Raw genomic sequence first — 72,089 nt, forward strand, 5'->3', positions numbered from 1 at the left:
TTTACATTTGCCATATGTGTGTTTGGGACATTGAAGAGACTAATATGGACTATATCTCAATTCTAACGATATGTTCATAACTAGCTGGCAACAATATATGTTCTCTCTCGAAATTTTATATGTATTTGAAGATTCTTTATGCTCCCCGTTTGTCGCACAATCCATTTTGAGAATGATTGGAAAAACACTATTTGTTATCAATATTTCTAGAAGTACCGTGTAGATCTTTCCCAACATATACGTGCAAATTATTTCTCAATTTTCATATAAAGCTTCCCATTGGTCCCTAGTTAAACCCTTTTGCTTCTAGGACTGACAAAAAATAAATAAATAAAAGAAAGCCGAGTGTCGATCATCTTGGATTTTGACAATGAAATTTGTTTATCGCTATTTCTTGAGCAGTACTGGATGGCCAAAATGCCCCTGGCGATCACGTTATAATTAAAGATCATTATCACTATTTTTAGAGGAATTTTCACATTTCAAATTAAGACCAAGGACGTGGTGGAAAAAGTAAGAAGCATGGAAAACATACACCTTTTAAACGAATGAAGACTAACCAATAGTTCAGTCTTAAAGCTCTTGTGTTAAGCAATGTAATCCTAGCCATTCGGTCCCATGTGATTTCGATCTGTTGAGCGATCAGTACATGTACACTGAATGCATTGTTAGAGAACAGTGTTTTAATTAAAAACATCCAAAACAAGATTATCGGGAAACAGTATTAACTTACGGTTTCATTCATTGCAGTAGGTGCAGAAATCAGCACAGTACGCGATGATATTGATGGTATGGCATTTACATCCTTTTTTGTGGAATAGACGAGCTAGTTTTAAGGAGAAAATGTGTTTCTCGTGATATAAATGGTTCAGTTCAATACAAATGCTGAGGTGAACATATTCATGTAATTCTGATTAAAAAACGCAAATATTCTTGCATACATAATCAATATACATTGTAAGATTATATATAAAGGGCAGGGGGGTTATCTATTCTAAATATGATAACACTATTTTAATTTACTTAAGTGAGATATCAATAAATATTTAATAGTACTTGTTCAAATTATTGTTATCATTAAATTGATTAATATTATCGTGTTTAAAAATTAAAACGACCCCAGTTAATTGGCACTGTTTCGGTATCTATCTTCAAAATATAATATTCCAATTACTGATATCACTTATTCTTGCATTGAAAACTTTAATTCGAATTGATAATATCTTTGAATGAAAAACTGATTTCACTAAATATCCGGGATAATTGACATCAGTAATTATTGATATCAATAACGAACATTTAATATCGATTCAAATAATTGATATCTTCGAATGAATTACAGATATCTCAAAATGTCCAGAATTACCGAGATAAAAAAAAAAGTTAGCATTTATGATATCTGTAAACCGAATTATTGATATCAATTAAAAGGAGCATTTAATACTATTAATAATTTTAATTAATGAGATCACTTAGTGATATGAATGAATATTGAATGATATCAAGAATTCAAAATGATGGAAATAATTACATCATATCACTTAATCGAATCAGTGACATCACAATTTGAAGAAAATACATTTGCTAAAACGGCGCCACGCAATCATATAGTTGTGCTGTACACATATGTATCGCTGTGTTCAGTTCTGATGATAGGTTCAATTCGTGTTCTGTTGACTTTTTGATGGTCGTCTTATGTTTTGTCCTTCAGCGCTGGAGCTGTTTTGCCGTATGCTATGACGCATTTTCGCTTTATTTTTTTTTCAGTGTTTTCAATATTGACAGTTGATACACTCGACGCAGCCAAATGTTAACGCGCAATTCTCGAAATCTCCTCAAGGCAAACAATTCTTATTCTAAATCACGAAAATAGGAAATTAAACGAATAAGAAAAATCGTTTTATCGAATTATTCTACTGTCTATATGCAAGTAATACTGATACATGAAGGAAATGGTATCATACATTACACCAAACCAGACAGTAGCTGTCTAGGAACGTGAACCGTGTCATCGAGTGATTGAAATCAAACCAACAATGTTCGGGGGAGTTTGAAATTTGATAGAGAGTAATTCACTAATATAGTTTGTAGTGATAGCCTCATACATAATTGTCACAAGGAATCTGATATTACAATGCATTTCTAATATATCGTAAAACGTTATTATCATACAAACGATTCTCAATCAATCAGCCAACTTAATCAGCATACAGACGCCATAGTCGATGAATGGTGTAAGGATAGGGTATAATTTAACTAAAAAATATCATCTCTCCAAGGATTCTCCAATTTCCCATCACCCTTGTACAATAGCAGGATAGACAGACATTTAACGAACGTCGAACCTGTAAACAGAAATAAAGCACGTTTCACGTTTAACGCGTCCATTTTACACAGCCATATACATTTTTGAATGCCAATACTTCCAAGACGGTTGGTTCTAAAATGATTCATGCGTCATATATAACAATTAGAACTGAAACTGTAAGAATATTGTCATATTTTGTTTAGTGCTTACTGGGTTAGCGTAATGATGTATTGTAACTTTGTATTTAATCACACTACCTACTACTGTGTGAATATAATAAAAGTGATCACCTTATCATACAACACCAGCTATTGTAAGCCGAATTCCACACGTCGTATTGTATTTCGTTTAGTCTACACTATATACGCTTTTACATAAAATACTTCTAATATTGATTATGTCGAAACCTCGAATACAAGCTTCACAATATAACATCTTAATTAAAAGTGTTAAACATAGGCAACACAACGAATGACGTCACGAAATTGTGAAGTCGTCCACCAGAGTAATTAATAGTTTTTTGAACGTTATAATGAACACCGTTAAGGTTCAGTGGTACATTGTTAAAGCATGTGCCATTCATCAAGGTGACTGTAGTTCGATTCCTTGCTTGAACGTGAAACAGATTGAACCAATGTACGACGTCAGTTTGTCTTGGGTACACCGCGCCCCAGTTTCCTCACAAATTACAATCTCTCATTGTCGCACATTTTTATCAATTCTGGCAAGTTTAATTAGTGTAAACCCATACACTATATTTTCTCAATTGTTGTAAAATAAATGATGTTTTCAGTTATATATGTGTATAGTAAGTCCACAGAGTCAATAACGTAGGGGTAAATAATGACGTATGGACAATAATGACGTATGGGAACATTCGACTACAGACAATAATGACGTATGGGAACATTCGACTACAACACTGGCCTGATACACGATTTCCCTGTTGATTTTACATTTATTTTTTCAGAATAAACAAAAGTGAAATACATAAATTTGCTCTTGTTTTATTATATGTCCGTTTACACGGAGTAATGTATAAGTGACAACATTTATATATGTATAAAATAGAATATGAATGACGCTTTCAAAAGTGTACGTCATGAAATACAACACACATTGATTTTTTGGTATAAAAATACATACCTGAACCATTTCACAAACCATATTCATCGTCAGTTGTATATAGTAAATCTACATGTAATTTTACATCATAGAAATGTGTTACAATGATTAATTGTTAAGACAAGCTGAAGGGACGTATTGACAACACTATACTTGTACCATGTAAATGCCCTACTGAACATCTAAAACCACAGTTCAAAAATAAGTGATAAGCAAAAGCGATTTATTATAAACTCTTATGGTCGCCAACATGAATAACGAAAACACTAAATCAAATTGATATTTTCCATGACTAATCCCATAAAATCTAGAAATATTTTCAGTGTTATTTCTATACCTGTAACAGTTATCAAAAGAATTTGTCACCAGAAAATGTCAGCAAAAGAGTAAAAACTGTTTCAGACATTGTTTTGCCCACGATATCTTAATTCATTTTAGTACAACATAGAATATATGGAATTGTGCGGCTCATAGATAAAAGGAAAAACTTAAATAAGTCTCCACAAGGTAAAACTGTGACCCCGTCAATTTGAATATAGTTCTAGACTGAAGAAACCATGTTGACCAGAACATGTTTTGATGATATGAAAGGTTATGAAAAATGCAATGAAAATCTTTTATGATTACAAATATTAAGAAACCCTGTCATCATATAAGTTACTATGGCAAGGATCGCACATTTTTCACGATTAAAGCAAAACATAACGGCTTCGGACAAGGCACTAACATACAACAATTTGATTACATAAAAGTATAAATCAAATACATTTCGGTTGATAATTTTTGGCATCATAACAATTTCAATTTGGCACGATAGAAGAAAATCATTATACAGTACTTAATACAATTCAATCAAATACAATTATTAACAAATATTCGATAATGAATCATTCATACAAGCACGTGCCGTGACAACAATCAACACAATGATTCTAACATACCAGGTACTACTCTAGTAAAACAATTATCTACATCAGCTGTTCTAGGTTTTTGTACCTTTCACTCATACTCTGGTATATCTGAAATAAAAACAAAATCCGTATTAATAGCTTTCAATTATAAAAACTCGAGTTTATATATATTTGTGTGTGTGTGTGTGTGTGTGTGTGTGTGTGTGTGTGTGTGTGTGTGTGTGTGTGTGTGTGTGTGTGTGTGTGTGTGTGTGTGTGTGTGTGTGTGTCTGTGGATTTCCATGTATGTGACAAGGACCTATTGTTAAAGTGTATAGCTGACAGGTGGACCTTGATACCTTGGTATTTGTAATAGTTTAAATAATATTTCGACGAGGCTCAGTTTGTTGCTTCAGATCAATTGGCCTTTTTTGTGTCTTTTTGGGTCTTAAAGTCTTTCTTGAGGTAGTTCTCATCATTAACATGCTTTGTCTTTTTAAAGATGATTATAATGCTGTAACTTTAAGAATGCCGCCGATTAACAAATAACCAAACTATCTTTTAACCCGAGAGAGATCATGGAAACAGGTCTTTAAAATCTGACGTCAAGGTTCTAAATCTAATCAGACAGCTGCGTGTGTTAACTGATATTTACTTGTTTTAATGGAGGTCACCTGATAATTATATCCATCCCTTAATTATGAGACAAACGCGGTTCTGTTAACAGTGGATATTTACACCATAGTCTTCCTTCTCCTCAATTCATCCATATTTATCTTTTGCAAAAAAAAATAACTTGTTTAGTTACTTTGTGCAAGGCTTAAAAATTGACAAAGTATTTAAATACAAATTTATATACTTGATCGCATGATCCTAATTCGTCTGAAAACCCATTTATATTTGGGATTATGCGGTTGCCTTAATATCGTCAAAGAATGATGCTGTCAAAATTTACAAATTCAAAACCACATCAAAAGCAGTCATTTGTGGAGAGGAAGTCCATAAAACATTTCCTTGGAAGATATTCATCTGCCGATGTATTCCCAAGTGCATATCATGAAACACGCACTCTCCATATAACTGTATGAAGTGCCACGCTAGTTATTGCTAAAATAAGGATTTTCCTATTTAAGACACTGGAGCATAATGACAGAGTGTTGTTAATTACGTCATAAATATCAGCCAACAAATCAACGTCACACTGTGACAGCAATAGGAGGAATCATACCGATATCTAAGCTGTTTTATTACCAGCGCTATCGTTAAGAAACAAAATGACACAGGTGCAATGATGGAGAGAAACTGATCTCTTCATAAACAATGTATAAACAAGTTGAAATCACCCAGGAAACCAAACTGTACGTGTATTATTTTCGGTATTTTCGCAAAATGATTATATGGCGAATATTACAACAGCGAAATTTAATTGCTTATGAAATTATCAGTTGATTAATAACATCCAAAAGATATCACCATGCCAAATTAGATATTCTAGTTTCTACTACAAAATGGCGAAATGTGCACGTGACGAAATAAACCAGTTATTCGCCAATTGATACCAGTTTGCTCAATGTATGCATGTAAATTCTTTATCCAGAATTCATCGTTAAAAACAGGTATGTTTTTTCTATTATTTCAGATGTCATTTATCACCTACTGAATACTTTACATAACAAGTTTTATGTCATTTCTGTGTCATGTTTTCTGATTATACATCTCCGGTTTATTGTTATTACCAGAGTTTCGTAAGAACAAATTAATCCTGTTAGGTTAGATAAAGACCTTCGATGTCTTACTCACCTCTGATGCACCTTCAGTAGGCGTGGCCACACACACAGGTTCAGGGTGCCCCTTGACAACATCAGAAAACTTTATTCCTGTCACACCTTTGAAATAAGTACAAGCCATGTTATGACAGAAAAAATTATACGTACTATACATGCGGATGTAATTTTGAATTGTGTATCAAAATGTAATGAGTGTGTTATGCGTTTCACATGGTATCAGTTTACTCTTCAATATGATCACATCTTAATATATTTCATTTGCTAACATTCGTGCCATCGTGTTTTCCAAGTCTATCTTTAATTTATATTTCTATACTTCATACAATGGGCCATATAAGAATATTCTCGTCTCCATTTCCTAGTACTTCCTCAAGTGTACTTATGTATAACTTATTTCTTGTCATATTTCTTTCTATTCATTTCGATTCTAACTAGCTACTTTTGGCACTCAGATAAACATAGAACTTACACAAACAAGAAAAACGCACAAATAAATATTCTTTTGGTGTTAGGATGTTTTGAAATATTTTTTGAAAATACCAAAGAAATTTAATGTAACAATTTACCATGCTTGGCTCTATAACAACCACCTAGCGCTGCCGAGTTCGGAACATCAGTTACGTAGACAGGTGCATTGAAGACATCTGACAAAACCTGGATGAATGCAGAATTTCACAGACGGTCATTTTGTTACAAAGAAATAAAGTAATTTGTTTCACTTTTGTGAATTTATATTTTGATCTCAATCCATTGCTCAGTTAAACTAGTATGTGTCTTTGGGACTGCATAATAAGTATATTTTTGGAATATATCCATTATAGGTAAAATGTAATAGAAGTCTTACCTGTAAAATTGCCATATTGGAAGATGCCCCACCAGTAGCTATTACTCGTGTCTGAGGACCTACAAACCACAAAAGCACTTTAAATACCATGCGTCCTAAATCTTAATTACTGCGAGAAGATGGGCCGAGATCCCAACGGTGTTCTATTTAATGCGTTTAAGATAAAATACACCATATCTTGCTTAGAATTTTCACTCAACAGAATTCAGAATGTATAGGTTGTCATGAAAATGAGATAGCAACAGCAATTATTCGAGTCCGAGCAACACATGTACATGTTGCTGAAATACAGCATTGGGTTTTATATAAGAATGTCTAGCATATAAGATACAAAATTACACACCGACACGCATTCCTCGGAGCTCTGCGTACATTCTTCTGGCTAAAAACTGACTCTCTAATACAGCTCGTACTTCTATCTCAGGTGGGAAACTTTCAACCTTAAGACAACAAGGGAAATGTGAAGTTAGTGTAACAACTACTGAGAGATATAAAAGACAAAAGTATATGACAAGACATTACCTTAGTGTCAACAGAGTTTTAATTCAGACTAATATTTGTAATTAACAGGTATAAAATATGAAGAACGGTTTGATATAACGGGCTCATGAATAATGTAAAAAGATCGTTATCACCAGGCTTTGTTCCCTCAGTTTCATCGACGACTCGTCATGTAAATCTTTGTCAATCAATACAAGTTATGTCATGTAACTAGTTAATACATATTAGAAATATGTATTGCAGTTAGATGAATCCTTTAGCTACATTGCATACTGTATCTATCCATTAACTTGTATTCTGTAAAGCTATTTGACATGTGTGTTTTATGGGCATAGTGATATTGATTTATTTTTCAATCAATTTTGATTTTCTCTCTCGTATCTTCGATTTCACAACAGAGTTCGGACGAGTCACGGAGGGACGAAAAGACTGTATGAAGGAGATATACTTCATTGTTTGGTTCCATTTTATCTTATTCCAAATGTGTGTCGTTCGCACAATCGTTGTAGAACTGTTTCAAATTGGTAGGTGGTAAACACTGTTGGTAGTCACTTATCCAAAGGTTTGCCATATTCGCTTCAAAACATCTTCATTCCCATGAATGGGGGCACGATTCAAAACGTACACATGTAATATTGAACATTCACAGACCTTCCGTTCTATATATGAACGTTTATGTTCCGTATTCACTACATAGATTTCAACACTTTATGTTCTTTGCATCAATGACCATGAAGGACCGAACACCTTCATGATGCAGTTTTAATCATTTGGCTGTATAAGGAATAATGCTGGTAGGCACTGCCGGTGTACATTATGTCCAATAGGTTTGTTGTCGCCTCCTGCGTCTTTATTCGTTAGAATAGTGGCACTGGTAAAGATATGCACATGGTTTTGACGCTATTTTGAATTATCAGATATATGAAAACTTATTGAAAAACGAGGCTAGCGTACTTCCCATTCGAGAGTCTAACATTTCCTATGATAAACTGTGATATTTCTATACCGCATCGTAAATTTTAAATTGCGGTTCCTTAGCAACACTGACGAGTCCTACAAGGTTTAGAACATCCGTGTACATGTGCATAGATGTTGTTTTGAAATCAAAATATCGAAAATTTCAAAATCAGAATTAGTGAAACTTCTCATCTATATTTCAAAATTTTCTAAGCGGTTGTAACAATTTGTTTCCTTATTAAGAAATGAAGTATCACATTCTAAGTGCGTGTTCAACAATGTGTCTTTTTTAAATCTATAGAAATACTGACACTATTCTGAATATGCAATATGGGCTTGCTATTTCCCTTTCAAGTCTTAAAAGAACGAAACAGCTGTACAATACGTGTATGATGCATGTGTATTCATTATTTGAAAATTAATTTAACAAAATAGTGCGGTCACCTATTTCTGAAAGGAGGTATTCACTTGAATATCTTCAGTACGATAAATCTTATTGCATATAGTAGCAATTGCATTGACTTGAGTCCTCAGGGTTTGCAGTACCATGTATGACATGTTTTAATTCATTCAAACTTTGACACGGTTTAGAAAGTTTACATGTTCTTGACGCTCTTTTGAATTCATCCAGTATTGAATATTTCACTGAAAAGTCCTAGAAGGACGAAGCAACTGTACTACATGAAGTAGTTTAATTTCATTATCGGCTTTACTCGAACGTGCTATTCACTTGTGTTTCTTTTGTTCATCCTTAAAGCTATAAGTGGAATCATCAATGTTGGATCCTCTAAATGTTCCAATGACTATACACACCATTCCGTGTTTTTAATTAACCAGGGCATCCAGCAAACACATTGGCACATGTTTCCGCTCCTTTTGTGACACCAACGTCAAAGAAGCGATGTCGATAAATCTACCTTTGTCGTAGGCTCCACTCCCGATCGCGACTTGTTCTTGAAATTTGATATCATGGAGCGATCAATTCCTTATGGGAACAAGTCTGCGGTTTGGAATCATTTGTGACATATAATTATGGCAGACCTTCACTATATGTGGCTACTGGAACGTCTGTTGACATAACTATACTCACGACTCTAGAGACAGGTCTGTGTAGCGGGGAACTGTTCTTCATCTAGTTACTCAACTACATGACCCTATATATCACTAGGTTTCGTTTCACATACAGCACCACCCCATTTGATGTATGGAAGATGTTAGATTTTTTCAAACACAAACACGTAAGTTCTGATAGCATACCCATGCACTCCCGATATGGTAGCATATTTCTCTACAATTATCACTTTTTTTATATCCAAGCATCAGATAAATAGTCATGGACATTGCATATGAGTTGACATCAATCATCATTTAAAGAATACGGCAATGCAACATCTGCCTAGATAATGACAACCATCTTTAAGTTGCTAAATTTCACTTCAAATTTACCTACTAGGATTCTCGTCCTTGATCTACGTTCTTGATCAGTTTGACATGTCATGGCTAACTCTGTTTAATTTTCTGCTTTAAGGCAATCCTATGACCGTTAGCTTCCCACGTTTGAAGGACCAGTCAGCTCACATTTTTTTTTGTATGTCACGAAGTGTCGTTTTTCGTCTGGCTTCAGTCAGTTAATTTGTCTTTACACATCACTACTAGTCATAAACAACTAAATGGAGTTTGATTGGATTTAGTAGATTGTGTGAGTGGGCCAAAAAGGTGAAATCTTGCATTTTTTAAAATCCTTCTGTGGATATGATTTTTTTGGTCAAAATTTAGGCTGAAGTATTCTTGGGTGAAGGGTAATTTAGTATGAATGGTAGATCTTACCGACTCTCCACCCTAGAGTCAGAGGGGCGGGGCCCATTCGGAGAAATAGAGAAATTGGTTTAAAAAACTTCTGAAGATTATTTACAAAATCTTATCACAAGCATCCAAGGGAAAAGGAAAACCAATTTATTTTGTATCAATGTTGGGTCTCGGCCCCTACACGTTTGAAAGGCAGGGCACAAATTTTCGTTTTCTTCCATGGAAACGATTTTTGTCGAATTTACGTCTAGAGAGTATCTTTGGAAGGTCACTAAGTTCTGCATAGACAATGCATCAGTCAACTTTTGGGCAAAGGGGTGGGGCCTAAAAGTGAAAATTTATAAAATACCTTTCATCTCATTTATGCGAAGCAATTTAAGCAACAAAAACCAGGAGAGTGGCACAGACACTATTAGACTCTTCTTTTTTTTACTCTTGGAAATATGCCTATATTCATATTTCAAAAAGTATTTAAAAAGAACAACTTGTCTACAGAAGTATACTACAAACAAGAATTCCGTGAAACTAAAGCAAAATATGAACAATAGATTAACATTCAGACTCCTGAAAAAGTATATGGAGAATAAGACCAGGTGTTCTGGAAGAGTAAGTGTCTTCTGCTTCAACGACAACACCACTGTGTAAATCTTGGTCAATCCTAGTAAGTAATGTAACATTCTCAAACGGAACCAACAGGCAAACTAATAGGCATTAAACACATTAAGCATTATATTGCACAAAGAAATAATGTGATCACTATAGCAACAACATAACTTCCCCATAACTTTCATACAAGTTTGTCAGTCAGTTGACAACTACTTGCATATGATAATGGAAACAAGCCCCTGAATATTGAACCAACTGCACCAGGTAAACATCATAGATTTGGGATGCACGGATATTGCTATCCAGAAATGAAAAGTTCACAATAAGGAAATTGAAATAATTATGTTTTTTATACAGGTTGGTGAAAATCTGTCCATGTTGGTTTCGTTGTAGAAAAAGATTGAGATATGCAGCTGAAGTAGAAGAGTCTGTTAATCATTTGAAGGATAACCTGCCCATTGATGTAGAAATGTTTTTAGAGTAATGACTTCAATAACCTGTATCAATTCTGCCAATAGCCTGAAGAAATAGACATTAATTGACTCATTTAAATCATCTCCTTCCAATTTCCAATTCCTCATATTATTTCCCAATCGGTTAGCTTTTCTTTTTACAAACATATTCATTTAAAATACTAATTGAATAGGACAAAAATTCTACCCAAGATATATCTATAGTATTTTGAAGCCATGCTAACATGACTTTATATATTACCTGATATGACCATTATCAACAAGTGCATCACAGCTCCCCCATTCCGCCTTAGCAGTTCCAGATTATAATTACTACATATCCATCCCAACTTATACAATAGACTTGATTTTACATCAAATGTGTTACCTTCTCCCCATCCTTGTTGAACCTTGATGTACCCATTGCCAATGGCTGGATTTCTGTTGCATCAAAATATATACCTGTACAGAAACAATGATAAAAAATCTTAAGTTTCTTTTTGTAAAAAATATAATGAAAATTCCAAATATTTGCTGATTATAAATGTATTACAACTTTTTACCTGGGTTTAATGAGAGAGCCAGCACTCTCAAAATGTAGTAAAGTTCTCTCTTTGAAATGTGAATTGCTTATCAATTTACTTGAACTTGAGTATCATCCTCAACAGTTACAATTCTTTTAAGTATACATCTAATTACCCAACAAAATGTGTTAAAGTCATTTAATTGTCACTACAAAATGTTTTAGCTGATAGACTGTGACAAAACTGAAGTTGACGCTAAAATCAAAATTTACTTAAATTCCTTTTAAAGTTGATTTGAGGTTACAGGAGCATGAACTTTAGCACAAAGTTTGAAGCTGTGCTAGACTACACTAACCTATGTTTCCGTTGTTACCCATTGGTGTGGTAGTCAGGTAGCTGGAGAATGTATCCCAAGAGCCACTAGCACTCTCCTGCTGAATTCTCTCCCTTGTTAATGATCCATTCTTAAAGCTTCAAACAAATAACCACAACACAAAATATGAAAATGTTTCCTTTTAAATGACAAAAGAAGCCAGAAATTCTAATATAAGCACTATAGGTGAATCCACCACTCAACAAAATACAGTTGGATGGTAAATATTCGAGGAAAACAATTCAACAACAAAGAAGACTGCACATTGTACATCTATTCATTGCCATTTTGATGTGAAACTATTACAGATGAAAAGTAGTATTGTTAGTAGATAGTAGTATAGATAGCCATGCAATTTCAGTATTCAGATCAAAGTTAACTATAACCCCAAGAAAATGTATACTAACAAAATTAAATAACAACACAATGTTTATATAAAATTGAGTCTCCTTCACTGATCTCTTTTAGTCAAAGTCCTTGCTTGCTTGTTCTCCAGCTGATTTTTTAAAGAAACTGGTCATATGCAAAAAACATCACAGCTGAACAGTTCTACTGACCAACAGAAATCAATTCAGATTTACCTCCCCTTTAACATAATTCCTATAATTTGAAATGAATGTTGAACAAATCGAAACAAAATTATTTTATGATTTTACAAAAAGTATTCCACCAATAATTGCTGATTCACACACATATGTAAATGTAGGAGGACGTTTGGACTTTTAATTAAATTTTAAATCTGTAATTAGTAAGAACAATGTATGTTATACATGTACCTCAATTTAAACTTCAAATTAAGTTGTATCAATTCAATCTAATATGTTATTTAATGTAGTTATCAATTAAAAACAAAAAAAAATGCATGAACAATGAACGATATAACAAAAGCTGGCATCAGTGTTAAAAAATGATTATTGATGTTACTATATTTTGAAATATACTTCTACAAAAAACAAAATATCTCTGAGCACAATCTATGAATAGAAATATTTAACTTGATTGATAATCATAAATTGCTTCATTTTTTTTATTCTATCATCATTTATATAAATATACTTGAATAGTTGCAAACACATAAATATTTTTCATGTGAGAGAGGTCATCACATTGATTTCTTGAAAAAACCCTTGATCTTTCTTTTTGTAAATTGTCTACTTTGTAAGACGCCATGAAGATTACATTGGCAGAAAGAAATAAAACTTGACATGGTATATGGATTAGTTCGAACCCATATATATTACAACCAATATAAGATGAACAACATCATTTCATCATACTATAAGTAACTATAGGCGACTTCTATTGTAACTGATACAGCTCCTGGCCGAAGTTGTGGATGTGGCTCCTGGCCAAAGTTGTATGTGTTTTTTCTTAAGTAACTTCAGAACATTTATCTTACCAGACAAGAGCCATATAGTCATTAGAGTCAATAGGGTTAACAAATATGTGACCCTCGAGACCTGCTTTCTGTTCTTTGAGCCAAAGAAATACTGTGTCACTGGTTCCAAGGCTTACCTGTATAGATAAAATGTGTTAGTTGAAGTGATATCTATTAAATACATGAGTTTACAATAACTCCTTCAATAGTCTAGGTTACCTTATTTTTATATATACTTCTGTATGAAAATGTTTTAATGTTAATTAATGAATATTTTATATATGAGATAGATAAAGATATTTGAAGCAGATCAGGAGCAATTTAATTTTCTAAGGAGACAAGTGACAAAGTTATGTAAAGGAGATAGCAAAGGCCTATAAAGGCAATAAAGTAAAAAAAACTATTTAAGAAACACCTAAAACAATGTTGCTTCGTGGAGACGAAAGTTATTCCACAACGCAAAGGGAAAAAACACATGTAAAAAACACAGGTTTTATTCAGTCCTATGCGAGATCCACTACGTAAACCTTATAGTATGATGAGAGATCTATTGATTTCTGTGACAATGTTAATCAAAACTGGCAAAGAGATGTGGCTATAATTGGCATTAGAGTCTTTTAGGAACCAAGACACAGTTTGCATACCTCACAATAATAATACTAAATTAAACAGTTATGAAAATCAAATGTTTATATATTTTGGAACATTGTCTTCAGGTTGGTGATGTCAATAGAATAGAAGTTCTTATAACACAATGAGTTGAAGACTAAAGTGAGATGTTTCCATGACTACATGGTAATCTTTGTCAAACAAATGATCAGTGTGGAACATACTAGTACTGATGCACAAAGTGCACAAGATGTTAAGATATCACACAACATTTTTGGCTGATTATAATCCAACGTACGCTAAGGTCGAATATAATGTGGCGAGATGGTAAATAATATATTATAGATCAAACAATACATAAAAAGGTAACAATGTATTATACTCAATTTGGCTATGCTCTGTTTAAAATTGATCATAGGTGTGCAAGAGTCAGTGTCCCTCCCCTTTACCCTTTAATACTGGTCGACTGCTACGTATAAGATGTTTATATGTGGTAGTAAAAGTAAACTTCCAGGCTGAGACATCCAAAAAAATGAATAAGCTGTTAATGTCACATTCCACTTATAATCACATTTTCCCCAACAAATGGTCCATGATATCAAGCTGTTTTCACTGCATTATGTATGTTCACTATTACAATTGACAGACACATCTAGTGAAGAAACAGATTAATTACCCCTTATAGACCAATCACTTACAATGGCATCCCCTTCCCTAGGAGCAAGTCCTGCCAGTGAGGCTGTAACACAATCAACAACACATCTCATCACTTTTATTACCAATTTAAAATAAAAATACAACATTTCTAATACCTGTATTCTCTGAAATTAATTCTCATTGCTACTTTAAAAATTCTAAATATCTTTTTTCACAGGTGTCATTTTTGAAAAACAAGCTTTATAGCTAACACACCTGCTGGCAAACAAGCAGACTGTATTTCCAATAAGGATTGATACAGCACTTGACAAAACACAACTGTTTTTTTTTTAATAAATAAAGTTTACTTCTGAGCATGACATGAATTTCAAGAATAATTCAAACATCTTTCAATTTGTTTTGATATCAAATGAATGCAATTAAAGATTTAGCATATAACTATACTGGAACAATAACAGAATGCATGTTATATCTTTAAAGCAACACCATAATCCTTTATGAATGCCAACAACAACTTCATTGTATATAGCTAATATATCTGTAAGATTATGTTCTGTAATATCCCCTGAGATGCCTGCACTAGATCACATGATCACCAAAGTATTCCATCAGGAAAATTGTCTAAAAAGTAAAGCTAACAAGTAAACAGTGTTAGTTTTGACATTCAGAGCCAAAAAAACTAGCACAGTTCGTGATTATCTTATGGTCTGTAAGATTAACCACAGACTGTTACAATAAATAGTCTATGTCTGTGACCCCACTTTAGACCACTGTAGGACCTGCTGGTGATTACATCACATACCAGGGTTGTCACCTGTGAAGGCCACCACTTGACAAGCTGGAGAAAATCCATATCTGTCCACAAAATATTGAGACACTTTACCCTGAAAATAGAAAGCTTCTAACATTGACATGTATGTACTATGCAAACTTGGCCAACATCTCAAATGAGATGCTTCAGTTCATCAAAACTGTTGGAATAACTGAATTACTTTCTAGCAAATCCATAACCTTCATTTCAATGAAAACTTGTTTTCTTACATCATATTTTATTCGTTTTTTATTGATCTATTTTAGTTAATAGTTTTCTGATCAATCATAAATTACTGAACAAAACAAATTGTAAAAATATCTAAAACTTCAACTACAGAAATTTGATTATCAATTGGTATGTCTTTTTTGTAAACAGTAATCTTAAAAGAGATTTGTGTAAGGATGTATTTTCTTTAATACAACATACATAGAGTAGGTATTTTAAAATCTGATTGAATCTTCAGATTTGTGTCAAAATTTACTTTTAGGCTATTATCACCATGCCATGCTTATCCTATGAATAACATAACTTGCCAAACTTCATTCACATTAGTTTAAAGTTTAAACAAACTGATAACTTTTCAGTAAAATAGATATTACTTTTTTGTGTTGATATTATTTCAGGAATTGATGCTTGTAAAACATCTAACTCAAATCTTAAGAAAGTGATTTTAAGTAGTGGAATACACTAAGAATATATACCCCATTATCATAATACCTACCACAACGGTATTGGATGAAACAGGTTCCCCTAACTTTGTAGTCAAGTTCTCTCCACATGCCTATCAAAAACAACACAAACTGTTGAAAATTATAAATTAGGTCACAACCTAATAACTAAATATATCAACAAACATTTTTTGTCTTCCATCCCTTAACTTCTCAAAATGCAATTTTTCTGAATAACATGTTTACGAGTATCTTAAATATGTTTTCAGCTCACATAAGATTTTATTTAACTCATTTCAAAGTTTCAATTTGCACTCGCTAAGACTCATAAATATAAAGATTTCTTTGACTTGTTTCCTATACTCTTTAGTGAAATTAAAACAAATCTAAGACCCTATATATGTTAAAACAAACTAGAACTGTCACCAGGATGGGTGACTGATACCCCCCACAACCGCCAGGAGTTTAAAAACAATGGAAGTTTAATGGAGGAAACTGAGTCCAAGTTTCACATACTATGGGCAAAATGAGCGGGTGACAAGTGTATGTGTTGTTGAAGGGAGTTTTTATTGACATACATAAAGTTTGACTAATCTGGAAGCTGCTAATCCATAACCATGTGAACAAATAGTTTTGGAATGCCTACCATTGAATTCACAGTACTCAAATACCACTATATATTAATTTTCAGCAAAATTGAACAATATTTAAATTTTGACCAATCGGAAGCTGCCAATCCGTTATCATGGCAACTTTTAAAAAAATCTCTTCAGGGGGCACATCTGCATATTGTACTAAACGTTCCCACAAAATTTTTTAAAAATCTGTTGAAAATTGTGCGAATGCATAGCCAGACAAACTTTCGTCAACGGACATCCAATTTTGACCAATTGGAAGCTGCCAATCCATTACCATGGCAACTTTTTGAAAAATCACTTCAGGGGACACATCTGCATATTGTACTGAACATTCCCCACAAAGCTTTAAAAAAATCCGTAGAACAAAACTGTGTGAATGCATAGCTGGACGAACTTCCGTCTACGGACGGATGGACGGACGAGCCCATTCCAGTATACCCCCTCCTCCATATAATGATAATGAATAGCCGATACAAACCTAACATGTACACTATTACCAGTGCAGAAATACATGTACCTTCAAACATTCTGGTGACCATGACTTCTTGACGATATCCAGGAGATTCATACCAGACCCATCACTGTAGTCTATTGGAGCATAATCCCCATAAAACAGTGATGCCGCAAAACTGCTCACTAGAGAAATCCGCTGAAATGACATATATACACAACATCTAATTTCCATTAATAAAGTGAAATTCCATCATTGTGATAAAACACTTTTATTAAAATTTCAAATTTCTATTGTTTGATATTGTTTTCCTGCAAAGAAAAATCAAAACATAACTACCAGTAATAAATGAATTATGCAGAATCTGAAATAAAAAGCGAGGTTGTGACTGAGTCAAAATATCTCTATTGTTTTTAAAGTAGCTAGTGCAAAAGAACATACATGTATGAGAAATAAAATTATCTCCCCTACCATGTCATATCAAAATCACTCTTTTATCATTCTTTTGTAGTACATGTACCTCTGTTTCAGCATATGCAACAGCCTGCATTTGTGATATCTTCATAATCTGGTTTCCAGTATATCTTTCAAATCCTCTTGCTCCTGTGATTTCAGCAAGACGCTGTATTGATAAAGCAAATAAAAAACTCACTTTTCATGTCCCTCAATAAAATCAACAACCTGATAATTGCTAGTAATTCACATCATTTTAACAGCTTATTACATGTACCTATTCTCATTTTTAAAATAAACCAAAACTTGGGAATAATTTAGATACATGTAAGGAACAAGAGTTGTCTCCCTCTGAACTAGTTATTCAGACTACACCACAATTTTACATATATAATATTTAAAGTATTATTCAACATTTTTAATAAAATGAACAACACCATAAAGTGATTAACACTCTAATTGGCTCTATTATAATGACCAGCTGACAGAGGGAAATTATTGAGCTTCACACAAAGATTCAATTTTTTAACATAAATATAGCAAAATAAACTTTAGACTAGATTTACCATCGGTCCTCCAACTGAAGTCTCTAACTGTCTGCACTGTTGGGTGGTACTAGAGTCCATCCATATTGGAGAGTCTGCCACACTGAAGCTATCCTTCAAATCACACATCAAAAGATAATCTAACAAAACATCACAGAAAACATACAGCTCCCTTGTATGAAATTTATCTTACTGATTTTTTATACATTCCCTCTTTCAAGCCTTTTAATTAAATCTTTTTTTGTAAAATATAGAGTACTTTTAACTTTCCCAGTGTAAGCATTTGCAAAAAAATAAATTTTGATTTCCTGTTTTTAGTACAGAAACAAAAACAAAACCGTAAGTAACAAGATATCCCAACATTTTCCTTGGCCTATATGAATCATGTGCATAGTGCTTATGTCTAAATTGAATATTAAAGAAATTTTCGTATATTGCAGTAACCCATTCCTTCAACCAGTTTACAAAGATGTGATTTGATGACTTTTCTCTAACACTCTAACCCCCAATGTATGAAAATTACAAAATGTATCCAATTATGGGGCTGCTGCACCTCCTCGTCTAGATTTTGACTTTTCTTTTAATCACTTGGAATTTTCTTTAGTGGCCTTCTAGGCTTAACATCTTTAACCCTTAGCATACTGATGAGTCCTAGAAGGACAAAACAGTTTAATGATGCAGTTTAATTCATTGTTTGGCTCTACTAATTTCTCTCACTCCAAATTATGAAAAAGTGCCTTTTGTACAATCCTCAAGGTAATTGAACTCTTGCTAGACATGTGTAACTATTATGTGAGGGTGAATGTTTCAATCTGGCTTCAAGTAAATAAAATGGAATTTTGTTAAACATTGTTATGTGTAATGAAAGAAAGGGGCAGTAACTCTGTAAAACCACATAGGATCTGTAGGGCTAGTTAAAATCTGTAGCTGCATAACTTTCTAGGATGATGATAGATATCAAAGAAGTCCATTTTCAACACAATCCTGTCGCATAGAAAGGTAAATTAGTGAAGGAAATTATTGCCTCAGTAATAGTTTTTATTCTTATGCATAGGTATCTGAATAGAGAAAATCTGTCTTCACATACACAAAGTATACAGAAATCATGATATACATATCTATACATATATGTGTATGTAATATTGTATCACAACCCATAAAATGGGTATGCATATATATACCAGGTTCCCCATTCACTATCTCAATCTATGTTTCTATAGGTGTATATCTGTGTGTATGCTTAACAGTAGATAACAATGTACCATTATGTTACCTCAGTCTCTTCATCAAGTATACTCTAGAACACATACATCTACTACAAATATATCTTTTTGTTTATCACTGCAATCTTTAAAGTGTTTACCAAGTCATACATCCTCAACACCATCCCATTATCTGTTCAAATGAGAATCTTTATTTAAAAAAGCAGCTATTAGCTAGAACAAGTACATGTGTACTTATCTATATATTAAGTTACCTGCAGCTGCTTATGTAATGTCTCTGCTGGATTCAGCTTTTGCAGCGTATTTTGTGCTCCTGTCTTCCAGTATACACTGCCATGTTGCTGTCAAAGACAAAGATCTGTAAATGTTTTTTCTAAGATACATTATAAGGTAGAACAATGAACTTTTTAAAAAAAATAACATACCTATACTGAGAAAATCATGTTTAAAAAATTTTAATCATTGAGCTATTATTATAGGTATTTAGATAATAAGAGCTTGCATTTACTAGATAATTAGAGAGATGGATTGGGAGTCAACATTTTGTTTATTTTTTTTCTTTTTAAGTGTATACATTCAGACATGGAAACAATTTTACCTGCCCTGCTCCTGATATTGCCACAACCTTGGAAAAATCAAAACCTGATGCTTTCACTTGGTCCATCAGGAGATCAAGAGCCTACAGAATTTAAAGTCATTCAAAATTGACAATATGTATATAATTATATTATACTTTCATATAAGAACTACTTCTCTTTGTATACATACAAATTGTAAACATATTATGTTTATAATAGTGACCATTGAATTGAGTGAATCATGTGAATATTTATGATAACAGTCAAACAATACATTTTTTTCCTTCCAGGATCAACATCTGATTTATTCATTGATAATCTGGAGGAGTCAATAGGTCTTAAGTCCCTCAAAATTGAAAATGACTCCTCTAGGCTTCTGTTCTTCATTAAGAGTATACATAATATGACCCACCATACTTCTGACATTAACTAGAAAATATTGAAAATTGACCCATTGTTCTCAATTTTGTGCATTTTCTCTGCTTATTTCTTGATGAGCATTTTCTCGTCAGATTAATGGAATCTTGTCATGAAATTTTGTTTTTGACTCTTCATGGCTCATGTAACATATAAACTCATTTAAGGTCACAAAGATACATTGTATTTCATTTTTGTTCCCTTCTGAGTCAAACGTTATGGAAAAAGTACTATATCACAAACTTTGACCTACATACAAAGAATGCTGCATCACTAACCTTGACCCACATTAGAGTTGGTGCAGTAACTGTGGCTTTATCGTCATGGATGTGAGCCCCACCTTGAGTCCTATATAAACATATACATTTCAATCATATACTACACAAAATTAATAACAGTTCATGTTCACATCCCTGTATCTATACACTGTAAACATGTGTACATGTATATCAGTGTGTAGTATACAAAGAGTACAAGTTAAATATTTTTTCATTATCACTATCTATTGTTATCTGTAAATATCAAAAAGTCATGAAGTGTACATTATGTAAATGCTTTGACACAATAATCCTGAATCAGTATCTGTGTTAACTCAAAAAAAGATCAGAATATATTTTTTCAATAAATAACTGTGACATTTCAGTTTTTTGTCCTTTTTCGACATTTTCCCCCCAAAAGAAAGCAATTCAGAAATCGACTTACTTGAATTCTGGCAGATCTGTATCAAATTTAACAGCAGCCTCATGTAAAACTTTGGAATCATCATTCACAGCAATTACTTTTATCTGAAATGTATTAAACAACAAATACCATATACATGTAATGCAGATAAATGTTTTATAACAAGTGAGGTCTTTCAAAGTGGAAGATAGAACGTTTACGTGTTATAATGTTATAGAAATAGTCATATGCATATATGTTGATGACATAAAATGTACATGCATCAACTAGCTCTATTTATTTAATTCATCGGAGTCTAATTTAATTCTTCCATGTTTTCAAAAATCCTGATAAACCGACAAAGAACTTTCATCATTAACATACATTTCAAAATGACGGGTCTGTCCTTCTTATGTGAATAGCGCCCGTAATCAATATGATAATACTGTGATAATGCTGGCTCTTATCAGCAATCCCCGTACCACACTACATGTGCCTGTGGCAGAGTGTGGGTCACAACCAGATCCATGCAGCACAGAACATTCTAATGACAGTCATGCACGTGCAAAAATATATTATGTTATTAATAATAATTTCTGAAGGTGTCTGTGATGTTGTCATCTCTTATGCAAGGATAAATTACCTGCTGTGTACTAAAGTCAAATCCTAGGTAAACACCACTTCCAGAATCTTGCGCCATCTTGTTGGGTCAATAGGTCAACCGACCGGTGTGGAGGTAAATTAAACCCCTCAATTGTAAACTCCGGTGCCGGTGTACCAGTAGAAATGTCCACTCTTACAAGCGCAAAAAGAAATGCATTGTTTGAAGCCAAAAGTTATGACATAAGCATGCAAAGTTAAACACAGACATACATTTACAACATCAGCATTATCTTAATTTATTAACATAAACAGTAGCACTTTTAAAAGCAACACTGATTGTTATTACTGTATGAAACTAAGAACATGTAAATCATAGAGTTAAAGCTATCATGGATAATTAAAACAACCAAATATTTGATAAAACTAACAAAACAAAAAACAAATACAAAGATAAACAAAAACAAAACATTATCACAAGCATCTATTTACATGTTAAACTACTCTTAAATCTATATGAAAGAATAAAAAATAGATGCTGTTTGGTTACACAATAGCATCTAAGTTATGACAATGGTCCTGTCTACCATAAGTACGTGAAATTCAATAGGCTGAAATGGAGTTATTTTTGTGTGTCGTCATTGTTTGTATGTCAAATCGCCACAAAAAGTGCACATGCAATATGGCGCCAGAATAATAACGAAATATAACTGAATAGTCATGAAATGTCTACAAAAAAGTTAAGGTTCAAAAGCATTTTATGACTTGTATAAGAGCAAGAAAATGAAAACCCTAAATAATAGCTAAGGGATAAGAGAAATGTTGGGGGACTACTACTGTATCTGATTCTAATGATGATGGCAGCCATTTAGAGATCACTAAAAACTACAGTCTTCCACCATAGTTTAGCTAGTTTTTTTTTTTTTAAACAAAACTTATATATTGTCATGTCTGCAACCTCTAATTGAAACTCTGAAAGGTAAACTGCACATTTATTTTGGAAATGAGATCAATTAAAAAATCGTATTCAAAGTCTGTACCTTTTACCTTTTTGAAGTGACAAGCGAAGTAACGTGATTGGTTCTAGGGGAAACACTGGCCAATCACAGGCTGTTACGTTCTTCCAATATCAAAGCCATTACAATTACAATATACCATTATGCGAACTCGAGATTCATTTGATTACATCAAAGGATCAAGCTAGTCTTTTCGTCTTGTCTACGGGGTGTCGTCCACCTGACATGTTCCTGCGGTGCAGAATGAGAAAGTGATTGTAACCCCTGGAGTATCGACTGATGTCCTTGCTCATTATAAAATAAAAATCTGAAGTTAAGGGAGATGACTACAGATCAATTTGTTTACGAATGAAGAAATTGGAAAAATTAACACAAATAACAGAATACTAATACCATTTATATAAATAGTGATATATGTTATTTACAGTATGTAATGAACAACATAATTCATACAGCAACATCATTATATTATATTATAGTTGTAATTTTCATTGCATCAGTTTTCAGTCTCTGACATGGTCGTCGTGCATTACTCCACTTTTTTTTCTACTAACACTGCTGCCAGTCACTTTCCCCTGTCCTCTTATTCTTAAATGTCTGTTCCTTCTCTAAATCCCCTTCCAGTTGAGTAGTCCACTGTATTTTACATACTTAGCTTGTATATCTCTTTCTCTCGGCTCTCTGTTTTTTCTTTCCCTGTCTTTATATTGTATGGTTAATGAATATTTTCAAATTTTGTAAGACATCAAACGTTTCAAAAGAAGAAATATCTGCTTCAGCTAAGCCACGAGTCATTCTGTTAAAGTAAACATGTTGTTGATCAACCCGAGCTCGCATTTTGACAGTATCCATTTCATATCAATATTATATTTGTAATGTATATTTGGGTTTGAATTAGATTGGAAACTACATTGATTAATCGGCTACATAGCAACATTCTACGTTCAATTTTGAATTTATGAATTTGTAATAAGAATGTCTTATTCGACTAAATGTTATTTCTGAAATGCATATGTTGTATCCATTTTTATGTAAAGATGTATGAAATTGATATTGCACTATACGTCTTGACCACAAAGAACAATAGGAAATCCTAACCCCTGTTGTTGACGAGTCATTACAGGGTACTGTCTTCCCATACGTCAATGCTTAAATATCGATCATAATTAAAGAAAAAGATAGAGATTAAAATATACATAGGAACATTAAAGTCACCGGCTTGATTCTGTTGAACATATTATTTTTAGTCTAGCTACAGGTAACATTCAGGTGAGGTAAAACTATCTTCTATGAATAGAAGAACACATTTTGCTAGTTTGCAAGTATTTATAAAAGTACAAAACGTCAGGCCAAGTAACGAAAGTAAATTAAATCAGGGGATATAAGGTTTTAGGACAGCGTGTTATATCGATATCCTTTGTAAGGAAACAAGATATTGTGTGAAATACTATGAGTTCTTTGGGGGTCATTTATACAACTATCTGAGATCTGTATATTAAAATTAAGATCCGATAAACACCAATTTCTGCACAATTTTGACATTTAAAAGCTTGAATTTTAATCTTATAAGACGTAACACATTACAATAGTATTCTTATAAACAACCTGACTCAGATTTGTCTGATGTTTTTTATTCTGTTCAAAGAAGACGAACGGTGATTTTACCTTCCAAAGTCATGAATTGAAATCCTTTCGACGAATGTAAACATGTATATTGCAGGTAAGAGTTATGTCCCCTCGTCTACCTACCGTCTTCTTGTGGACATCACCAACGATGTATCCAGAACATAATAGTATTAAAACCTTGATTCTTTTGAAACTGATGAACACTATACATTGTACCACTTTATAATTTTCACTCATTCTTTGACATGCTACGGCCTACTTTTATCTTTAAATCATTAATTTAAGTTTAAACATATTTATTGCCAAAAATATAGACAAGGAATTTGACACAAGTTTTTCAACTTATCAACGCCTTCTCCCAATATACATGTTAAATGACATAACTATCTCTTGCTGGATTTAATATAGTTTTGCACAACTCTAAAATTGTTTGAATTAAGGTCCACAGAAAGTTGAGAACTGCCACACGAAAGAGTTTCTGTATCTGACGCAACGTGCCAATTATTTAAATTTTGAACTAGAATACGTTTTTCGTTTGAGAAATGTTGACATTCAATAAAATAGTGAAAATAACATTCTCACAAGGATGACAACAATTACAAGATGCATTCTCCACAATGTTAATTCTAAAAGGATCATAATTGAGGGAACTACACTAGTATCGGAGCTCAGTATGCAATATATTAAGTTTGCGATTTCACATTTTATAGTAAAGTGGTGGACTGAATATTTTATGTTAAACAAGATTTGAATGAAGTAAAGTGTTGGTTTGAATGAATTAAAGGGTTGGAATCGAACCGAATTTGTTAGTTGTTCCAACAGTAAAGAGTAGAAGATAGAAATGAGGAGTTAGTAGGAGACAATCTGAAAGGAGGAATCCTATAGTTATTATTTACATTTCCGGTGTGTATCCTCTTTATAGACCTACCAACGAAATTGACGTTTACACTTCGGTAAACCTTACGCGTATGAATACATTATTGGTAACCGTGATCTTCCCCTTCAAAGTAGCCGCATCACTGTAACACTCTTACGCAATTAATGTCAATGCGCAGTGATTTTTTTCTTCAAAGTTCTAACATTTAATACACCTTTATTAAATTAAATATGTTGCAGAAATATAAGTATAATGATAAAAGGGAAAACAGGTTGTAAATTTAGATAGGAAATAATTCAAATAAATGATGCTATATTGTGGAACTATATTTGCCTACGTCTTGTGTATGACAATTGTTCCCGCCAAATTGGAGTCAGCTGTTCGGCTATTCCATCAGATGTCGGGTATTCTCGCCTAAGCGTGTAATGTCCAAACAATTTAAACAGGAATTTTTTAATGCGGTATTCTCAAAGAGGAAACCAAACGCTAACGCGCGTCATTGAAAATATCTGTAAAAAATGCAGTTTACATACCAGTAAGCAACAAAAATATAAAATTATTTCTGGATTATTGTTGCATAATTCATAACGACTATTTTCGTTAGATAAAGGCGGCAAAAGATGATTGAGATATTCAAGGGTTAATTTACTATGCATCTTATACATTAGTTGAAGTTTCCAAGATAACATACCAAGACTAGCCTCGTAGTATCACGCCTTTTATTAAAGTTAATATGATAAATGAAGTAAATAAATTCATTCAAATTAAAAACTTTATATAAAACTTCCATTTGTTTAAAATGAGACCTTAATTTAGAAATATACTTTAAAACTGTTCTGTGTTACCAAATACTTAGTTTTGACAAAAAGACGAAAATATCATAATCTTATAATTGGTTATAATTAGCCGCTAACTTGCGCTGCAAGTTTCAGAACAAGACATGGCAGGTAAAACTCAATTTAGATGCTACGTCAAAAATTCCTTTCTATACAGGGTGTACATTTACTTCTTTACTTGGAGTACATTCATTAGCAAAAGACAGAAAAATGTCCGTAAAACGATCACAGATGGAATTAAGTGAATCACAATTATACAAAAAATGTCTATCCAATTATGATTAGATATAAGTTCATTGCATGTTTCAAAATTAGCTGTCTGCTACTGCCAAATTTTATGTTTATAGACCGGTTTAAAAAGACAAGGAAGATTAATGGAAACAGTACAACCATCATGGTCACTAATTGATCTATCGATAGATTACAGGTGAGTCAGTACAGGAAATAGAGTTAGATAATAGTATAGATCTGGTATGTCCAGTTCGAGTAGGATCTTTTATAACATTAGTTAGTGACAAGGGAGTTAATGATATCAAACAGCTTATGATTATTTAAAGCAGTGTAGAGGTCAACATTTAAGTCCTCAGTTAATATAGCATTAGGAGATATACCGACAGCTTTATTTACAGACAATCCAAAACGGTAGGGTAGAGTTTTCTGGTTCTGTAAATCGTTTCAATAAAGTAAATCGAGTGGGATAGGCTCATTTTGGTTCATATTACCTCATCAGGCAAGCGACCAACTTCCAAAAGATTGTTTATATAAACCAACATATCACCCCCGGCAAAAACTTCTACCCGGCCTTTACTAGGATTCGAAGGGGTCTTCCCCGAACACCAACTCTGTATATGACAACATGTTTACATAGGAGGTCAACTGCGATGATAGTGGATTAAAGGCTGTTTTAGAATTGTAGTACAGGTAACTTGCACAGGTAAATTCTGATAACTGTTCAGAAAACAGGTAAATTATATGATTAAGTTCTGATTCTGATAACTGTTCAGAAAACCTTCTTCTGTGACGGAACTTTCTACACCTGTCCGACAATGTTTCATCAAATTTACAGCGTCCATGTACGGAATGAAGGCATCATGACACCAGTCGTATACGCATTACTTCCCGGAAAGAGCCAGGCAATCTACAGCCGTTTCTTCACCCTTCTCCAGAATCACATGGCACACTTCGACATTCCATTGCGACCCACTACAGCCTTCGTCGATTTTGTGGTAGCTGCACACAACGCCATCCGACATGTTTTCCACGCTATCACCATTAAGGGATGTTTTTTCCACTTCACCCAGTGCATTTGGCGAAAGGCCCAGTCTACCGGACTCCAGACACTGAACCGTGACAACAACGACGTCAAGCTACTTGTACGACGAGCTGCTGTTCTACCACTGATCCCCTTAGACCGCATCGAGGACGTCTGGTTCCAAACCCTCCAAGAAGCTGATGATGCTGACATTCCACATCCCGTGTTGCCATTCACCGATATCGTCACGGAGCAATGGATAGAGGGAGATCGTACCACCTGGAACCACTTCTCAACCGAGGGACCCCGGACTACCAACCATCTGGAAGCTTGGCACGGGAAACTGAAGGAAAATGTACTGCATGCCCACCCCAACATCTACACCATCATCCAGACGTTTAAGGACATACAGGACATGAACGACATCAGCCGGATTCAGAGAGACGCAGGAGGCACCATTCAACCCCGGAAGAAGAAATACGCCAATATTGACAGACGCCTGGCCACCTTGAAGGACCGTTACCAGACTGGGACAATCGAACTGATGACCTATGCTGATTCAGCATCCGAGCTTCTGCATCTTGGATAGAGTGTATTGTGTTTTCTGGACTTATGGATTACTTGATTATTACAGGTTGTAAAAGGACATAATATCTAGATTGTCATACATAGTGCTAATTCAGCTTCAATTAGGGGTTTACTATTTATATTAGATAATAATTTATTTAACGCTAAAATGTGGATAATGTTTCAATATTATATATGTAATACAAATACAATTTAATAACAGACATCAGTGTATCATTGTGACATACTAAATTTTATTTATCAATTAAATATAATCTTATATGATAATCATTAAAATTATAAATAACAATTTTAAATACTAATAACTAATAACTATTTTGTAATACTTCATATACTACAAAAATGTGTTACATTTATATATGTAAAACAGAAAAACAACTTTACCTATTTCCTTATTGATATGTAAGTATCCTATTTACAAGGACAAGTTGACATTCTTAGTTGAAACAGACTATAACTTTAACATCAAAGGATTCCTTTCATAAACACCCTCCTTTCAAGTTGGCAGAGTTGGTGTTCGGGGAATGAGCCGATTCGAACATGGCATCTCTGGCTTACAGTCTGATGCTCAACTGATCGAGCTAAAGAGAAATTACTTCTTCTTAGATGAGCACTATATTGCGGAAAATGATAACCAGGGTTACATACTATCACTCCAGGAAACATCTCGTCATCGACCTTCAATAGGTTACAGCGATGCTTGTGGAATATGTCTAGGTTAAATAAATACATAGATAAGCGAAAGTGTAATTTCTCCTAACATTCCATAGTTCATACGATTTGTTGGGCTTTGGCCCCGATTAAAAGAAGTGGCTGAATAAGCTTGTTTTAAGCAATAAGTTCAGAGGTATTCTGTGACGTTGTACATATTTAGTTTGCGTAGTTTGAATTAGTGTTACTTGGGAATAACACGCATCTCATTATATGTATTTAGTGGCCGCTTTAGTGAAATTAATTATAAGTACACAGGGACCCAAGTGCAACTTGGTACGGCAAGTTGCAATTACACTTAAAAAGATTACTTCTACCTGGGACGGAATACATGTAAAGGAAGCGATACAAGCTACGGATGACAGGCGACGGGCCCTTTTCATTACCTGGGGGTTACAATCACGTCGTTGTGAATAAAGAATGTTCAGAGCGGCATTAATGCATCACTAATACCACTCCAATATTTCATTTAAACGGCAATATTGTTGAGGTACAAAAATCATAAAGAATTTCTTATATTATACTACGTAAAGAATATCCTGGGATTAAAAGTTGAGTGTATGTTGATGTGTTGATCAGTTATATGTTTTTTTAGTTCAAGCCACAAAAACAAAGGAAGGAAAACGAAGAAAAAGTAGCCAAACTGCGCGTTGAAAAGGCATGGCGCATTGACTTGTGAATCAGATATATATTTGTCTCCCATTATACTGAATAAGGTTATCAGCATTTCTGAAAATATTTTAGCCAAATCTTACCTATTGCACATTAAACGAAAAATCCACATTGTACATACATAGGCACGACAACATACTTGTATATGACTAAATGTGCGTTATCATTGTTGTCCTGATTGCAACAGAAATTATGTAAATTAAATTTCTATTTGTCGTCGCTTTGAAAAGTATTATACGATTCATTTTGTATGACAGCAAAAAATCCATACGTTCTTGAAGCTGTATATCATTAAAAATCAGCTACCATTGTGACACCAATGGGTTGTTCTAATCGGGAGCCGTATCTTGCTTTTTTATTTTCTCCAAGTTCTCATTCAACAGGATGGTACGAATATCCACATACAACTCCATTTTAATCTAAGGATATGGTAAGTTTGGATCTTCTGTTAGCTATAATCGATAAGTGTTTTTAATATGAAAACCTTGGGGTAAAGCGGAGGTCAAATTCATGATTGGCTACATTTTGACATGAAATTTGGCATTAGTTTGATGCATAGTGTAACTACAAATCTTTAAGAATTACAAGTGATTTCAAAAATTAGCTTACATTATCAAAGTACGTCACGATGACCCCGTTGGAAAACGGCTTAAAATGCCGCAGATACATTCTTTGTTCGTGCCTAAATGTAATTACAAATTCGTATTCATCTTTTATTTTAATATGCGTATCATTCACATATCACGTGACATCCGAATATAACTCATACTGATTTTAGGATAAGGATGGATTTTTTTCAGTTGAAGTATATAATTATTTTATAGCTGTGAGCATCAATACGTGAAAGGACCTTACCTATATAGGCCTATTATATACAGAGTACTTCAAGACACGGATTATACAAACGTCCGATAACTGTCAACGATGAGCTGGATAGTTTCTTTGCTGACTATTGTATGTTCTTTTTACAAAGGTAAGATTTGCATTTTTCATATTAAAGTTTTTGTATTTGTCGATATATCAATATTTGAACTATTGAAATTAAATTAAGACTGATCTAAGGATTTTGATATATATATAAGTTAACATAGTCTATACGAGATTATAATTTCAGCGATAAAAAAACCCGCAGATAATAGGTATTGTCCATATTAACTAGATTAGAAGCACACACGCGGCCTTAGTAAAAGGTTAAGTAATAAAGATATACGTTCGCCGATCACTGACCGAGACTCCGCTCTGTTGTTCAGTTATTCGACGAAACGTATCCTATAAGCGATGGTAGACATGGAGTGAGATATCAAATGTTGTAATTAAGATTAAGATTTCTTTCATTGCTTGATATTTCTGTATCTAACACTAGATTTGTAGTAAAATGTGCTATTTAGCTACGTGTTTGTTGTACTATTTTTAAAGTATGTTTTCTGCCCGAGGGGAGTGTTTATCACACGGAGTAGCCTAGTAATGGAAATTTAAGTGCATTCTCTATCCTTCCAAGCATATGATTTTACCTTTCTGAAGGTGCATAACCGGAGATAAGAATATCAATTATTATTTTCCGAGATAATTTTAAACAGAAAATGTCATCATCTTTGCATCCCGTACAATGTATATTCAAATTGTAATAATGTTCGTTATTTTCTCTATCACACCGTGGATATGTATCTGTATTGCAGATCAGTCTAGTCGTTACTATTGTTATTTGTAACAATTATTTGTTAGTTTTGTATCTCGTCATACTTTATATCCAAATCGTCTACTGGATGGATTTTTTAGGTGACTTAAAGCCGATAAAATAAATGTATGAATAAAACAAAATGCGCTCCTCTACAACCAAATTGATAGAAATTGTCGCTGTGTGATAGGACGATGATTTTTTAACAAAGCAGAATGCATTGGACAAAACTTATTCTGCTTGTAAAATTTAAAAAAGAGAGGTAAGATACTGTAACAAAATTGTTTTCTAACTTTGTTTTTACAGTAAAAGGTCGGTCCGACGGCGTAACCTCTGCTGTATGTCGATGTTTCCAGTCCATGGTACAGCGAAACAGCAAATAACACCTTCACCGTTTGTCATTCGAGTTGGGGCGACTTCATTTGAACCCTCACAACACGTAAACGGTCGGTATACTCTAAACTGGTATATTATCTTATATTAATGTGATTTTATACATCAAGTAATGAGTTAAGTAATCTTGTATGGTTAAATTTGACTTAAACAAACTAATCACATCATGATATAAATGAAGAAGAGAGAAAACATGGTCGGAAAAAAACCCTAAAATTTCAACATATTCATAATTCAATCCAAAATTCAGTAAACTATGGCGCAATATAATAAATACTTGGAGTATACTGAAACATTGCAAGTAAATGAGACCAGGTGCTCCAAAACAGCAAAGGTCGTTTGTTTCATCGATGACACATGTTATGTAAAGTTATTTCACGTTCTCAAATTAGAACAAGGTATACAAAAACAGAACCAACGAGCATCAAACACACTAAGCTTCATATCAGACAATGAAATAGACTATATCGCAGATAGATCTCTATGCTGACCGTAAAATTTTTCCATAATATTCAAAAAATGAATTTAAAGATTGAAAAGTTGAAGACCTGGGTTTTGAGTTTATCAATATAGGAAAAGAAATGAAATGGAACAGAACGTGACAAAAACCATCGCTATAAAAGCATCATTAAATAGCATATGTATAAATGACCGACAAAGTAGATAGCGATATTTTTTATTGCTTTCTTAGTGAGGAAAATTTTGTTTGATATTTTATATTTGTTTTTCCATGGAACTTTGGGATGACACCATCATAACTGTAATGGGAAATAATGTATCTCCTTCGGTACGAAGTTACTGTTATGTCCGATTCTTATTAGCATACACGTGTTTTCGTTAACGTGTGGGAATTTCGTTGATGTATACCTAGTTCACATTTGAGAACTACACATTGCTGACTGCATTGATGCAACTTAACAAAGCGGATGTCGTACAAGGCGGATATCGTCTATGAAGCAGATGACACTTGTCGTTCCGGAACGCCTGGTCTTATTCTGATCAAAGTTTTCCGAAGCTTTGCAAATCTTGCTTTAATTTATATCTTGATCTCGTTTTATCGATTATTGAGCTTCGATTAAGACTTTAACATAACCTTATTTTTGTTGTGTTTGTGACCATGAAACACATACAAAGTGTACATCAACCTTGTTACCTGAATAATGAGACATTTGATTTGTGATAGAGATATACCCTTTTATGGTCAAGATATTTAGTTAAATGTCAATACCTAACTAACTTTTTGGATAGTAGAAAAATAATGTCAATAGGATAATAATATAATGTGAGAAAATTTAACGATTTGAAATATTCTACTTCATTTTTAAAAATCTTGTTCTTGTTTTTTGGGGTTTTTTTTTTGTTTTTTTTTTGTTTTTTTTGTTTTTGTTTTTTTGTTTGTTTGTTTTTATAAGACATGCGCAAGAATATTCTGTATATTTGTTCATTTATTTCATTTTCTAATACAGTGTGTAGTTTCAAATAAAATCACAAAAATCATGAACGCTATTGCTTAAAAATCATACGCGATACACTATATACACATACAAATTTCTACAAAAAACAAAGAACAATTGGAAAATGAGGGATATATAACAATTATACATAGTTTTATAGTCATGGACTTACATATATCATAAGTATATCATAAACATAATGTTTACAAATGTCATATTTACAATCGCGAATTACATATAATCTTTCTAAAGATAATGTCCAAATATTAGATTGTTCTTACCTGGATATTCTTCTAAATGTACATCAAACTCTGACGTTCGAGATAATAGAGAAAAGCAGACGTTTCAACCTACCAGACAGGTGCAAGTTGTGGATAGAAACTTAAGTTTAAGATATTGTGACCCATTGTTTAATATAGCACCTTTTTCGAAGAAGAGCTCTTCTGCTTTACTACTAACACCAAAAAGCGACGGCCAGTCCGATGTATTGACTCTAACTCAGTGACTATAATTATTTGTTTATCGATATTTTCACAATATTTGTGACTATATTTGATGAATATAACATTTAAGTGATTAAGTTCATGATTTCAAAAACAAATAAAAGAAACAGAAGGGACACATATGCTTAATATTATTTGAAATGCATGCCAATGGTTTATGTCACCTTTTTTTACTTGATAATTAATCGTAGTCATCATAATGAAGTATTTTATCTTTTTCTGATTTGTAGTTACGTTGCTGGCTCATGATGATCGCCCATTCATTGGCGTTATATTGAATGCCCAAGCTGCTAACACCGATGACCTAGTCGGAAGCTTTCTCATATATCCCGACAACAAGACAAAGACAGGAGACTGCAGTGGGGGCTCAAAGGTATATTTCTGTTTATTGATAGCTATTCATTTGATTTCTAGGTGATTGTCCCAGGTGAGTTATGCAATGAAAAAATGTACAAACCAGACACAAGTGAACGACACCTTTCAATACGTTAGACTATCTAACATAGTTTCATATGTCCTTCTAGGACACGTCAATATGCTAAGGATCTAACGTTGGTAGTCTAGGAGGCAACTGAGGCCACAATATTGATAGGGGAATGCACTAGTTCCGTGAGTCTATAAATTTCGTAATATCCATAGATCTGATGACTTAAGACAAACATCAAAGAACGCACCTGGATGTTCAAAACTTTGTTATTATCTAACTGAATTGGAACGTGACATAATAATATAGACATAATAGGCATTAAAATGAATTTGCAACAATGTAAGATATAATGAAATATATATACATTCACAAGTAACTGCAAGGAATATACCATATAATTGGATAAAGGTGTTATTTTTTCCCAGTCAGTAGCTTTAAACACCATTATCTTTTTCTTATTCTGTTAATGATATCATATCATTTAATGTTAACCTATTCTATTCCAGAATTATATTACACACGCAAATAACTTAGCTGTGAGAAAAATTGAAGCCACATGGATTGCTCCCGAGGGTTATATAGGAAATGTAACTTTTCGGTAAGTTTATGTGTTTAATAATTCTAAATTGCAAAACAAATGATAAAATTCATAAAAAAAACTATTACATTGTACTATTCGTAAGCACATTTGTTCTTATTTATAACCCATTTGCGAGATTAATAGAAAAAAAAATTCATAAACAAAAAGTGACTGGAATCAAAACGTGATGCACATGTAATCACTCATAGCACAATAACACGTGTCTTATTTGGCTATTACGAACTTGTTAAAATGTTTCTTTTCAGTGCAACTTTCATGGAATCATTCGATATCTTCTGGATAAATGTCGAAAAAGATCTTAAATTTCACAACCCGTTTGTTACACCAAGCAGGAATGAATTGGTAAGTTACACAAACAGTTGCTAGTAGGGATTTTATTCAGCGTTCCTACTGCTTGTGTGAAATGCACACAAATGGATATCACTTTTTAGTATAAATTTGGAATACTGTGAAACTATTAAGGAAACTGCATAGTACTAATTGTTCGTCCTTGCAAGTCTTTTTAATGATGTGGAGGGCTTTAAGGCGTTTTAGCAAACTGAATCAAATTGATCATATGATCATTGAAACATGAAAAACTAGATGAAAAGAAACACTGGAGCCAGATGAAATTAATGTGTGGTTGTCCATTTCGACATACACTATATTATAATTATTTTGACAGTAAGTAATCGTTATCACAACGACTTTTTCTGCTTTGTATTTCTTCTAAACTGTTCTTACCTTGTCAATGACGAAGTTACGTCCTAAAACACCAAATAAGAAATAACAGGTAATATAGTTTCTTTTCATGGACATAAAGGACGAAAGATGTAAAACATATGTGTATAATATCTATCTAATATTATCACGTTTAAAATATTGTGTAATCATATTTTCATATAATTTGAATTAAAATAACAACACAATTGCATGGGCAGTCGATTTCGTAGAAAAACTAAAAAACAAACAAACCTCCTGAATTTCATAATATTGTATAACAGAAGCACATGTGAATAGTAAATTTCTATGCCAATTTGATTTAAGAAACGACAACATCAAACGCAGGTGTTGGAATTCAAATACTTTAATTATTCTTGATTTGATTTAAAAAAAGGAAACTTATATCAACAACACAGACATATGGCGAACAAAACCTTGCGTGATTTATGAATGCTGCTCATAAATGACAAATACTAGAGATCATCGTACTACTATATTGCTGTGTGAAAGCGTCTGTGGCGTATATCGTAATTCCGATGGAAACAAAGGCAGCACAGAGCGGTGATAAAGGTCAATTCTAGTTCATTTTGAGTGTTGGATTTACGGAGTGCCAGGAAGCAGATGGACAGTAGAACAATGTCCATGTATATGTGGTACAGCTTCAACTGCGCAGAATACTTGTATGAAAGCCCCATTGACTAGTCGAAGTTGGCAAAAAGCCATCAAAACTGTTGTGTCAGACGGATCGGTACAAAAGCTACTTCCTTGTTTAGAAATCTGAAATGAAATGTTTCAACTGTTACTATTAATATCACGTTCCGATTATTGTCGTATTTTCTGCTGACCAATCATACGTGATATCAAACGGTTTTCACTGTTTTGATATAATTCCATTCGAACAAATTCAGAGTTAATGAGCTTTAGTCTTAACTGTAGACATAATTCGTTGAGAATGAAAGCAATGTTGGCTAGGGAATATTTGTATTTATTGTTTGTGTCTAAATGTCACATGTACTAGTAGTATTTACATAGCTTTCAGATCTCCCAAATTTGTAAACATTTTGAAGTAGTGAAAGTTTTTATGGTGTAAACGAAATAAAGTCTCGAGCGATGGCGTTATTTCTTATCTTAGGTCGACGTATGTACTAAATCATTAATGAAAAAGTATATACTTCTGAAGGAAATCCCATTTGCGAGGGTCAACAAACTTTTCTGGCTAGTTGGCATATCATCATATCAATGCTTATTCATAACTAAAATCAGTTTTAGTTTTATGTTTATTACAAGGAATTTGACATGGTTTTCAGACCGAAAGTCACGGTTTGAGGGTAGAAAGAAGTAACTTATGAATATGTCATTGAACCCTTCAATAAACCCCATTATCATATTTGAATTAATGTAAGTCCTGTATCGATAAATAGCCGAAGGTATTTACTTAGTTGACTAGGGGGCGTTTCACAATAATGATAAAGTGATAGAATTTACGATCTTAAAGAGTTTTTTTATAAACAATCAATAGATGTGATGCTATGAAGTATATTGAAAACTTGAAAACGCAAGACAATCCTATACAGAGAATATCATTAATGCATTTAAGTTGTTTCCACCATATTCAGTTGATCGTCTTAAAGAAAATTGTTTATCCTTTCCATATACTGAATCCATAAAAAAACTACAGGGTTAGTGTTTGGTGATGCATCTGTTTGATGATTTTGGTTCAGTTGACTTTCCAGACTTCAGAGCAGAAAAAAAAAAAAACTTTTGCGATTTTACTGTTATTTTAATAAGTTCAGTTTATACAATACAGTAGGGAACGTTTTGTCTAAACAAATCATGACCAAATGCAAAGTTCTTGTTGAAAAAATCTTAGTTCTGATTGACAATATTCGCTCGGGTTTTACGGTAATATCTATTAGTATACCTATGGGAAAAAACCTTGCCCCTTTTTTCGACCAACCAATGTTTTTACATGTCGCAGTTACTTTGATATTCGAGGGTTTGTACTCAACATTATGAGTTTCGTGCAAGATGTCCGCAATTGACAAAAAAACTCACTACACAGCGTTTCAAGAGATGGAGGTTGATGAAGATAATGGGGAAGTTGTACGGTCGTCCCAATGACATATCTTATTTCAGTATCCATATGAAGTTTGCCTATCTGTTCCGTTGTTAAGTACCTAGTTCTCATTTGGGAACGAAATATTACTTTGGTGGATTGACCACATTTTGCGTGGTGGGCAGGGTGTCGTGGATGAAGCAAAAGATGTTTACTCCTCCGGAACACCAGATCTTAAATTCCTCATATTTTTTTTCAGGAATCTCCTTGTAAATCATTCTTGTCTTCATTTTAGCTTTAGGTTTATGGCATTGGATTTCGGTTTATTAATCTATTGACTCATTTGTGTTGTTTCCTATTTTGTTGTTTATGTCATTTGAATTTGCATCTTGAGTAAAAAACCCGTTTGTTATTAACTGTTCAGGGAAAAGAAAAATAGTGAAGAATGCGTGTTATACAATTTCATATTTTTGGCTATTTGCCAGTTATACACAAAACTTAACCACACAATGGTACAAATCTTCTTTGTCCTTGACACCGTTGATAATTTTGACACCCTTGTTCAAGTACAATGGTGATGCTCTGGCTTCTCCAAACCTTCATTTCGGATACAGATTTTAGATATCTAAATTTTTTAAAAATAATAATAAATAGATGAAATAATCACTGTCTTAACCGTTTTTAGGTGATCAGTTTTTCAGGGTTATCTTTGTCTCGTATTGTCCGCTGCTTATGTGCCGTTTTCAATTGACGAAGATAAAAAATGCAAAATCGTGTACGTAGTGAGCGTCACGTCTTGAGACATTTTGAACGGCTCATGATCTCGTAGCTCCTATGTCGGATTACGAAATTAAGATATTAGTTTTAGATGATTGTGAAGGTGCAAGAGCGTAATGGATGATATCGTAGATGTTAACAGTGACAGACCAAGGTCTGGTTAATTGCATAGCTAGATAGCACCTTCATCTCCGGAAATTATTTACGAGCAACAAGATAGAAGTAAATACTGCACAACTCAGACATTAGAAAAAACACATTGTATTTGGACCTCATCATGATTGAAATAGCATCAGCGAAATAAAAGAAAAAACATACCCCACGAAGATTGATGATTGAACATTGTTAATTCTGTAATGTTTTAATACTAGGTAATCATAATATCAATGAAAGTTATACCAATTTGCAATGCACTTCAGATATCAGTATTAACTATTTTGTCATATCAATGATTTAATATCTTTCTTAATTATTCCTACATTCAGAAATAGTACTGAATATAAAAAAAAGTAAAATTGTCATTTATAATCTTTTGAAAAAAAATATTATCAATAAATTCATAAGGTTTCTCTTGGACCTTTGGACACTTCTTTGAAGAAATGTGGCTCAGAAATTGGATGCTTGCTATACCCAAGTTTTTGTACGGGACGGGACTGCGATATTGGTGCCACCTACCGGATGCATTCGGAACAGATATCCTTTCAGATGTGGGCAAGGGCGTCAGAAAATGCTTATGTTTCCATAGGATTCTCAGACGACCGTTACATGGTAATGTGTTTAAGATTTAATCGCTTGAAATAAATCCTTCAAAATTAGGTTATTATTCTTGTGGTTCTGGAAAATTATTTCTGTATTTTGTAGGATGACAACCATTTTAGATATTTTGAGATCTTTAATAATGGCATTGCTGTAATGTTGTGGGATTTATCAATGTATTATGATAGCTCAACACATTTGATAGCTTAAGTCGAACCCACTCGAATTGTAAGAGTCTGTTTTAATATATTAAAAAACAGTAATTAATGTGTACCAGTTTATGAGGTTAATTGTAATGTAAGTATGTATGAACAAACTACTAGATATAATGGTAATGATAGATAATTCATTTGGTATATTGTCGCCATTATATACAAAGCGATGATTTGACGTATTTTCTTTACCAAAGGGAAACGAACAAACTGTAACCTGTACTCATGCCAGTGGAATGTCTACATTTCAATATGGTATCAATACAAAACAGCAAAACTCCCGACAATCAAAGGTAAGTTTGAAGTCTAAAACGGAAATGATTCTAAAAACGCTAACACGGAATAAAAGCCATAACTATAACAAAAGTGCGGATGATTTTACTTTAACAATGAATAGTAGTGCGCATTTCAAAACGCTGACGGCAAAGGACTGACATTATAGATCATAAGATATAAAAAATTACTACGTTCCAACAAACTGAAATGAAAATATTGTCTATATCGTATAGAGAAAGCAGTTACATGAGCACTCCGCCATGTTAGGTTGTACTGTGTTCTTCCTTTTCAAAAGGAACCTTTTCTATTTTCATTTTCAAAACATCTCCACTATCCAAAATAAGATATAGCATTGTTGAAAGTGATGTGATTTGAATAATGTGGTTTTTCAGTAGTTATTCTACATATTTCTTCATTTGTTCTTATTTTTCGTAAGAGAGGAAGACTCACGGAGATGGCTACTTTGTATCAAGATGGACGACTTTATTGTACATTCACGATGCATATTATCATGAACGTAACAACTGGTAGTGGCAGTAAAGTAGCGTATGACATGCGCGATCCCTACCATGTCATGATTGCATGGGGACCACTACATGAAGGTACTAAGTTCTGCTAACGTATTTCAGGTATAGCGTATAGTGTGTAAGTGAAACATTAATTTTAACACGGGAAAGAATCTTATCTTATCTCCAGTTCGATGACGATATGAAGCAAACCGTATTTTTACACGTGTGCTGTTCCATCTCAAACACAAACGGTATAAATGCTAGGGAAATGCTACCGAAGTGCTAAGGACGACGCTTTAAAAACAACCTGGGGAAATCGTCTACCTTAAAAAAACTGGAATGTATGTTGATCGTGTGAGAAATGTCGATATTTACGCTACAATATACTTTAATATATATCCAACATATATGTGGATAATATATCAAACATATAAGTGGATGATATATCTAACACATATATGGATTATATCAGGGAAAAGATTACCATAACCTGTACGTAATGTTTGTAACATTGTCTATTTATTTTGATATACACAAATTGCTTGAGATACTAGTACCTAGTTACCATGACTTTGATAGTTGGAGTTCACAAATCAAGCCGTTTTATCCTGCATTTTATAGTACCATTGTTGAAATACGCCATATATTTTTGCTGTATTCGGCAGTGCTATATTTTAGCAAGTGCGTTAATTCGAGGGAATAAATTACTTAAAAATTACGTTTAACAATATAAATATCTATTGAAATAATAAAAAAAATGATAAATGATTTTATATGTAGTTATGAACCACTTTGTTTACAAACAATTCATAAAATCGTTGCCATATCAACTGAAATTTGAAACTTATCTTATGCGCAGAAAAATTATTATGGCGTACATCATCAGACAAAATTGGGCATACCGCTAACGTCAGGGAAACAAAGATTGAACAAAGAACTGTTGAAATTTTGATTGTCTGATCTGCAGTCATTGTTGCAGGATAAAAAGAATACATGGTCAGTGTATCAAAATATAAATTGCTTTTTTCGGGACAGAAAGACTAAAGTGACTCGCCGCTTTTGTCTTTCTTTACTCTTACAGCTTATATTTTAAGACACTGACCATGCATTCTCTATGTATTCCTTCGATATGAATTTAATTTACGGTTGAGTGCATTTCACCTTGGGACGACATAAAATAAAAGTAATAAGATCGATAAATACTGAACATACTAAGTCATGGGCTTCTGAGAGTTGACATTCATTTTATTGTCGAACGGTCTTTAACAGACGTGACATATATACAATGTAGCGGATAAAAATGTCATTGGGTTGATGTAATTATATATGTTACAAATAGACCCTGTTGATGTCAAATGTTTGTTACTTTATGAATCAACATTAAAAATATATCCGATACATTGATGAAATCGAAATATGTTTTGTGCCAGAAAGATTTTGACTTTCGTTTCGTGAAATGTATGATTCTTAAAATTTTCGAACGAACGGTTTACAGACGGATTCGACGTTGGAAGCCGAAATTGCAAGTGCTACGAAAACGGTAAGGAATTGATTCGGAAATGTTGCAGAAAACATGCTCGGTTCTGTAAATCTCAATAAATACACTAAGATTAATTTGAAGTAGTATATGCATGAATGATTTATCAATACTTATATATAAGTAAAGAAAACTTTACTTTTTCTTTCGATAAAGGTACTGATGTGATAATGAAGCATACCGAACTACCAATACAATCCATCTACAAGATACAATTTTACAGTATCGACATCCATCGAGCGAATGCTTTGCCGCTTTTGGCTCAGATTCACGGTAAGACAAAGAAACCTGATATTTTGATAACTGTTCCTGGTTTGTTGCATACCAAAACATTGTACAAAAGTCAATACTGATAGATAATTAGATACGATAGAGTCAGATGATGAATTAAACTTCAGCACACAGCTGTTTTGTCTTCCAGGTATTCAGGAGTGAGCGATTATACAAAAATCTTATTTAAAAGGAAAGTCTTAATTGATTTATTTTATTTGTACTGTGATTTTGTTTTATAGAGATTTACGCAAATCTGTCTTCTGTTCATATAATGCTCTAGTTTCATCATTTTTGAGTTTAAATTTAAGATTATGTTGACATATGTCGGTATTTCCAATTGTTATTCTATCAAATCATTAAGTAACAATTCAGAATTGTGTTAAATAAAGAATTATAACAATTTTCAAAGTTTACATGTTCAGTTGCTGTGGAGAGTTGCGCTATCAAATCAAATTGGAAGTAGCATTTGGAGATTATCTTTATTATCTATTTATTTATATATACTATATACTTCAACAATATACAGGAAACAATTGACTTTATCTAATTATAGGACTGCTGTACCTCCCCATCCTTAGTCACTTCCTAGGCTTCAATATTTAGGCCCTTAGAATAGCTGGCGAGTGCTAGAAGGACAAAACAGCTGTATGATGCAGTTTAATTCGTTGCTTGACTCTGTTGTATCTTATTCTAAATCATAAAAATGTCCTGTCACTTGTGTGTCTATTGTACAACCGTTCACGTTTCATTGTCCCGTTCAAAGTGCGGAACCATAACCACTGGGTTTAGGATAGGATTTAGGCAGCATATTAACGGATTAATCAAACATGACTAATATGTACTGAGTACACACGTGTAGAAATAAATTCTGACATGTTTCCATTTATCTTATGTATGAAACTATAAGGATATGGAAAAGATTAGATTTTTGCATAGACCATGCATGGATTTCTGTATTATTCGATAGTACAAGTTTACATACATGTGTACATATACCTTTCATAGCAAGTACCATTATTGTTGGCAACTATGACATTCGAGATGAAATATCTAGGAAATCATCGATGGATTGTTTATCACCTGAACATATTCCGCAAATTTTGGAAAACGTTATACTAATAAATACTTTTCGTGTTGATAGGAGTGTTGATGATGGCTGCCTGGATACTTTTTGTCAGTGTTACCATAGTGGTGGGTCGGTATTACAAATCAATGTATCCAGAAACACATGTATGTGGAACAAAGATGTGGTTTCAGGTGAGGTTTCTTAGGTATTAAAATATCCTGACAAAATAAATTTCTTCACACGAAGCGTCTTTTACCTTTGTGTTTATGCATTTTAATTTATCTTAAGATTTATGCTAATTTATCTAATGAAATGTTTGTTATAAGTTATCATAAATGAGGTTTGATTCCGATATGCAGATTAAGCCTAATATATATATGCCATATTGACTGAACACAAATGCATTTAAAAAAAATGAATACACATGATTTAATTATTTTTCTATGAGAGTCTAGAAAGGATGAAATAAGGAATTGAAATCCAAAATGAAAAAGAAACACCTAAAACTGAAAAGTGTTTCATCAAAGGCTATTTAAACCTATTAAAACGATGTTAGCAACAATATATTATTTCGTATGTAGCAAAGAATACAAATAACTTGACTGATTTTGTATATTCTAATTCGAATTCCTACTATATGCGTTAAAAGTGTAAAAAAAAAAAAAAAATGGCCGTTAAGTTAAGTGGTTATTTATTTGGTGTTAAAGTTACCTTTCAGTTTTTTATTGTTTTTTAAGCCAAAACAAGGAAATATTTCTAGCAATCCGGGCACCTGGCTCGATGACCACTGTATCTCTCAGATAGGTCAAATGATGACCTTTACGGATTAAAGGAGGATTAACTTTAGTTCCCACCTACTCCCTCCTGATAGTGATTTGGTTATTTATTTCCTATGTATATGTATATTAATATCATCCAGTAATTTCCTGCTCCTTTGTAAGCTTTTGAGTGAGGAATACATCTACCCTTACCTGTAATCTGATACAAGTGTTACCAAACAATCGGCTTTTATTGTTTGCATCCGAGAGACTATGAGTGTAATATAGCATTTTCAGGCTGAAGGTTTGAAGTGTTCTATAAAACTAATCATTATGTTCATTACTTTTAGCTACACCGAGCCACTGCAGTTACAGTCTTTGTTTTCACTGCTGTTTCGTTCGTCATAATTTTCGTAAAAGTCGATGGATTATCGAATGTAAGTATTCGTAATTTAACTTGTATATTTTAACGTACGAACTGTCTTTTTTTCTCTGTACATGTGTCAATTTTTGGCTAGAAAGACATTTAAGAGAATATATGATACACGTGTGTAACAAATGTTTATGTAACATAACTTATTTCTTATCGATAATATGCGTACATATATATTTAGCAAATTGTCGTCGATGCACAAAACATGTTAATGACTAAATATTTATATATTTGCAATGTATATCTTATTTACGAGGAGTTCACGGTTTTTGAAGAAACCTTTTGAAACAATCACACCATACATCACCATATTCATATTTGATAAAATCATACAGATCATATCTGTGTGTGGTCCAGGTTAGTAACGATGGAATGAACATTAGGTGGCATCTACGATCATGTATTGCCCCGGTTCTTATTTCAAGCGCATGCTATTTGAATTGAACCTATTTACCTGCCTTGCTTTTATTAATAAAGCAGATTATGCTTTCTCTCTTTTGGCACACCTTGACTTTCTAAACAAAAATATTAATGTAAGCAACATGGTATGCTGCTTAACCTATCTCAATGCCTTTTTGTTCTATCATTATCATTTTTTACATTTAATTTCTATTATGTGTAGTGTACTTTTAACGTGTGTTGATTTTGGGTTGCTAATGGACTTATATTTAGGTTGTGTAGTGCCTTATGTTAGATGCGTTAGATGCAGGAGTGCATGTGTTTTCGGGGGGCTTGCAGTACAGAGGTGAACATTCTTTGCACTAACTACGACGCCTTATATTTTAATTTCAGCATCTAAAGTCCACAGCTGGCTAGGTATAGTCGTAATGACGAGTGTGTGTCTACAACTCTTTGGTGGTTTTGTCAGGCCAAAGGTAGATAGCCGTTTTAGGCCAGTGTTTAATCATATTCACTGTGTCTTAGGCAAATCTTCTCAAGTTCTTGCAGGTAAATAAATATCATAAATAGCTATAACGCAAATATAGCTTACATTCTACATTTTGTTGCATATTGTTGCAATTAGCAGCGCTATGAATTTGCCTGTCGTATGAAGTACTATTAGGTCGAACATAACGATGTTTGTCTTGCTGCCTTGGATTTAACGCTAAATAAGCAAAATGTTATATATATCTTTTTCTTACGTTACAAATCCCATACCATGACTCGTTCTATGAGTGACATTTCTAGTCTTCAGAAAATTTAGAGGCAATACGAAGGAGTAACGAGAAAAAATCTGTCCCTACTGGGGTTTGAATCAAACTAGTGACATTTCGCTCTGACGACGGACACTCCATACCTTGACTTAAAGGGATTTCCCAACATTCGAGATTAATAACTCAATTCAAAGCATTTTTTCTGCGTCTGTTTCAGCTGTGACAACTGTTATGATTTTCAACATTGGCTACCTGCCTAAACCTCAAGAGGAATTCGGAACGACCATATTGTGTTTCTGGATAGGAGTTCAAGTGATATGGGAAAGCCTTTTTGAAATTATGAAATATCGTGATTCAAGTCAGTTAGGCATAAAAACAATTGTTACTTTTGTGATTTACAGTCCTAGGAAATGCTCATTTTTGATAAGAAGTTTATCGCATTAATTTTATTTCGGAACAATAGATACAATAATTACTACTATAGAAGACATATATTTTTCCAACATCGGTATCCTTCCATTGGTTATGGTAGGTAGTCATGAGGTCAATGGTTAATAGAATAGAACACGGATAACGTATAATTAGCCAATTAGCCGTCAACAATGATGCCACGTTACATTATTGTTACGTGAGAATCAGACATAACTTAACACTGATTGTGACACTATCTTTAAACACATTATCGTCAATACCGTCAACACATTCCGACTGATGGAAAACCTATTTTTCAATCCCATTAAGATTTTTATTTTATTAATTGAAATGCTCTCTGAATAATCTATCTAGATGCATCTTTAACAAAAGGTTATTTTGATGAAGGGGTAAGAGTAGAATCAACGTTTTTAACTGCGTTGATATTCTCTTTTCATACCTTAGGAGACAGGATGATTCCACCGTCAGAACAACGGTATGGTGTCAAAGTAACAATTCAATGACATCACGATAAGTTTTGATATAATATGGCAGGTATGGAAACCCAGAAGGTTAACATTCTTACGTTGGAACCTCTCATTGTGTAATATGAGATATATATATATAATATGATATACCGTAATATTTATTATTCCGCATTGTAGGATACTCAAAAAGACTGAAAACAGTGGTGAAAGGACAGATATCAACATAGTGATGTTGTGGTGCTTCATTTCCACCATGGTATCCATGCTAATCCCTGCTTTTATGACAGTTTTCTTCTTCTAGAAAATGTAGTAATCGATTAGTAATGTGTTATTGATCTTTTAAACATATTTGTTCTATTTTAAGGATACAGTAGTCTATTTATTAAAGTTTGTATAATCTGTGTATGTTTGTATTATTCATAAAGATCAGAAGAAAACATGCGGTGTTAACATACTAAGAGCGTATTTTGTAACACGACCAAAACTATTACCCGCATTAATAAATGCGTATCGCACTTCCCGAAATGCATATATTCAGGCAACCGAGCAAATAAATATATTTGTTGATAGAATACTAGTATATATGCAGTAAGGTAACTTGAAGAAGCATATACGTACGGATATGAATGGCAAACCATTCGTAACACATCGAAAACTTAAGGTAAATATAATATACACGTAACAATGTTTTAAACTATTTTTTTAAAACCAGTTGTATTATTATATAGACGATATTAATAAAGAATACTTTCATATTACATTTGTACCATACGCTGACGAAAACTTTAATTAGAATGGAGTTTAATACAACAATCAAGACAATAGCTTATAAAACGTCTTTTCTGAGATAACAAGATTTCTGTTTCGGCATCATCATTACATTCGAGTAGTTTTAAGAAGCTATCACTTCCTGGACATTTTCTAACACAATGTAAGTGGATTGGAGCATTTAACTGAACGTAGTTGTCCTATGAAAAACCTAGAGTCAAATTCATATTTTAAATATCACCTTGTGATAGTAACAGTGCGTTATTGTTACAACAGAATGGAAAAACTGTTTACATGCCTACATTTCATTTCATTTCAGTGCTTATTCTGAATGGTGATAGTGCAAATAACGTCTTATTCAGGACTAATTCAATCCATCGGAAACTGTGTCTTTAGATGCAGTTTGATATAGTTAATACAGAACTATATTCTGTCTGTAAAATCATAGCACTGTCGTCTGTATTGGTACGATCTAAGTGGATTGTTGAAAAACAATGTGGGCCCCGGGTCCTTAAAGATAATGTAAGATTCATTTCAGGTGACACTGTCAAGGATATTCACACAATTGTTAACGGAAATTTTCGTTTACTGCCAAGGCCATTTTAAGTCTTAAGTAAGAATTGGCTGTCGGACACGTTTTAAGTTCTGTAGTACTAAATATGTATACATCCTTCAGTAATGTTGTTTCCTTTCTGTAATCCGTTTGTTACAATTATTGTGTTACTATACTGCTTAGAATCATTGTTAACACAATGTATACAAGGTCGATAGGGAATTGCTAATTTTCTAGAGGGCTGCTTTATTTGGAACAGCTTTCGGTGTTTTGTTATTTTTGTCCATCGCCTCGTCTCCTCCTACTCCCGTACCATTAATTGTGTTTAATTACACCGTTCACTGGAATCTATTTGTATTTGTAATTTAACGAATTAACCAACTAAGCTTAAGTCTTTTGGGTATGATTTTGGTTTATCTAACCATCTGAGTGATGAGTTCACTTTGTTGACGATGTAGCGAGAGCAGAGAAATTGTATTACAAAATGAATTTTGATTGGTCCAAAATTTCCTTCGAAAAACAGTCAGAAAATACCAAAAGTCAAAATAATCATAACCCAAACTCAAATTATTCAATGAAATGAACGCAAACTATGCACACAAAAAAGAGATTTACACAGAGACTCCTGAATAAGTTCATAGAGAATAATGGCAGGTATTCCGGAAGATTAAGCGTCTTCTGCTTCATCGTGGAAACCCGCCCTGTGATTGGCGGCCAATCCTAGTAAGGTATGCCACGTAACGGAACAAGCAGGTACGCTAACGAGCATCAAGCACGTCCAACTTCGTATCGTACAAAAGAAATAGAACATTTCCAAATAAGATCGCCATAATGACCATAACAATTCCTCATAATATTCATCAACCTTCGTCTCTCGAAACCTTGTGTTTTGAATTTTGCCTGTCATTTACCTACATCTTACACGACAATCGTTATATCGTTGAAAAGGTCGTTGAATATCAAATCTAGTGAAAAAAAATCCATGAAAACAACGACAACCCCCTGCATCATAAAATGCCATCCGGCCATTAGTGGGTATGTCTGCGTTTGACACTATTGTCACTTTAAATTTGATATTATAAAACATGTTGAAATAAAGAGAAACACATCATGACACATCTCTCAAATATTTTACTATGTCTTTTTTTAAACTGACAAAGAATAAAAGGGCGGTATGGTTGTATTCTAGGAAAGGAATATGCACTCAAACACGATAAAACTGATAAAAACAACACCAGCAACAACCATCAAAACGATGCTTTCATTTTGTTAAAAAAAATACGATCACTGAATAACATGTTCAACAACGCCGTTCATGTACCATTAAGGGGCATTTTGTTAATAATATTTGCAAAAATCTGGTCAGTTTAATAATTTTTCTATCGTTTCATAAACCAGTGTCTGCAAGGTCTAACATAATTCAAACTTTTATAAAAAGTTAATTCTTTCGTTGAATCCGTACGTCGTTTCCATAAAGTACCAGAAAATGAATCGATGTCAATAGTTTTATCACTACTTAATTATATTTTACCTAGATTCATACATCGTACTTTTTACATCTGTATAAAAAGGTTTCTGCTGGACAGTTTGATTATTGTTTAATGAACTGCTCGGTCACATCAATCATGTTGTCGTATGTTTATAATGAGTTCCATGAGATATAAATAATGTGGTCAGTACTGCTTATAGTCTTAAACACGAAGACGAAAAATTATCCTGTCGCTTTGACATTTCAATGTATTTTGATTAATGGGATATCACGGAAAGGTTAATCGAGGTACAATAAAGGTTACCATGCTATCTTGTTTTAGCAGAAGATCTCCGGTGATCGATGTTGTTGTTGCACAGCAAGACAGAGTCACATAGATCTAAGAACGGTCAACGGCATTGCAAAACAATTTTAGCACCATTATATTGCATGCACGATATATGTATGCTAGTCATTTCAGAACCAGTTGTAAAGTAAACAATATTACAAAAGTTATTTGATAAACAATACAAACGAAATAAATCCTTCGTCGTATTTCTCAAACACTCTGACCATTGCAGTAAATCATATATATAGTTGTTATATAGACTGGAAAAAGTACCAATGTTTCCTGTTATAACTGTCTTCATGTCATATTGGCCATACTATGGTTATTTTTAGAAAAAAAAAACTCATTACACGTATCAGATGACCTTTGATCATTGCACTGTACCTTACACTTTAATGTGGCTTGAATAACTTTCCCTTTGCGTATTGGAATACCTGTCAGGCTGTATATTTTATCAGTATATTTAAGCACGATTAAGCGTTACAGTGGAATTCTAGGGAGAATGTAACCTAAATACGGCAACAAATTTGCCTCATTTGGATTGCTCAAATCGAATCATGTCTCTCACTATCATTATCATTATTTAGAGACGTGGGTGAAATACAATGATGCTGGTACATTCATGTACTGAATCTTAGTCCGGACACGGGTCCATTTCTCAACGGATTTAAGTATTGTACTAGACATTCAGATAATTACGATGTTTCTTATTCATCACGTTCGCAAACATTTTTAAATTTCGCAGCATCAAGATCTGAAGATGATATAAACATGCGGGAAATACTCTTCAAATCTAAGACAATATTGATATTTTTCATACGGTATCGCTGGATATTTTCACGAGTTGTAACTTTCGCGATTTGATTTGCTTTTAAAACGAAAGAATCATTTTTCAACGTGTTAAAAAATGTTTCGCGATCTGAATTGAAAAGGAGATTAAATACACACGGTAATGTTTGTTTAAAATTTTCGCGATCACTTTGTTTTACCGCAAAATATCGTAAATATCTTTCCCGCGAAAATGATCGGCTTCACTGTGTTAGTTATACATTTAACTGAACGCAATCTTATGAAAATGGGCGAACAAGTATGATATATATCGATGTCACGTCATGAGAACTGCAAAATCAGTATCGAATATTCACAGCAAATACCTTTAATTAATCATACTGCATCAGATATAATTGCTGAACCCGTGTGGGGTCTTAGAAAGATTCAAACTCGCAGGATGTAGTTCTCTGACATGTGATTAATTAAGTACGTGTTTAAAGAACAAAGATAGATAACTCTAACATTAATTGAGGATAAAGTTCCCTGTTACCATTGGTTCCCACGTAATGATAAGTGTGACTGTAAGAAATGTGATTTAATGAATAAATGGTCAGATATTTATCTTATTTTTAAACAAAGCAAACTATAACAATATTGGTAGGCCATTTACGGCAGTTTAGTTTTCAATTATCGTCATTTTCAAATGTTACACATTGCAGTTGTGATGCTAGGTATTTAAACAGAAGCCAAAAACGTCCATGCAAAGTATAGGTAAAATGACCGAATTCAGATACCTTCATTCGATGTGATATTCTAAATCATCATACCTTTTCTTCACGCAACCAATGGCATAGTTTTTTTGTTTTTTTTTTTTTTTTTGTTTTTTTTTTTTTTTTTTTTTTTTTTTTTGTTTTATTTTATTTTAACATTTTATCACGATTCATGAATAATGCTTAATTTTCTAGATATAGGAATATATATATATATATATATAGGAATATAGATATAGGATATTCATATTTTTGAAATTCGCGCATTGTAAATATAGTGGAGTATTTTTAGAAATCAGAAACAGAAGTCAGCTTGAATATCAACTTATTGTGAATCCTAAAAGTTGAATATAAACGTGTTTGTAATATTTCTGGACTTCTGTTTGATTATACTCTATCATCTTTGTGAAAAATGCCGTTAAACACTGTTATCATTATATGCACTTTAGGAAATGAAATTACTATATAGCGTAATTATTATATATCGTGTTTGAATATGTCATGTGTTTAATGAAGTTTAAAGCTTACTATTTTTCATTAATGTAAATAAATTACATATATATAATGACATTTCCTGTATACCTAACTGTATCATTTTGTTTTCGTAGCCGAATTGACTAAAGCACGTGTTACTATTTTGTGTGTTTGTTGGTCTATAATCTGTTTACCACTTCGTCACAAAAGCGAAAAGGAATATAGCAATGCCGAAAAAGTTGGCCAATTCCGTACCATCTCGTACACTACGTACGTCAGTGATAGTACGCTCCATACTGGTCATTTGACTGATAAAGGTGACCGTATAGTCATCGAAACGTCACAATCTAATCTTCTACTGGCTGTTATTAGAACTTCTATTCTACTTCCTGTAAATTTACATGCCAGTAGAGATCGATAACATTGCATAGAAAATGACAGAATGTTGACGACTGATTCATGACGTAAACCTTTCAAGTAAGGCTTCCGATCCACAATATCACGTGTGCTTTAAAATGATCTGCTGTTCATAGAAGTGCATATAACCAACAAAGAAAGTATTTGAGGGGAATTCAGTCGAAATGTTGCAAAAAGTATAATTAAGATAAAATGTATTATACGCGAATTTATTCGAATTGATCGTTTGAGGATATGCGTAAGGTACGCGTGACATTTTAAATGACTCCCATGGCACAAGTTACGTTAATGTTGTAAATAAAGGCAAATCATCCTAGTGAAAAAATGTCAGAAAATCAAGAGAATACATTTTGAGACACCGTTCCTTTGATGTGGTAGGCCTGAATTTTCAGTTTTGTATAACGTGATCTTTAAACAGAATCAGAGCCGCTTTTCAAATATTCCTATCATATTCATTGCTAGATTGACTTAAGTCTTATGTTATGTGTTCGCAAACGCATAATTCCGTTAGCGTAATGTACTTTGCCTTAACACTGAAAGTATATACAACAATATACCAAATGGAAAGATGATGCAAACCAGATAATCTATTCAACTTCTACTTTAGTTAATGTTGTCCAGTTGCTATACATTAATGGAATACCAGAATAATTCTGCATCATAGAGGGCTTTTTCCCCTAGAGCACTGTCTGGGTGACGGGAAAACCAGATTAGTGGTGGCTTGACTATGGAGCCTGACCGGTATGATGATCGTCATAAAGTTACATTACATGTGGTGTAAGCAACTTTCATTCCCACGTATTGTGACTGTGATATTTATATTTGTTTATATTTTATAAGGTTACCCTGTAAAGTACTGTCGCTAACAATCGCTTAAATCATTTTATGCATCCCAATAATTATATCCCCATTCCATGAATTTGTATTTGTACTCAGAAGCAATTGAATAAAGCTGTTACCTGTCGTCGAGGTCTGTTTAATGCGCCTTTGTGGCCTCATAGACCCAAATCTTGATACGAAATAATGGACAGATGAACGCAGCTAGGCTTGGATTCCAAAGAGTGGTTTAATCAGTATGTGTTCAGTTTGGAGTTAAAGTCATTTGTCCTTCCTGGGAATAATATATCTTCTTAAAAGTCATCCCAGTCATTTAGGGTTTTATATACATCAATCATGTCCGCTCGAAGACTACGATTTTCCAATATGGGCAATCCCAGATGGCCTCGTCTATGTTCATAGGTTGTCCCTCTAGACACTTACTTCATTTACTAGCACGCCTCTGGATGTTCTCGCGAGTTGTAGTATACTTTACGGTTGATTCTGTCCAGGCCTCTGAAGCGTTTCCTAGTGTGGACGAATTAAGGATTTACACAAGCAAGTAAATGCTTTTGGCGAGATATTCAATAGTTCTTTTAATAATTCAACGGCGCTTGTATGCTTTTGTTTTTATCAAGAGTTCAATATGAGTTGAAAATATGTGTCCATTGCTATATATCAAATATCTCACCAAAATTATTTTCTTACTTGTGTAAATATATATACATTGTATATTGTTATATATATAATAACCATGGGAAGAGATCTATTAGAGGAAGACAGTGGCCAATCTATAGGTAGATAGCAATTCCCTAGAGAACGCCTTCCACACCACAAAAAAACACAAGTAGGTTCACAGTGTGGACGGAGCGGACAAGATTGTTGCAACAATACAAATAGTGTCATTTTAATGTGTTAAACAATCTTAAGACTAAATGTCGTTTGCTAAAGAGGTGCTCATCACCAATTGGTTATTTTACCCTTATTTGTCTGATTTTAAATTTGTATTCAATATGCTATTCGCATGCATTTTTGTACAATATAAACGATGTGAATTTCACACCATTTATGTATGGGAGAGGATCATAATCAATATGCTTCCCCTTATGATACTTATCAATTATTATTATTGTTATTTCATACTTAACGGCACGTCAACACATAAAAAGGTCATTAGGGCCATCAAACGGTAAAACACACAGCGATCCAAATGGAAATAGCATTAAACAAACCAAAAGGTAAAACAGAAATGTAAAAAGATCTTATGGGTATGTTAACACAAAATATTAAAATGGTACGTCATAGTCTATTATATAGACCAACATCTTTAAAATAATGTAGAATTTTACAAATCTCAACTGTTTCAAAAAGTGATTTTAGACAAGTAATGTTACGATAAAAACGTTCTCGAGTAGACAGAAGGTCAATGCAGTCCAATAAAAAATGTTTAACGGTGAATGGCTCATCACATCCTATGCACCAAGGATTATCTTCGCCTTTCAACATATATGTTATGTATGACCCATCCGAAGACGGGCAAGGAAAACTTTGGTGGTTGTCTCTAAAGCCTAGAAACCATCCACCGATAACAGGTTTAAATGAGTGCAATTTGTTATTGGTATAGGGATTCCATTCCTCCTGCCACTGACCTTTCAAAATTTGTTTAATGAATAGTTTAAAATCGGTAAAATGAAGTTTAAAAACAAGGTGGTAGCGATAAAGCTTCCTTTGCGGCACGATGCTTATCAAAAACATGTAATGGTATACAGTGACAGAGTTAATACTAAAACAAAACCATTGCATATTAATGGATAAATTTAAAAAAAATAGTGCTATATGGTATAATTACCTGAGTACTTAAAGGTACAACAGTTCATATTTAGTAACAAAATATGCTGCCTGTGTCGATACTTCAGATAAGTTATCATATATTAATAAGCGACATATTCTTCAAAGTCTGATGCTTTCGTCCTGTCAGTTATATATATGTATATTTCTTTCATTTAAATTCGTCGATTTATATTAGAAACAAAATCTTTTCATAATTACTGTATAATATACAGATCAAGACATGACACATTGGGTTTTAAATAACCTCTTCTTTGTATGTTTTTCATACATACATACATACATATGTATATTTCATGCCAACCAGCTATATCATAATACGTTAGGCGTAATATATCCAATTAAATACTTCAACAGACTTATTCACTGAATGCAATACATTCAGTTGTTACGTTTGAAATTTTTGAGGACTAATTCATCTTTTTTTTAAGACACGACATTATGTCTCATCCTGCTATCTTACTCGTCATCAATTATTTGCCTAGTAGACACGATATCGTGACGAGAATCGATATGATCATGTGTGGAGCAAATTATGTCATGGGAAATTAAACCTAACATGGAACTATGTATGAAGACTCTGCGGGATATATTATCACACGCACTGTGCACACCTCGGTTGCTTAACGGTATTAGTTGGTTGGAAATTTATCTATCAACGACTAAGTGCCAAGCAAATGCTCTGCAACTGCTAAATGAAATGTTAAATGATAGTTATATTTTAGAGTGTGACAGTCGGCAGCTACCATACTTCTATACAAAATATACATATTGAATGTTGCTGCTACAAAGATTCGAAAATCATACTAGACATCGTAGTCGTAAACGTAAAACTGATACGAATATATCTAACACCTTCAATTTTGCCAGAAGTAAAATTATTTGCCCCTCTATTGTTTAATTTCCGTTAAAAGATGTTTCAAGGATATAAAAATAGTTAAATACTTTTGTTATTAAAAGGTATTTTGAACTTTGTCAGTTGGTAAAACAGAAATCTATTAATTGGCTAAATTCGATTAAATGTCAAAGTACAAATGTATGTTATTGTCGATATATTCTATATTCACCTGAGTATTTAATATCATCTATGATATAACAAAAACACAAAAATATGTGCCGTGTTCTATTTTCTTCCGTGTCAATACCATTTTCGAATATACAAATTAATCCAGACCTGTTTCGTGTGGTATGTTTTTAAGTCGATGTAAATATAGGCCGTATGAAAGCCGCTCCTGGTTGAGAGCACCAAAGACAACATGTAGAAATCAGAAGAGGTATCATGTGTTAATGGTAGTTGTATATCAAACTTTTACTTATGTCTCTAATAAAGAAATCAATGCTGGAAACATTTTCTCCAATAAACAACATAATAGGAGTTCTACAAGTGCAAAGGGAAAATATATTTCCCCAAACCAAATCCCGCACTTTCAAGGAAATTTTAATACACCTTAAGACTAATGTTGGTTACGCATGTTTCCATGACTGTTCTGTTGTCACCGTCTCTCAGTGAAGTATTGGCCAGGCTCTACTTCATCTCTGCTTGATCTGTCGTAATTATTAAAGAAAGGCTTTTAACTGTGCTGATAATCATATCCTCTTGACATGTAATATGATCATATATTTCAACAGACAGCATGATCTTTAACAAAATAAATTTACGCTCTCGTTAAGTCATCTTAATCATTCACTAATATTCTTATTCACTTTCCTATGTTGAATACTAATCATAATCGAAATATTTTTAAAATTCAATTAATATCAGGTTTTTAAATGAATCAAATAAAACCATAATCCTACCACGCATAGATGGACAAAAGATTAGCTGTATCAGTTTCGTTATTCCTTTTGGCATTTTTTCAAGTTTTAGATCTCTAACTAATTCTGTAATGTTCACAATGTTGTTTTGTCACAACACAGAAGTCGTGCGTGCTTGTGTCAATCCGAACACGACTAGTAAACTGCGATTTCCTGAGTACATGTCCCATGGGTAATCAGCACTTCTCGCGCATCGTTTATTTGTCAATAGATCATCCGATTTATTTGTCATTGTTGAAAAGCCCATAAATGTACTAGGTGTTTGACGTTAGACGGACTGGGCAGGATGTTTTCTTTGTGGATCTGCTTTGTGTGATCTGTGACAGTACCCCTGGGGCTCTTTAGAGTAGATTCAGTAAAGGAGAACAGAAAGCAATCTATGGAAAAGCAGGATCAACTATATTCCATAAAATATAATTGTCTGGTCAGTCAATAAAACATCTTTTTATATGACTGACCCGTTATGCCAACAGTATCGATTTTCGTCTTTTTCCTCTACCATCACAATGGAATAAAAATGAATTTCCATATCTCTGAGTGTACATGATGTATTTCAAACTTGTCAAAAAATCATTAAATCATAATCCTATTGGACATAATAATAACGAATCACATTTTTAACACTCGTCAGATATCTGCAAATCTTTCCGTGTAAATACTAGCATACAAACATAACCTAAGGGAACAGTTTATCATCACTAAAAATTCATTAACGTTTTACCAAAGACGATATTAATAACAATCGGCAATGCGTTTATATTACAATTCAAGAGCGCAAAATTATAGATCGCCTCTACTTAATTATACTAACTTAATATACAGATTTGATAATTCTTTCTTTCACTTGCAAACGATGTTCACACATAAACTTCGGGCCAGGATAACCAAATAATACTTGGCTATTTATTAAGCGTGTCGTATTTGACATTGTCGTTGTAATTGGCAGGGCTCTGCAGACAAACATCATTTCACGAGCCAGCTACATGTATCTCCAATTAAAACTAATGAAAATATTACATGACGTTATTGTTGCAAAATCAAGAACAAAACAAATGTTTCAAAACAGTTAAAATCATATCTGTGATAATGACGTATTGAAGCAGTTTTCTCAAACAACCATGAATTTGACGACTTTTTACAAGACTAACGAATAGATGAAAGGTCGGCTTCCAGGATTGACACTGTGGCGCCATTGATACATAACAAGGCTGACTTAAAACATACGTTCCATTCCATTATACTTCACTTTGATAAGGGAAACAACTCGCTGTTTAATACCTTAATGGTTGCGCTATAACTTCATTTATGATATTCCTCCATTTTAAGAATTGAATATACAGCTTAATTTCAAATACAATCTTCATAAATTTTGTCTTTCTTTCACTATACGTAATTTGATTTCAAAGCACATTAGTTAGCTAAATAATTCAGCTCAATTAAACAATCAGTGAAAAGTCACTTGATATTGACTTATGAATCAGTATTTCTTTAGCCTGAAATATTTTCTGAACATTTCTTCTTTCAGCATTGGCGCTTGTTTCATTTGACGAACTGATAGAGTATCTACAAGGACTATTGGCTGTTTCTAAGCCATCTGGTCCTAGTGGTCAGCGATTGTCAGTTGTTACTAATATGGCTCACGTCTTCGATTGGTTTTTTTCTAGTTTGTCCGTCAACCTGCATGGTACTGTATTGGTTGTTTTTGTAGGGGTAGTGCGGTACGCTAGCAGGAACCGTGCCAACATTTGTTTCATTGTTCAATCTGTCAGTTTTCGCAAATTACCTTTCAGTAACTGCTCTTTCCGCCAATAAAGTCGTTGCTTGAAAGAGAGAAGCTGCGTGTATGTCGAGCGGTCCACGAATGTTTCAGATTCCTTAATTGTGAAGTATATAACGCTATCAACGCTATTTATATCGAAAAACAATTTAAGAATGGTATTTAACATACCTAAATAAATCTCATCCGATTACCCTGTCTACTGAAACTTTCTTTCCCCTATGTGTCAACCTAAGACCTTGACGTTTGTAAAACCTGTTATGACGTGCATTGACCTTGATTCTGTAAATCTGCTGCGTTGTTTGCCGCCATATCAAGTGCAATCTCTATTTTTAACGGTTTCGTGTCAACTCGGATTCTGAAAGTAATCTACGAGGAATCTGGTCATTACGTATCCAACAAATTATTCCTCCCCTTAACATCACTTCTTATGTGTTCGTAATTTTCTTGATCCAGCTTAGTCAGACACAGTGATAGTCTCGCTCTGAATAGACTTCTGAACTTGAAATGTTGAACAATCTGTGATGGTTTAGTACGGATATCTCATCAGTATACAGGATGCAACTCTCGGTACAGCACATTAATTTTGAGCTACACTACCATGTACTACAGTTACTTTTAGTAATCGATCGTTTTTTACTTTTTACGTAACAAGGTAACACATAGTGCGTCAACACAAATTCTTCATAAAAAGGAGTAGTGCAATAACGTTTGTCTCTTCATACCCAATGTTGTATTTTGGTATCTTGAGGGAATAGCCAATCGTTGTGCAATTTCAATAACAACTAAACCATGTAAACATCATTACATTTATTTACGTGAAATATCTTTATCTTTAAACTATGTCTGATGCTTCCCTTTATCTGAGTTTATTTAAATATTTAATATTTGTCTTCCTTGTTTACTATATGAATGAGTTATCATTTTCATCTCTGTGCAGTACGCTAAAAATAAGGATCGATGTATGATTACTTTTAAATATCGTGATCTGCTAGATCCGTACGATAAGCATGAAGGCGTATACGTGATCGTCACATTGTTGTGAATGCAAATTCGCACAGATAAAGTATTGTATACAGTGATCAATAGTGATTCTGTAATTCAGTGTTATTTAAAATATATAAACAAAGGATATCTAATAGTGTTTTCAGTAATAACAAATATATTTCACAAGTGTCTGATATTTTGATATCTTCGCACGAGTGAAATATACCAATAATGTTAGACACACGAGTGAATTATATTTATTATAAGTGAAGATACTATACATATTCTGTTCATTACATTTGCACGAGCAAAATAGCCAAATTACTTGCATATTTAGGACAAATCTAAAACGAGGAAGCTGACTAGGCTTTCTGCGGAGACTATTCCCTCACTATAAATTCGCAGTACTCGACAAAATATTTGTGACAAATCATTGAAACATATATAAACATAAAAATAAATTTCATTGTAATTTAGCCAATATGCTGTAAAACGTTCAGAGACAGTTTACCTGTGACAAATTACTACGCGGCCGAAAATATGGCGGCAACCTTCAACTGTCGCTTTTGATGAAACGAATCCATTTGAAATGTCTAAAGTGTTAGCTCCATATTCAAGACATTCTGTCAGGAATTTGATCCGATCTCTGATAAAGTCATTTACAATGAATTGTTTGCTGAATTTCATGGAAATGACCGCTTACAATGGAACTGAAGGTCATGTTGCTACTAAACAATCCCTTCAGGTTTTTGTTTTTGGTGTTTTTGTACGGGGCTTTATGATTTGTCAATTAGAAAGGAAGTTTTGCGTTCCCTTCTTCTTCTTCTTCTTCTTCTTCTTCTTCTTCTTCTTCTTCTTCTTCTTCTTCTTCTTCTTCTTCTTCTTCTTCTTCTTCTTCTTCTTCTTCTTATCTCCATGCAATGTTATATAGTTGCAAATGATATAAAGTTGGAAAAGTTGTGCATGGAAAACAACATATTGAAAATACCAAAATGTTGAAATATTCATAATCCAAACTTAAATTCAGCAAAACTAGGACGAAAATATGAAACAAAGTCAGATTTACACAAAAAGCCCTGAACAAGTACATGAAAAAGAAGATAAGGTGTTTCGGAATAGTAAGTGCCTTCTGCTGACAACACCCGCCATATAAAGTTTGGTAAATCAAAGTAAGTGATATTAGGTTCTCTAATGAGAACAAGGTACATAACTCAATTTACAGGCAACCTAACGAGCATCAAACACACTCTAAGAGATAGACTATTACTGAATGAGATTACAATGACAACTGTAAACCTTCATTATAATTTTCATCAACTGCATTTTTCAAAGCCCTGTATTATTAGTTTGTCCATCGGTTGACGACGTCTTGCCCAAAAACCATGGTAATGGAACAGGCCCTTAAATATCGAATCAACTGCGACATGTTAACACTATAAGCTAGCAATGCAAGGCTGCTATCCAAATATGGAACGTTGATAGAGATATTAAAATCATCACGCTTATCATACAACTTGGTGGAAAGTTGATCATATTGGTTCGTTGTGAAAAAAGGTCGAGATAAGCTGCTGATGCAGAAGAATCTGCCGTGTCTTTGAATTCGAATGATGGTCAGTATGTATGTTCGAAGTGGTCAATATATTTCTTATAATTTAAACACAAGACGTCATCAATATATATCAAAGTGAAATTTAAGAATTTTGTAAGGTCTGTGTGACATGCATTGATAGGCTCTTCTATAAATTTAGCCTCGTATGAAACCGAAGTCAGTTAGATTGAAAAACGTACCACCAAAGTCGTTGGCAATGTTGTCAGCCTGACAAACTATCATTCCAATTATTTTGTCTTCCGTATATTTGTCTTAAAATTGGACGTATTTTCGCGAAATCATACACTGCTGATTTCCATCCTTGGAACAGAACGCTTTCATAAGAAGAGAACGAGGGCGTTCCTTCCATTCAGAATGGGGTATGGTGGTGTACATAGCGGAAAAATCAAATAGTGTTGTATAAGAAATGATTTTCTTAGAAGAAAGTGTTGAAGATTGGTCAAACACTCTTTGGGGGTCTTTAAAATCCACATACTATTAATTTGACTTCTTGAGTAAACAGCATCACAGTAAGGCTGCAACCCATATTTGGTAGTACTAAGAATGATATTATGTTGACTTGACAAAACTTTGGTTAAACATTTAAACAAACTGACATAAATTATTGTTTACATGGAAGTATAGGAATCCAACATAAACAGAGGAGGTCCAAATCCTTATCATTGAGAGGCAATGTAAATAATTATAATACTGTAGCATGAATAGCCAGCATATTGAACAAAGATATTGTGATAGATTGGTATTGTGTCTTACTAATCATATATATAATGTATTGTGGGGGAGGCATATAGAGGGTAATGGGAAATGATTTGTTATATACTCCAGCTTTAATTGACACCAGGAAAGGGACCGTGCTGATAGCCGGCCGACTGACACGGCTAATGGCTTAGCTGGAGAGTTTGACCTTAAGGTAAAGGGGATGTCAAGGCTTCAGAGCTATTCCTATGTACACCTATTAATTATGTTGGTGGTAGGGGTATGCCTGGTCGGGGCACGAGGAGAGAGTGGAGTTCCACTGTAGAAAACAGACGTGTGAAGGACTGTCTCCGGATACTTAGCTGAGGTCTATTAGCTAACGGTTTATCGGGTGTTTATCTGGACTGATATAGTATTTGTTGTAATTTTTTGTAAATAAATATGTAAATAGAACTTTTGCTGTTGTGATGTATTTCCATTTACTGTGCAGATATATCTCCACCCGGTCACGAAACGATATTGTTAACAAGAAATTATTTCATCATAATTTCCTCTTCAATTTTTGATATTTGATTTGAACATATCTTTAAACTCAGTATAATTCACAATAATTTTTATATCACCGTTCACCTCTTTGGAAAGGAAGATCTCAGAGCAAATATATAATTTCATCAGGAAATTCTGAAATATTTCTTTTCTTAAAGCAAATAAGGTCTTAAAGTTAAAAATACAAGTTACGTCGAAAACCATTAATAAATATTTTGATACTCAACTGCAAAGAAGTACCATAATCGTATCATAATTGTGTAATGCATATATAAAAGTATGACCATCAGAACAAACAGCAAAATATCGTCAAAAACGGATAAAGAACGACTTACGCGCATATTCGTTGAGAAATATCACTTTTCCAACGAGAACAAGATTAACAATAAGTGAAACCGTCAGGTATACTTACGGGCATCGAAAACGTCTAACTTCATATCGTACAAAGAAATAGAATTTCTTGTCAGTGAGATCATGGTGACGATAAAACGAAATTAGTCAATATTGCATTGTGTGTGGAAACAGCTGCCAGTACATATCGCCAGGATGAATGCACTTTACTGTTACGGTAGGATGTAATACGAATGGTTACTATGGTAACTAGCAAGACAACTGTGAGTATGCAACATGTTTGATCAAGTTAAAATCTGCAAAAATGCATTAGATACAGCCATTTGAAAAAAGATTATGTTTTTATTATATACGATGGACAAATTCAACTCCAGTTAGCTACTGCCTTTCCACCAGTAAGAGAGTTTAAGTCCATCAGTTCATTAATCTCTTTCACGAATATAGTCGCTGTGCTGATTTCCTTTACCTGTGATCAAATTTTCTTAACCAATTTTTTTTATCTTTTATATGCTATTACAAAACACGTACAGATGTGCCACACTTGCTGTGTAATGATTTTCTGTTTTTGGGGTTGGTGCTCCTTCTCATATATATTTCAACATTCAATTTCAGCAGATGTCCTCTGATTCCATGTAGGTTTATACCCCAATCATCACGTACGAATTCCTTTGACACATATACAAGCACCTTAAAAAAGAAGTAAAAAAAATAGAAATAGATAAGTAGAGCTACATAATGATTCCACGTGTATCAGACAGCTGTTTCGATTCAACCCCAAATTCTAGGAGGCGTTGGAGGAAATTTAAAACTATGCGAAATAAATGTCAAAAAGCAGATGGAAAGGTGCACTTATCCCCAAATACATATTATGTTAAGGGAAAATATGTTATATCACGGGCAATATGAAATTGGATCAGTCCTAAGCTGATTAACTTTATTTCTAATAATCTCTAAACAAATGGAGAAACAGCAGCGAAAAATAGTTTAATGAAAGTATATGAATTTAAGAAGACTTTCTGAAATTAAAGTATTATTTTTAATTACATTTTTTGATAAGGAAAAGCAGTAAGTAACAAATATTGCTCTATTCTCTCGAGGATGGGAACACCGGAAATTGGACTCATCATGCTAACCTTTGTGTGGTACGTTCATATAAGGAAGGTAAGTATAACAGAAAGTAGAACTTAGGTATTGAGTGCTTCGCGTGTACCTTGGTTCAGTTAGTTTAGTAATTATACGTACGAAAGTCAGTAAATGCTTTGCTATCATAAAGTTAGTTTTGTTCTTATATTTATACGGTTAAATATGTCAAACGTTTATACAAGCTATTCCAAAATGCATATTACAACTTAATCCTAGTTAATTTAATCAAAACATGTGATTACATGTCAAAGACATTCGACAATAATCGCAAACTATACCAACATCAATCGCCTAATTATAGCGCCATCGGTCGATAAGGGCAGCAATCCATCAGGCATCAAAATAAATTCTATTTCTAAAATAAACACAATGTGTTTAATCATAATTTAATTAATTACAGAAGACAGAAAACATCACTGGTTCTTAAATTAATGAATATTTAGATGGAAAATCTAGCACGATTTAAATAACCGCAATTACAACCTTAGAACGAAATGCATTCTTTACTCACTTTCAAAGACACCACACATCCCTCTTTAACACAGATAACCATGAGTTATGCACCTGATGATTAACAGAAGAGCAACTTTTCAGCTCAACCATATGTTTCAATTAAAGCACTACAGGCATCTCCATTATTTATTAGGGCTCCCAACAAAAAATAGAAGTCTTGTCCGCTCTCCGTTTTGGTTCTTGTACTTAGGCATTTAGGCAATATGTAGGATCGAAGACGCCCAGCGTGCATGGAATAAAGACCATTTAAAGGTCTGCTTTTGAATTCTAAATTGATACAAGAGTGAAAAGTACTTAAAATTCCTGGATATCACTTGCTCAAAAGGCATACTTGCCGACGCAATATATAATGTATATTTGCAAATGGGTAAGACATAATGGAAAACTGCATTAAGGAAAATGAAACAGGGAATCTGTGAAAAATTGGTAATGTTCTACGGTGTAATTGGTAGTTAAAAGGATAATGAAATAACTCTGAGTGCTAATTTATTTCTTTATTTTTGTTTTTTATCTCATTATTTTTTTCATTATTATTATTGTTATTATTTTTATTATTGTTATTTGGGAAAATGGGGTTAACAAGGAGTATTACTTTTTGCTCTTTGTTCGTATGATATTTGTGTTAACATGATTCAATCAAGAGCATATTTCGTTATAAGTCAGGCTAATGTATGGAATGTAATATGATACTTTATGAAGCAGATAATTTTCCAATATAACGCATTTTAAACAATATATGGTAGAACGGAACACATTATTTATGCTCAAATTCTATCCTCTATGGGAATTCTGGCATTTCATTAAAGGACGAACTACAGCTGCATAATTACATTCCCATTTTTGCGGTTCCATCATTAATCAGGTGTTCCTGGCTCATTTTAATTTTACATTAATTGTTTTTCTCACCCTGGGATCGCATCGTTTTCTTAAATATGTTTCAGCTGAGAAAATTAACAACCAAACATTTTTACAGATAATTATAGTTCAAGTCTCGCATCAGTACTGCATTTGACAGAAAGAGAAACGAGATATGTACAAAGTGTTTTGCTGAGTTTCAAATGACATCAGCAATTATGAATACTGGCAATCATCGACTTGTTACGTACTAAAAGCCATTTTTACACTTAATCATATGAAGTCGATTTTATGCGATACAATCTATTTAGTTGTGTAAGCATGATGAATTATAAGGATTTTTTTCTTGAAGTTAGAAGCTGTTTGATTGTTTCTGTTACTTTAATTCTATCAATTTCTAAAAAAAATATTCAAATGAAAATACCGAGATATATAAATTTGCCATGACTTACTATTCTGAATTTGCTTCAGTTGTTTATGTTGGTAATCAATACCCACTGACCAACATTTTTACTTTTTACATAGATTATAGAGTTGATTGTGTCAACAGTAAACCAGCTATCATCATCAAATATTATAAGACGGCCTTGTTATCGCCTCATGAAAAGCTCTTCTACGGTTCTAGAATGATTAATATATCATTTCAGTCTTAACAATTTAACATCGATGAGAGGAAACATATATACGAAGAAATCGCGTAAAATGTAGGCCATACATTGACTGATTTTCTATCATATGGAGTTTTTGTAAAAGATACATAGGCGAAAACACTAAGGCTATGTTTACATTCATTTACTATACAAAGGTTGTTTTTTTTTTTAAAAAAAAGAAACAACTTTTTTTCAAGTATTGTTTTTTATTGTGCGAGCATCAGAAAATGAAAGAAGTTTTTACCGCCTAGCTGATTAATAACATCCTGTACAGTATGCATTTACTGTGTAGGTTTGAGGTCAACATGTGTTATGTTGAACTAGTGGACTAAAATGGAGGGCACTATTACTGAATGGCGGAAATTGTGACGATATAAGTCCGAACCATAAACTAGATATCAAGATACTAAAGCAGTTAGTATACCGCCGATATTATTGATATTTTAAGCATTTGGTGAGAAAAAGGTAAATTGTTTGTGAACATATGACATTTTGAATGTCCTCCATATTCAGTCCATTCGAAATTATTTAGCATATATATAGTTTTATCTCTTATCCTAACACTGCCCAAAGATCGACACTTCATCATTTGTGTAAAGTGTTGATTTTTGGCGTTGATGTGTATCACCCCAACGACTTGTTGAACGATAGCGGACATGCTACACTTCAACTTGCATGTACACATGTGCCGTTTCTAATATTTAACATCTCTAGCACTCATTCAATTAATACCGACATGTCCTTAAATGCAAATATCTGTCAATTATGATTAGGACGTTAGATGCAACAAATTATATGTGATTCACTATACATATCTTCTAAAAATATAATATATACCCCTATATCATTAAGTGTTTTATTTGACATTACTTTATACATTCTGTATTAAGATGGCGACATTAAATGCAGAATATAGTACCGTTCTCACAATGATAGACGTGTAGGTCCGAGTTATAAAGTTGTCTTTAGGAGAGACATTAAAACCAAGTAAACTGTTAGAAATATCAGACCTCCCCAACACAATTGATTGTTTGATGTTTCGACAGCAGATTGCAATAATTTTACTGATGATCAAGAGATTGTTATGTGTGTTGAGTGTTTTAAGAATTACCAGAAAAGAGGGCCACAACCCGAAGGTCAAAACGTCGGTGTTGGTGATTGGTGTTGGTGTGGCAAAATATCCCACTATTATCTATAGAGGATCTATTTTATGGCCAGTATTCCCACGTAAAATACACAATTCGTATGAAGACATTCAATCAAAACTCCTCCATATTGCGCAAGCACACAAAACACCAACTCATCTTTCATCATTTGCCGTGGTACCCATGGTCATCTAGAATTTGTTCACATCATTCTATAGGGAAAGAGCTGCACTCTAACAATAAAATCCGCACTGATAAAAGATAAATAATGACTTCATAGCTACCTTCCAGATCACAGGAAATCATCAATGATCTTTGGAGATAGCACATATCCTACCAAAGCAGAAGTATTGTTTTATCTGTTTCTTGGCACTAGTATAGACACTCCAAACCACGAGGAAGCACTACTGTTGTTCTATTTTTTAAAAAAAAAAAAGACTGACATATCATGGAAACAGTGGTCAACTCTTTTAAACATGCCAATTTCCAGTATATTGAAAACGTTTAATTCCATAGTAGAGTATGAGAAATAACACTTGTTCTTTTGTTCCTTGGACATGGATATTACACGAGAGAAATATTCTGGAGCATAACAATGTGCTCTCAGAAGTTTTTCCTGCCCAGAGGGCGACTGTCATACTTGATGGTATATATACTTTTATCCCTAAGAGGTCTGATCACAAGTTCCAGCTCATCTCATAATGTGGCCAGAAGAGGCAGAAGCATAGCCCTGCCCGTCGGTTACATTCTGGACACAGTAAGATCTTTTCCTGGAGGCTATAATGATGCCAAGATTACAAAAGCAAAAGCCATCATGGATAGTCACTCCTGGTTGGAGAACGATGGCAACGTCGTTGTTGATCGAGGGTTTAGGGATGCTTTGCTAGATTTGGAATGACATAGTTTGGCAACAAATATCCTCAAAACATTGGCAGACTAAACATAACGACCTATAAGCTAATCTTGATAGATCCAGATGGGTGCTGGAGTCATATAACGGACGATTCTAGCAATTGCTGCTTGCCTTTAACTTTTTCATTTAAGTAATCTGCTTGCCTTTAAATTTTTCATTTAAGTAATCTGGGTACTCGTTAGCATAGTAACAGCCTGTCTCAATGGAATCCGATGACTCATATATGTTAGAACACAAGAGGAGACAAAGTGTGCTATATTGAAAGCGCGCCTGATTGTTCACAACGATCTAGCTCAGCGTGTGAAAATGAGCCAGATCTTAACAAAAGGACCAGGTCACTTATTGTCAGACTAGATGCTACTACGGATAATTGTGATTTTTAAAGTTCGAAGTTGAATACTTTTAGAAAATATTATGTGGCGCATACCAAATATCATTGGCAGCTGGCTACATACGTGAGCACCTCAGTGATGATGGCAACAACGAGATCTCGATCTATCGGCAATCACGAGACTATGTACTCAACTCGATGCATACAGTATGACAATATTGATCCAATAAAAGATTATTATTGCCAGTGTCCTACTTGACAGAGAACCATGGGGACATGTGCCTAGTTAGCCAGTATCCTGTATTATGTAGGGTATTACATGCATTTGGAAACCAATATGTCTTTGCATCCAAAAGTTGAAAGGTTTAACACAAATCTTAAGTAATGTAAATTTCGCTACTAGGTATGGTCGACTGGGACAATCGGAACTAAACACTGTACGATGTAGACCGACACTGATATAGATTCTAGGACGAAGAAGCCCTATTGGACTCCAGTTTAGGTGGTTTAATGTGTAAACCAACTTCAATCTATTATCTAATATTTTTGTTAAACTATTGATTCATCAGTTGTAAGAACATTTATGTTTGGTGGTTATCAACATGACGGCGATTGTGAAATTTGATATTTCACTTAAGTGGGTTATTAGTGAAGGTTACAGTCCCTTTGTACTTATTGCGACCAAGTGTAAACATTTTATTTTAATTCACTATACAATAGTTCAATCCAAAACAGACTCGTTTTTCGTTAAAAATTAGAGTGTCAATCAATTCTAATTACTTTGTACAAAACTCCTAATTTCTAGTTTTTGGCAATTTATTTTATACTTTTGATGACATTTTAAGCACAAAATTATTAATGGTCTCCCATAGGAAGATATATGTTTGACCTTCAGAAAATTGCGTTTAATGTAAAAAGAGCATGTTCTTTCTCAAAATCCATCACACATTTATATCCTGTTCTCTATGTTTTCAAAACTGTGACACCTTGCTTTGCATATACGATTTCTATCATGTTATTATCAGCGAGTTCATGTTTAGTTTTATTTTGAAAGATGAGGAAATGATATTGTAGCACTTTCCCCTAATCATGCATTTTTGCATTCATTTACAAAATGGGCGTTATATCCGTGCGTATGTATATGGTAATACTTAAATGTTTATTTGTAAACGTACGACTACACAGGCTTCCAACAACATACAAAGCGATTTCGAAACCCAACCTTTATCAAATGTTTCAGTAGGATACGCGTTGAAAAAGTTCTAGCCTTGTTCCATTCCTAAATGAGAGGCAAAACATTTCCAATTTGTATTGTATAAAATTAAAAGTCACTTGCCATTAAACATGTTTTTATCAAATCTACTTCATTTGATTCCTTATGTATTACATTGTGGTACAATCTTGTTTGTAATTCCTTTATTTGTGTGCGGTAGCAGTATATATAACATTTCCCTATATTAATACCAATTGTAATTGTTTTTGAAATTCGAATCCCCGTTTTATTTCAAAGTTTGGTTTCAAGTCAAGATAACGCAAGTTCATTTTAGATGTAGCTTTCTGAACATTATCGACGTCATATATATAGTACTTCTGACTTAGACGTGTATAAAACGAAGTGTATACACGGTGGAAGTTTTTTAAACAACACCCACCATATAAATCTAAAACAATTAATGTAATGTAACGTTCTCAAAATAGGGCAAGGTAGATAGGAACGGTTAAACCTTAATAAGAAATTTTAGATTAATATTTGGTCTTTAGGTATGTTTTCTATGAAATCATCAAGACATTAGCTTACGTAGTGGATATATCATGAGATTACTAGTTAACGAAACTTTACTGAAGCCAAAGGGATGTTGGATAGAGTTGTTTACAATGTAAATTACAGGACACTGTTGAAAAAACTGTCTTGTCAATCATGGATAGTTTTGCATATGACTGAAAATGTGTACATTGCATTGACATTGAAATGTGTTTTGAGGTGATTGTTTTCTTCCCGAAACTACTCATTTTGATAGATACATACTAGGTAATACAAGTCCAATATCAACAGTAGATACGTATATTTGGTTTAGAATGCCTTATTTACCTGTTAATAAATTGTTTTTTTATTTCTTGCGTTTCCAAATATATTGTCAGACGGTATGATGAGTTTTAACGAAGTGTTGAAGTGTCACAAATGAAACATAATGCAGAAAATAACAACTACAAATATGGCAAGTCATCAACGGGTTCGTCAACCCCTTGGCGTGCTGCTAGCATAACGTGATCAGGTGAGAGAAATCGTATTTACCAGACTTTAGGTATAATGGTGCTATCATACATACCTTCATAAAACCTTTCAAACTGAACGTAGTTTACATCCCCAACAGCAACGCGAATTCTGTACATGTGATGCCATATATTGCTTTTAACAGGAAATAGCACAATGCAGCGTTTAATAAAGTTCCACATTTTTTATTCAAATACACCTACTGGATTTAGGTTATTTCATTTTTTTTTAAATTGATATGATCGAACAACGATAAAATCTCATTAACGAAATATGAAATGCTTTTTTGGAATCGTTAAACGGATGTAAGTTCTCTCGATCAGGAAGTACAGATTTTTTTCTTGTATCATAAAGTCAAATCTAGATGAATTTGTATTAGGAATGAATTCTCGTCGCCATTTTAGATTTATCAAACACACCTTCAGTGTCACCGAACGAAATGGCCGTCCACTTCCAGTATGTATTCGGTGTCATATGGTACATCTATCAAATATTTCTTTTAATCAAAAAAGGTTTTGTATTCACGACAACGTTCTTTGGCTTCACACTATCGAGGGTGTGTCATTGATCTGCACTTATGGCTATCAAAGCAATAGTATAGATATGCATTGTCCTTAGAATATTGTATATAAATAGCAACGCTGAGAAACAACTGAGAAAACGAACTATAGAAAATAAAAGAAAAATGTATTTGTGTGTTACATTTGATTAAAACAGAACAAACATTTAATCTAGTCAGTAAGATATACAGGTATACCTTCATCTTCTTTTTGGTAAACAATCTAACAGGTTAATGAAGACTACTATGCTTGTGATATTTCCATTACAAACATACTTGAAAGTGTGCGTCATATTCATTATCTGCTACCATACAAGGACCACACATATCAATCATATTTTTTCAAGTCAAATGTCAAATGTCTAGGCCTTTTGACATTCAGGACTTGTGATATATGTGGCAGATAAACAAATGGGCCGGTAGACACGATGAAAATGCGTTTGTATCATGTTCGATGTTGATGGACGGCAGTCCCAAACTGTTGCCGTTAACTCCGCATGTCTTGTTCAGTTCGTTTATTTGTAATAAGAGGGGCATGATTCATGATACGAGTCCTAGAGGGAGGTACCAGCTGTATATATGTAATTTCCCTATGCCTTACCTTAATCATATTTTGAAGTGATAATGACTTACTTGGGAAATTGTGCCAGAAAGTTGATGAGACGAGACAACGTGTCGTTAGACTCAATCTTACTGAGATAATGCTTACTCGTAAAGTAGAATGACTGTATATGAATGTTATAGAACTCAAGAGAGCTTTTGACAAAATAAACCAACTCTCCTTAAGTGTATTTCTTCGACCTGTAGAGTTAATTATTCCTCTCTGAACGTCACAGGAAAACACTTTGTCACTGACAATAATGGAGATCTTTTCAAAGAACGATAAATAGTGAGTCTTTAACCCGGAAGAAATGATATCGGTAATTATATCATGAAAGAATCAAATTTCTATTGACAATATATTTTCGTTAGGAAATATTATCTAGTTCATTGTGTGAAATGAAGTGGGTTATGATAGTGTTCAATAGCTTGCATGGTGATTCTCGGGTTTTCCCTCATTTACGAACGTGGCATTACTGACATGGATTGATAAAGAATTTTATAGCTGGTGGCGTCGATGGAGAAGATACTGACTCGCCCTCAACACTGTATATTATTCTTGTACTTTTACAGTGGTTTCCAAGTAAAGCCTTCGTTTGTTCAAATAATGTTCTTGTTTCTTCAAATGTGATGTTTGAATTAAGATTCTGTTAACATGTAAATCGATATCAACACGATCAAATTTCGAGGGAATTGGCGTGACTAGATCGTTGATATACTTTACGAGAGCAGTTATTATGAAGTGTCTAAACAATGTCATTCATGTACTCGTTTGTTTTATGGGAGTAACTTCAAAGTCTGATAAAAGCCTCATAAAACACACATTGTCGCACCGACGTGACCGTCACATACCAGAGTAATATAGTGCCTTGTCAGTGACACTCGAACACCCAATTTATCCCATCGCTGACCAATTATGAATGCCTCAAGGTCGGTTGTAAACTAAGACAATATACGCAGTGGCGAGCAGAGAGTGATTTTAAATCTGATTCGATTAAAGACCGTGAGCAAAATAGGACACTGTTATAAGATTTATAAGCTGATCTGATAATTACAAAGTCTTCCCGTTCATCAAGCCTTTACAGAGTATTTTCGGGTCACATAAATGCTTGTATTGTTAAGAAGCTAATTGATCAAGAATACGATAAATATCAATAAACTCGGACAAGACTTGTTTACGTCCATGCAGA

General features: G+C 33.5%; 2 protein-coding genes across 3 annotated transcripts; one reads left to right on the forward strand and one right to left on the reverse strand.

The window, feature by feature from the left end:
* Positions 1 to 2,011: 2,011 nt before the first annotated feature.
* LOC132548337 (xylulose kinase-like) lies at positions 2,012 to 21,964 on the reverse strand. Of its 2 annotated transcripts, XM_060212203.1 has the most exons (20): positions 21,908 to 21,964; positions 21,307 to 21,389; positions 20,883 to 20,952; positions 20,208 to 20,288; positions 19,864 to 19,950; positions 18,408 to 18,500; positions 17,909 to 18,010; positions 17,455 to 17,586; positions 16,353 to 16,412; positions 15,620 to 15,701; positions 14,859 to 14,899; positions 13,573 to 13,688; positions 12,156 to 12,271; positions 11,665 to 11,738; positions 7,298 to 7,394; positions 6,955 to 7,013; positions 6,677 to 6,764; positions 6,124 to 6,209; positions 4,375 to 4,452; positions 2,012 to 2,345 (listed from the first exon to the last, which is right to left on the reverse strand). In XM_060212203.1, exons 1-19 carry the CDS (start codon positions 21,962 to 21,964, stop codon positions 4,402 to 4,404), a joined length of 1,575 nt encoding a protein of 524 aa, XP_060068186.1. In that variant the 3' UTR covers positions 2,012 to 2,345; positions 4,375 to 4,401. The 2 variants fall into 2 exon arrangements, with proteins under 2 accessions (XP_060068186.1, XP_060068180.1); XM_060212197.1 differs by lacking the exon at positions 2,012 to 2,345 and having other exon boundaries at positions 3,315 to 4,452.
* A 5,346-nt stretch (positions 21,965 to 27,310) lies between these two features.
* Positions 27,311 to 28,060, forward strand: LOC132548532 (uncharacterized). The gene has a single exon (XM_060212402.1). It carries the CDS (start codon positions 27,311 to 27,313, stop codon positions 28,058 to 28,060), a length of 750 nt encoding a protein of 249 aa, XP_060068385.1.
* Positions 28,061 to 72,089: the final 44,029 nt, after the last annotated feature.

The sequence above is a fragment of the Ylistrum balloti genome, unplaced genomic scaffold (assembly GCF_031769215.1).
Source record: "Ylistrum balloti isolate Yb309-2 unplaced genomic scaffold, AGI_CSIRO_Ybal_v1 Utg369616, whole genome shotgun sequence".
Lineage (NCBI taxonomy): Eukaryota > Metazoa > Mollusca > Bivalvia > Pectinida > Pectinidae > Ylistrum > Ylistrum balloti.

Coding starts and splice junctions, on each gene's coding strand:
- LOC132548337 (XM_060212203.1), bottom strand. CDS start 21,964: ATGGCGCAAGATTCTGGAAGTGGTGTTTACCTAGGATTTGACTTTAGT. Junction 21,390..21,907: donor TTGACTTTAGTACACAGCAG/GTAATTTATCCT, acceptor AATACATTTCAG/ATAAAAGTAATTGCTGTGAA. Junction 18,011..18,407: donor CTTCAGTTGGAGGACCGATG/GTAAATCTAGTC, acceptor TTATCAATACAG/CGTCTTGCTGAAATCACAGG.
- LOC132548532 (XM_060212402.1), top strand. CDS start 27,311: ATGACACCAGTCGTATACGCATTACTTCCCGGAAAGAGCCAGGCAATC.